Source organism: Athene noctua, chromosome Z (genome assembly GCF_965140245.1).
Source record: "Athene noctua chromosome Z, bAthNoc1.hap1.1, whole genome shotgun sequence".
Classification (NCBI taxonomy): Eukaryota; Metazoa; Chordata; class Aves; order Strigiformes; family Strigidae; genus Athene; species Athene noctua.
Window position 1 is genome coordinate 26,076,348 of NC_134077.1, and position 55,931 is coordinate 26,132,278.

At 38.7% G+C, this 55,931-nt stretch overlaps 1 protein-coding gene across 1 annotated transcript; it reads right to left on the minus strand.

Annotated features, from left to right (window-relative positions):
* Nucleotides 1-1,035: 1,035 nt before the first annotated feature.
* Nucleotides 1,036-55,575, minus strand: TENT2 (terminal nucleotidyltransferase 2). Its single transcript, XM_074932296.1, has 15 exons — nt 55,313-55,575; nt 52,516-52,706; nt 51,807-51,923; nt 43,162-43,402; nt 41,987-42,101; nt 41,774-41,865; nt 40,920-40,986; nt 34,649-34,718; nt 29,980-30,056; nt 27,180-27,308; nt 23,216-23,259; nt 16,247-16,383; nt 9,516-9,607; nt 5,083-5,162; nt 1,036-2,152 (listed from the first exon to the last, which is right to left on the minus strand). The coding sequence occupies exons 2-15, from the start codon at nt 52,668-52,670 to the stop codon at nt 2,078-2,080; spliced, it is 1,491 nt and encodes a 496-aa protein (XP_074788397.1). The 5' UTR covers nt 52,671-52,706; nt 55,313-55,575; the 3' UTR covers nt 1,036-2,077.
* Nucleotides 55,576-55,931: the final 356 nt, after the last annotated feature.

The following is a 55,931-nucleotide window of genomic DNA, read 5'->3' on the forward strand; positions in this document are numbered from 1 at the left end:
AAATATAATTATGTTCACTCACAGAAAGTGGTGCTGCTCGTTAGCCTTGACAGGAGAATAATGTAATGTGACACCTGGTGAAATCTCTTTTCTAGACCTCTCAAATTACTTTTTAATATGTGAGAGCCCTGACACTTTCCATGCTCTTGCCAGATTACCCACTAGCTTCTTTTGCTGTAAACTAAACCAGTTTATACTACCTTGCTTAGTAAAATGACAAAGTAAAAAACACAGTAAATTACTGGGGAGTTTTCTGTGAGGAAAGTTTTCTGGAGAGGAGGCAACAAACAGGCTTGTCCCGAGACAGATTTTCTAGACAAAAAGAAAGCCAGCACCTGTTTAAAAAATTAGCAGCCTGCCCTCTCCCCAAGATCTACCTAGGGCTTGCAGAGCCTCTTTGAATCCAGACATCGTCTTGTACAAAAATCTTCTGCTTCCATTTTATAAGCAGGTAGGTAAAAGTGAATGTTTCACTGTGACCAAGCCTACCATTTTATAAACAGGAAGGGCAATGAGGAGGAACGTATGAATTGAGGAAGAACATTTTAGCGGATTGCTGGAGTTGGATTAAAACAGAAAGAATGTTTGAATATCAGAAGGAAGCTGTTTTAATCCTAAAACTAGGTGAAGTATGCAGCAAGTAACCTCACAGCAGGCAGTTTACAGTTTCTAGAACTTCTAAACTGTAAAACTTGAAATAAATTAGAACTTTAAAGTGTGCACAAGAAGAGATAATGCTTGTTATTTTCCACAGTCATAAGGGTTTTCACAGTCTCGTTGGAGATGGCAATAAATGAAACTTTTACCTGTACACAGATGCAGCACAGAATAGCCCTACAGAAGTTTATGATTTGCAACAGGGGAAATATTTCCTTTACATGACATTTCCCTTTCTACTTAATTATAGGATATAGTTTAAATATGCAGTATAAAATAACATAAACTGGAAAAATAGGCTGTATCTTCTCTATATAAATGTTATTCTTCCAAACACCATACAAAATATTAAACTTAAAAAAAATGTTGAAGTTGACATCAGTGGTAAGTACAGTTTTAATAATTAATTAATCTTCAATAACAAATATATGAGAGGCACAAATTGTGTTACAGGAGGTCTAAAAGAGTGTTCACAACTTTATTTTGGAAAAGATAGAATTTTCAAGATTAACTATTTAAATTCAATTTACAGTAGCTGACAAATTGACAAATATTTACACAAAATCAAAACAGAAGCCCAGCTTATTGTAGCAGTGGTAGAGTAATGGGATGTTTGGTTTTGGTTTGGGTGTTTTTTGGTTTGTGGGGTTGTTTTGGGTTGTTTTTTTGGTTTTTTTTTCCCCCCAAAGCAGACATCACTACTACTTCACATATGTAAAAGGAAGCACTAAAAAGTCTGTTGCCTACTCTGTGTGAATATGAAGCATTTATGTATATTGATCCGTCCTCCTTTATTTCAACTTGTCATAGAAGTTACTTGAAAATTAGATTACAGTTCTTGATATCCAGCATACTACCAACCATAAGCTATCTTAATTTTCATAGACTGATGCTTGTTATTCCATGTAAAAGAGAAATAAAACCGGAAAGTGCCAAGTTGAGCAAAAGTGCTTACTGTAATTAAGTAGATGTAAAGCACGGGTTGTCTGTTCCTCAAAGTGGGTACTGTGTGCATTTCCTTAAAGACAGTCAGACCTGCACACTGCTTAGCTCTGAATGTCTTCATTTCATGGTTAAGTATGTCTGAATTAATGATCACACAGATTATGGAAACAAGTCAGTATATTCCCTTAAGATGAATTCATTCTTGTGGCTTGCTGTTTGAATTTCTTCTAGAAGTCAACAACATTTTCAGACATTTCAACATTTTCAACAGCATTACAGAAAACATACCCTTTGAATGAACAGCTGTATTAACAAATGTAGATAATAAAATATGCTACCTTTCTTATAAATATTTCATTAACAAAAGTTTACAAAGAAAAACATGTCATAGAAAACCATGGGGTAACTGCCTCTTGATTGTGATACTGTTCTTTATTTCAGCAGGATCCAATAAGAAGAAAGTGGAAGAGGTTGGTTATCTTTTCTGTATGGCTGCTCTTAAAGGTAATATATAATTCAGGTCTTTCCTGTTTCGTAATAAATGCCAAGCCTGGGGAAAAAAGTACAAGATTTTAAAAGCCTAAATAATCTTTGCCATTAATACTTAAATACCACTGTAAGCAGTAGAGTCTCACAGATCCACAAAAATAAGGTTGGTATTTTTCCCATTCTTGAAGACAGAGGTGTTGTTTTGTGATTTGTTTTGGGGTTTTTTTGTTTTTTTTGTTTTGTTTCCAGTGAAAGAAAAAAAGCCAAAAAGGTACAAGAAATGTAATGAACTACTGAGGAACATACAGACTTGTGAGAGTGCATTTATGGAGACAGACGTTAACATTATTTAAGCATTACATTGATATTCTGACTGCAAAATAATTGTTTCAAATTCACACATGTCAAAGTTCCTGATACAAGACATATCAGGAATCTGACAATTCCAGAACTTAACTGTGTTTTTAAAATATGTTACTTCAATTTTCTTCTGTATTCTAGTATGAAGTAGGACACATCTGTCACATCTGTTAGGCCATCAACCTGCAAATAACTGCAGTGACCCTTTTGTCTATGCAGAATGAATTAAACCACAATGTGTAATGAAGACCACAGGAAGAATAATCTCTCAAGGGCAGTTAGACAAACAGGTTCCTTAGGCTTCTTAAAAAAAGTGCAAGATATTAATAAGTACTTGCAGGTTTAAGCAACTGTCATTCCTTATGGTTCCTAGTAAAGTGGAAGTTTTTTGATGGCTGTAACACTCTAGTATATAGGCTTCCAGACAACTAGGATCAAACAACTGCTTTTACATTTTTCAGAAAACCACACAGGCTAGAAACAATTTTTTTAATTTAAAACACTGAAAAGAGAACTTCACTGATTTGACAGAACAGTGAGAGAGCCCGAACTACTCTGTAAACCACTGCTTCAGCAGATTCACAAAATCAAATATTTTATGTAAAAGTATGTGAACAGTTCAGTATTCTGCATACTAACATGGTTAAATAGAAGGGAACTGACATTTCTGAAGAGAATTACAAACCAAAAACCTTCTTTTTTTCTGACTAAGGCGACACCTTATAGCATTTGTTCTATTATAATTATCTGGCACTGATTTCCTTTTTGCTGGAGAAGCCCTCACTTAAGGACTTGATTAACTGGAGTAAAGAGCAGCCTCCAATGACAGTGTAATAGGGGATTCTGACTGGTTAAAGCTAGAAGCCAGTTTTGTGCACTAATTTCTAGTCATAACTACATTATGCATAGTCAAGAGAGCTCAGAAAACTAGAACTTGAGTTGAAATTCCAAATGCAATGCCTGCGATACAAGACAAGCATAAAAGAGTTGATAGCAAGGATTTTTAGAAAAATTATGTTTAACCAAGACCTAAATCTTGCTTGCTTCAAAGTGTCCTTGCCTCTTCCACTGACTGGAACAGTGAAAGCTCCAGTTTGAACTATTCTTTCTAAAATTATGAGTATGGTCTCCCCAAAGAAAAGTACCAATTTAATACAGCTGTCAAAAACCAGCAGAAAATCATTGGTGGTGATATTTATAAAAAAGGGATAGTAAGAAGCATAAAACATTGTTTATTACCAGTCAAATTCATGTAGGAAGAAATAAGTATCATAGACTGGTTTGGGTTGGAAGGGACCTGAAAGATCATCTAGTTCCAGCCCCCCTGCCATGGGCAGGGACACCTTCCTAGACAAGGTTGCCCAAAGCCCCGTCCAACCTGGCCTTGGACACTGCCAGGGAGGGGGCAGCCACAGCTTCTCTGGGCAATCTGTGCCAGGGTCTTACCACCCTCACACTGAAGAATTTCTTCCTTATGTCTAACCTAAAACTACCCTCTTTCAATTCAAAAGTGTCACCCCTCATCATATCACTACATTCCCTGATAACGAGTCCCTCCCATCTTTCCTGTAGGCTCCTTTAAGTACTGGAAGGCTGCTATAAGGTCTCTGCTGAGTTTTCTCCTCTCTAGGCTGAACAACCCCAACTCTCTCAGTCTGTCCTCATAGGGGAGGTGCTCCAGCTCCCTGATCATCTTTGTGGCCCTCCTGTAGACCCACTCAAGCAGGTCCATGTCTTATGCCGAGTGCCCCAGAGCTGGATGCAGTACTTCAGGTGGGGTCTCACAAGAGCAGAATAGAGGGGCAGAATTCTCTCCCTTGACGTGCTGGCCACACTTCTTTTGATGCAGCCAAAGATACAGTTGACTTTCTGGGCTGGGAGTGCACATTGTTGGCTCATAGTTTTATATCCACTAACACTCCTAAGTCCTTCTCCGCAGGGCTGCTCTCAATCCACTCATCACCCAGCCTGTATTTGTGCTTGGTGTTCCCTCAACCCACACGCAGGACCTTGCACTTTGGCCTTGTTGAACTTCATGAGGTTTGCACAGACCCATCTCCCAAGCCTGTCCAGGTCCCTCTGGATGCCATCCTTTCCCTCCAGCGTGTCGACCGCACCACTCAGCCTGGTGGTGTTGGCAAACTTGCTGAGGGTGCACTTGATCCCACTGTCCATGTTGCCAACCAAGACACTAAACAACGCCAGTCCCAACACAAACCCCTGAAGAACACCACTGGTCACGGCTCTCCACTTGGACATTCAGCTGTTGACTGCAACTCTTTGAGCGCAACCATCAAGCCCATTCCTCTTTTACTTGAAGTTATAATTCTAAAGCTATTAACCATCATTAGAATTTTACACACACAAGAAAATCTAAGACAAAGGGTTTCCTATTTCAAGTACCCATTTCAGTTTAAGCCAGATGCCCTAATGGCAGACATTAATAAATAGTCTTATTAAATAATTTTCCACAAAAATATATAAAAATGCTTTTCTATTACTTATATAGTACAAAGCACAGAAATATTCATAACACAAACATTGGAAATAGGCAGGTTCAATGACTAGCATTTGTACAACTATCTTGAAAACCAAAGTGACCAGAAAAATTAAATGAGATGCACTTTTTACCTGCAGAAATTCACCTCTAATAATATCAAACTTCTGTTGCTCATGTACAGCTCTAGCAGTGTTTGTCCCATCAAAGGGCTCTGCAAGATCAAACACAAACATAAAAAGTGTTAAAAAAAATCTAAAGCTAGGCTGTCTTCACTGAGCAAGTAATGAGACAAAACCCAGAGGGGTCAACATATCATTGCTTCTCAATCTTTATTTCTACGTAATAGTCATCAGAAAAAAAGCTCCAAACCCTGAATGCTATTATGCATTACATACCATTAGAAAGTCAAGTTATTATATCTATTGAAGCATATTATGATTGTGCTGAATTTATGCATCAGTAATTATTTGTTACTGCTTAATAGTCTGTGATGACATACTAGAATAGGATTTTGCATGTTAAAGTGTTTTGAGACTTACTACACATGTGCCTCTTTCAACTGTTCACTTTAAATTCACCTCATTCAACAACTCTCAGTGAAATACATATGTATCAACTGCTCTAAAAATATATTTTATAAGTCCACACCTATTGTCAGTATCTATTCGTAAGTTAACAATTTGGGGCTTCCACCTTCTAAAAGACTACAAGTTTATGTGGTGTTTGCCCCTTTTTTTTGCTAACATAATTAATACTCTGGAACTTTTTTTTTTTTAAAAATGGAAGGATTAAAAAAGTACTCCTTCCTCCTGACAGGGTTAACAACATTTGACTCTTGAGGGGAAAAAACCAGTTGCAATATGTACTAAAAATATATGACGCAGAGACTATGCATTACAATGTGCTACAAAACAGATTTTATTTATAGTCTTTTTTGCCTTACTAGAGAACTGCTTAAGTAACATGGTATATTTCACATTGGCAGAATGTATTAAAGTCCTTAAGGGCCACAGAACCGCAGAAGTATTTACTAGATCAGGTAGCTTTTTGGTGTAGTTGGGTATGAATTGCTTTTATTCACATGGGGACATATAGTAAAATAAAGCATTAAATACACATCAGAAGGACTTATGCCATTATGGAGACTGAGATTTCCAATCTGGAACATGCTCTGTGGAACAGAGTTTTTATTTCTACAAGCTAAATTAACAAAGCAATTGTTTCATGCAATAAGTGTTGTATTTGGCAAGTTTCCAAAAGGTTTTTCTTCAAACTACCTATAAAGTTGACAGTGGACATTTACAAGCAGATTTATTTCACTTTAGAATGCATCATACATTCAGATTGGAACAGAAAACTGACAATCGGATAAAAAGGGTACATAGTCTTCTAAAGTCAGTCACGTCATTTGACACAGTGACTTACTGCTACTAAGAATTCCATGTCCCTTACCATGTGAAGCAGTACAGCATTTCTTTTGTGTCTTAAATGTGATGTTAACTGTTTCTTTAATGCTAGACCTTTATGTACTTTACGTTGAATCAACAGATACATATTTTTTAAAGCAGCAGGAGCAAAGCTGTACAATCTTCTGAATCTGTCAGTGGGTAAAAAGGTACTCTAGCCACAAAAGCTGACTCACATCTTCCCTTTATTCTTCCTGTGTATTTACTGACTGTCAAAAGATAAACTCATTCCCTGGAGTGCAGCAAGAATAATTTTGCAATCAGCTACTATTTACACACCTACATTTTCTAACCATCAAGAATGTTCACACAGAGAAATATTAAAATGAAAGAAGTAATAGAACTTCAACACTGATCCTTGATGGAAAGGCTAAAGGGGATCATCCTTCCAAATGAAAATACAAGAAAACATAAAACTTCAGAACTGCTGCAAACCAAACCCTGAGGAATAATTTTTAGAACTATTTTTAACATGTGTGTCTGAAAGATTTAGAAGTACAAACATGAATCAGGTGCAGCTTAGACAGCTTCTGATCCAGTTTCCCTAAATGACTATCAATTTAATAGTCTCACAAAACTGCCATGTTTCTAGCTTTTTCAAACTATGTCTTTTTCAACAGGAGACAGTGTGATATTATCTGATATTGACAAGATTTAAACTGAAACCAGAATGGTCAGTAGAAATACAGAGTTTCTGACAGGGAATGTTCACAAGTGTTAGATAAAAGCAATTTCTCTGTACCCCCATAATGGTAAAAACTTGACAGATTTTAAACTGTCTGAAAAGAGCATCTCTACTATATTTGTTACTCTAACAGTGGAATTACAAGTGAGAGTAAGTCTTAAGACCAACAAAAACAGAACACAATTTTTTCTTTGAGTGAGCCTAAATACAGTGCTACATGCAGAATTGTGGCAACTTGCAGGCACAGACTTGTGTAATCTATCAACAAACATATTTTAAATACTAAAAAAGACTCAGTAAAACCAAGTACTGAAATTTTAGCCTGCTAACTGAAAAATCTGACAAAGAGTTAGAAACCAAAATATGCTGACATCTTTATATAACATTTAAAAGCTTCTTCTAAAATACACAGAAGTTTATCTACATACTTTGTTAAACTGGTTTGGCTTAACAGCTGTTATAATAAACATAAAGCCTACTTTGAGTTGAAATAGAAAATTTAATTTTTCCCTTCCAATTCAGAAGGAAAAACTTGGTATGTGAGGCTAAACCCCACTCTTAATAAAGTCTTGAAGCACGTAATAACAGGAAAAAAATCAGATGTGCCACCTACAGATAATTTTGCTTAATAGTTCAAATGCAAAATGCACTCTTAAGGAAAAGTTGCATGTAATCAAATCAAGCCCATTTAAAACAAATTCTGAAGTGTCTATTTTGTACATGGATATTCTGTTTTCCAACCTGAAAAAAACCCCAATTATTCAACCACTTTGTCATGTCATAAAAATATTGAGAGCTTGAAACACACAGTCCCCCCACAACACAGATCAGCATCATGTGACAGCAGCAGACACAGCTGCCCAGCATTCCCGCCTCCCACATTCAGACCAGAGCCTTGGCAATGCTGGCAATACACTATGCCGAATCATTTCAGCTGTGCAGATACTCTAATTCTCACATTTCTCAACTCTGAGGCTGCAGAGTCAAGCGTGCAGTCGTCTTTCAGTGTATTTTTTTCTGTATGACTCGTAGTTGATTTTTTCCCACCAGAAGTCTAATGAGAGGAATTCCCTCATGTGGCTTCACACTGCCATCTGTATAATTACAGCCAAGCTGGTGAGTTCTGGGCCACAGAGTAACAAACTTCACCAGTAGGTAATTATTCTCTGCACAGAGGAACACAAATGCAGGAGATGATGTGTATACAGACATGGGTGCACTTCCACCCCCAGCAGTCCTGAGGAACGCCTGTCTAGCCACAGAACTTCCGCTTTATCCCCTTCCTCCCCCAGCAAAATTTTCCTAGTCTTTAACAACCCTTTCCTTACCCTTTCACTTCTGTCCAAGTTCTATTTGCTTTTATCCTAAAACTTCAACCCTTGATATCCTGATCCTAATAGCCTACATTTATTTACAGCCAGGGCTCAGGCCACCTCTCCTATTTCAAACCTTCCCTCTTCTTCCCAGTGTTCCAAACCACCTACTTCTAGTTCTGGTCCCATTGCACCTTGGTTCCTAATCCACAGTCCCTTGTCCAACCAGTTCCCCTTTACCTGGTGCATTCTGATTCTTACTCCCCTGTCTTATCTCTATGTGTTAACCGTTTCCAGTTATGCAGTACCTCTCAGTCCTTTCCCTGCTTTTCTCTGCATTCTCCTAACATCTCAGTCCTTCTCTTGGTCTATTAACTTCTCTTTCCCCAGTGCAAGTTTCATCTCCTATACATGCTAACTGTTGATCTTCTCCATGGAGATGCCCCACAGCAGCTGGAAGGCATCAAGAGCACATGAAGCAAGTTCCCTGTATAGTGCTATTGCCCAGTTCAGCCTGCTCTAAGAAGGCAGAGACCTGCAAATCCAAAAGGTAGCCTGTGTTTACCCTCCAGTGCTGGAGGGCTTCAGAGTCTCTGCAGAAACTGTACTTTCACAAGCCAGACAAAAATAGCAGGCACAAGGGGATCAGCATAACATAACCTAGTCACTGCTAGGTCCTGCACTTCTATAACAAAGAATATTCTTAGAGAGTAATCTGAATATGTGCCTGTTGTGTTTTTTCAGAAGTTCAATCTTGGCAAAACTAGTGAGTATTTTTGCAAAGCAGGAAAACACACACTACTGTCATAAAGGCCATTCCTTGACAAAGCCATAATCCCTGTTCCAAAAGTAACAGGGCAATGAATGCTCTTGAAGAAAAGGTCAGGAGAACTATTTTTAAACACTACAGAACTTAAAGCTTCCTTCTCAAATGTTTTCAGTGGGACTGTTTCCAAAACTATTTATATTAGTTAAACTTAATTTACTACATAAATATATTACATGTGTGCATTATTAAAACACAAACAAGGTAAAGTCTAACTGACAGATTTATGTAGTGTCTTAACAGGTAAAAATGACAATGCAGCTTTACATTTTACCTTCTATACAAATGAATTTGTTTCTCCATTCAATACCATCAGGTCTTGGAACAGCTTTGGCCTCACGAACAGAAATCATTTGATGGCTCCAACTAGGGAAAAAGAAAACAATTCAGAGAACTTTTAACTCTTGACTCTAAATTAGTAGTATCAGTTTACATTAAAAAGTTGTCAAATTGCTATGTCATAAGCCTGAATAACACAGTACGAATAACTTAGTGCAATGGTCTGAAATTCATAATTCACCATATAAGAGTAAGGAATGATGGGTAGAAAACAAGAACAATTTCCCACAAACAGAAGTTTATTTACAAAAATATCCACAAAACATCACAGACATGCATGAGTAACATACACATGACAATAATTTTTTTCATAAAACAATGTCAACTTGAATACAGACACTTCTAGGTTCAAAAGAAATTATAGCTTCAAATCTATTTTTTAGAATGTTCTGTGGGGAGAAAAGGAACATAAGGAGTTTAGGTGCACATGAAGTTACATACCGCATTCCATAAAAAAAAATTCAACAGTATAAAGATATATAAAGATAGCTTGCTTACAGGCCAGCTTTCCTGATGCAAGAAACGTATTATTAGAGAGCACTAACACTGTGTATGCTGAATTTTAGATCCCATACAGGTGCAACAACAGAGCAACAATTTAAGTACACATCTGAAGATATTCTACTGCTTTTTGCACATTTTTACAACAAAGCCATAGGAAATGATCACACTGAAAGAGGAACAGCAGGCGGTTTACATGGCAATCTTTATGATGGGCCAAGCATCTTTATGATGCTTGGCACAACAATATGCCAAGTGTAATGGAAGCCAAAGCAATCACTTGCAGTTTTATTTTCTTATCTATCCAACCAGTTTTCAGCTGCTCTTAACTAAACTAAACAGGGAACTACCTTATCAGTGAAACACCTGGATCACCAGCAATGCGTCACCATATGCACTCACAAAATGGGGCTTAGAGATAGCTGGGTAGCATGCTGCTAGCTGTACTGGTGTTATGTACACCTGACGTTATCTCCTGACTGAAGCAATCTTTTGACATAGCACAGAGAGAGGAGCTTGGCTGGGTGCAACAACCACCTGCAGTAAATCTGTAAATATCAACTATAAATCAAAATACAGTCAAATTCATCAGTTAAATCTGGAAGAACTCTGTACTCTCTAGGCCACAGGTCAACTGTCATAACTCCATTAAGTTGGTAGAGATAAAATAGTTCAGACCAGCTAAAAATCCATGCCTGTAATTCCTCAAATTATCTTGGATACAACAATCATGATTAAAACCACTTATGAAAGTCAGCTGTCTGAATAACTGTACTTCCACAGAACATGTACATTATTCTTCTATTTAAGAATATGATTAGGGCTTGTTTCAAAAAGGTGCAGGACACAGCATATAAAGCATAGGTCAGGATACCTCAGATTACTTATTCACTCACTGCACCATTTCTCTTGATATATTCTTTAGAAAAGTAGTACAGGTGATGATGATTTCTAGCATTCAATGCAAACTAAAGCTTTCGTTCTAACCCATCACTCTCCCTCTCCTCAATTCCCATAATAGATTACTACTACAACAAATACAGATATTATGAAGCACCAAATACCTTCCTATCATGTCTTTATAACAAACCACCATCAACACAAGCTTAACAAGAAATTCAGATGAATTGCTCATAAAAAAATCCCCAAACACAAAAAAAGACAAAAGAGAAAAAGCATCTGACTAGAGCATCAAAGAAGTTTAAACTGCAGCTCCAGAATATTGGTCATAAGCAGAAGCTGACAGTTTAATTCTTCTGCTTTTCTAAAAGTTTATTTAAAAATCAGAGGTCTAAGCTGGGGGAGAAGGGGCAAGTCAGGCAATAAAGTATTTGATCTATGTTTGGTTAAACCAGGCTGCATTGTTTCACTTCAAACATATAATTCTTCTCTTGACTTCTTTTTCTCTAGGTTATACTTGGCTTGATTCCTCAACAAAAAATAAATGCATTTATAATACACTGATTTAGCAAAAAAGCAACAAAAAAGTGACATTTATAGCTATTTAAAAATCTTTTTATTTAAACTTGATAACAACTACTTTATCTAATAGTCTCATTAAACCTTCACTAACCCTGCCTTGGCACCAAAATCAGCCTGAAATAGAAATGAATTAGCAACAGCAAATTATTCATGTATCAATTTTAACCATTTTGGCTTGCACACAAGAACATCATTATGGCCAACACAAAGCAAATACTCTCTCCATACACACTTCCAATCCGTAAGTTAACAATAATCATTTAAACAGTTACTTCAGTTATCAGTCTGGTGTCACTGACCACATTAGGTATGTGCTCCTCATGGAGAAGGTAAGAATTTGAAAGAAAAAGACCAGGTGTGTGTATAAATACACTACAAATAGATTTAAAAGCATATGTTTTCCAGACTGTTCTTGTAAGCCAAAGCCACTTGCATAAACACATGAAGATGAGCACAAACTGTAAGCATATTTAATTCAAGATACTATTAAAAAATGATCCCTTTATTACCTGACCAGCTCTACCCTGAAGAGAGCTATGAGCAACTGTATTTTATTTTCTGTCACAATAATGTGACCAATCTTTTATCACGTCCACCAACTGCTCCATAACTTGAAACACTAAATTTAAGAGAAGTACAGTCATGAAGGACAATCTCTAGGTTCCCTAGCAGTAACTTCAGAGGAGCAATGCCTTTGTAAACAGCTAGCCAAGTGAAAACCTGCTGCCTTCACTCACAGCTGCAGAAATGAAATCAGACACTCTCGTCAGAGGGCCTGATAAACATGGACCAGTTTCCAAATACTTTCTTTTAAGAACACCTCCATACATTTTTTACTTGGTCATACTCACTGCATGATCAGCTGACCTTTGATAGTTTGAAATACTTAAAATGGAGTTTCAGCATACTTTTAGGCAGCTGTATCATGAGAAACATTATGCAGACTTCAACCCTTATGGCAAGCTAAATATATAACCATGTCAGCAAATCAAGCTTTGCCATATGTAGTGTGTATGTTCAATATATGCAGTAGTTTCCAAATCACATTTCTGGTAGCTTATGAAGAAGAAAAATTACTTCTTATGGACACACCAAAAACCCTAGAGCAGGACTATGGAATGGGCTCTGTATAAATACATGGTAATCAGCAGTTTTCTGAAACAGCTTTTTCTAAATAAACAAAGCAGATTGAAAGCATAAGGGGGAAAAAAAAATACAGCACAAGCAGATGAACATTAATGGCTGCACAGGGCCCTACTCTTTGGGCCCCTTATGCCCTTAAATAACATCAGGTGAAATAAAACACAGATTTTAACTGAAATGCCACCTGGCCTTTGCTAGACTGAGGGTGAAGTTTAAAACAATGTATATCCATCTTCCCTTCATCTTCCTGACCAATACATGTAAAACAGTGGATCAGTTAGGAATTACAGCAAGTGGAATCAATGACTCATTCTGTCCAACATTATCATCTTCATACATGATCTGATCATTCTTGACTGCATGCTGTTCTTTCAGTAAAACAGATCCTGTATATTAAACCTGCGAGTACTGTGTCCTACTCCACAGACAGGGATCTACAAAAGTAACTTCTATGAAAGCCGAAGTAGTGTTCTCTTTAGTAATCTTTTCATCAAACATGTTACAGTTCAATAGTGAAAGCTCACTGGTCATTTAAATGTTACCTAACTTAATAGTCACAGTATCTGAAATACAATCTTAAAATTTCTGGGCATAAAAACTCTAGTAAATATTTTACAGGGAAAGTAAACACTGAAAAAAAAATACCAATTACAGCAATGAAAATATTCAACACATTCAGTTCTTCCATGAAAGGCAGACATAACAGAGCCCTGCGTTGTATGTATTTAACTCTTACCCTCATTTCCACCTATAACATTGTTTCCATCAGCAACCTCAAAGTCAAGTTAACAGATAATGTCAGTAGCGTGACACTGTACTTGTTCTCACTGGCTGGCTATCACACACACAAAATGTTTAAACACCATGTTCTGCCTGTCTTTTCTCCCACATGGACATTAATTTGGGTTTCTCTTCTCCAGCCAGTTACCAGGTTTTATGAAACTATAGGAATTTTAGTATCTTTGAGACACACACCCTGCTCATTTCAAACAGGATTTACAGTTGTCAGGGATACACAGATGGTTAAGTAAACAAAACACAAGACTAAGTTTTATTTCCCTAGCAGAAAGAGTTAAAACCAATGTAGGCTGCTGCATTAGGCATGTCATTTCCTAATACAACTTCTCAGCTATGAAACATTTTCAACACAGGAATTCTGACTGCTATGTTTTACAGGTTTTGGGGTTTTTTTTTGTTGTTTTTTGTTTGTTTGTTTGTTGTTTTTTTCTTAACAGAATATTGCCAGTCAAATGTTTAAATACTTAACAGGTACTTAACATGGAAAAAACCAAGCTTGATATTCTTTTTTTGTTTGGTTGATTTAAAAAAAATAATTTAAATCTTTTCTTCCCTTGACCTCAGCAACTATCCTATCTTCACTGTTCCCTTTTCAAGCTGTTTTAACCAGAAGCTCCCCTATGCCTCTATGATTGTCTGTGTAACATTTTTTCCTCATTTGTTATCATCACGAAAAATAATATTCGGAGATTATCATCAATTCCAGTACTGATATCGCAGCATTTTTAGTCTTCATACTTCTTAGTATATCCTGCATGTCTAAGAGCAAACAAAAAAGTGTCTTCCTGGACCAGCTACTGACGCAGAAATCTGCTCTTGACTATGTTGACAAGCACCTAAACCAGGAAAGTCAAATTAGGTATTTTTCCTGCACTTGGACAAGATCATCTCTGCTAGTTTGCACAGGCAAACCAGAAACTTCTTTCGCAATGAAAAAGATATTTACTTTCATATAGGAGAAGATTAACAGTTCGTGATACAGACAAGTATAAAGGATGCATCTAGTGTTCCACATAAATTTGGAACTTGAGAATATTCTCTATCAGTGTTTTCTAATTTACTTGTTTAGCAAACAGCACCTTGTCAGCTGAAAAGACAGGTACTCAGGAGAAACTTTTAGGACAAAAGACCATTCCCCTAACTGCAGAGATCATTGTAGGAAAAACCCTTATGTGAAAATCTCTCATAATCAGGCTTAAGCATGCTCAAAGTGCAATTAGTTCATGAATTGCACAGACCATATGGACTTAGCTTACCTATTTTACATCTGGTGCACACCCCTGTGATGTTTTCTTTTACAGATTTCATGATTGTTCACTTCTTATATTGAAGTAAATACGAACACTTCAAAAATTATACGCTTCATAAATTTTTGTCGTGGTTCAAACCTGGCCAGCAGCCAAACATCATACAGCTGTTAACTCACCCTCCCCTGTCCAAGGGGTGGGGGAAACAATTGGAGGGGTAAAGGTAACGAGTTGAGATAAAAACAGTTTATTAATTCAAATAAAACTAAAATAATTACAATAATAATAGAATATACAAATGAGTGATGCACAGCGCAATTGCTTACCACTTGCCTACCAATGCCCAGCTCTTTCCTGACTAGCCATCCCAGAGAAGAGAAAAAATCCTGGAACTCAATCTTGGAAGAAGAGAGTGAGCTTCCCTGCCACCTCTCATCTATACACTGAGCAGGACATTGTATGATACGGAGTATTCCATTGCTCAATTTGGGTCTGGTGCTCTGGCTCTGCTCCCTCCCAGCTTCTTGTGCACCTGCACACTAGCTGGGCACTGGGAGTTGAAAAGTCCTTGATCTCTTAGCAACAACAAAAAACTTCAGTGTATTATCAACATTCTTCTCCTACCAAATCCCTGCTGAATCCAAAACATAGCACTATTCTAGCTACAGAGAAAAAGCTCTATCCCAGCTCAAACCACAACAATTGTGTTCTTTCCAGGAAATGAATATGATGCACATACACAGGACAGCAACATGTATGAACCAACTGCCTCAGAAACAAATTCTTTAGATCTTTAAGCTGAGTGAAATACAACCATTTGATATTTATATGGACACTCAAATTTTTTTTAAGAAATTCAGGTGATAATTTGGCAAAATGTTGGCAACCTACAGCTTTCTCAGATGCCCTCACAACTTGAATTCCTCCTCTCTTCTACAAGAAAGTACAGATGCCAAATTTAAACTCACATTCTAGCAAACCAACAAGGCTAGTGAACCAACTATATATGGGAGAATTCTTCCCTAGGTGTGGCCTATATTGATCTATATTATAGTCAAAGTAAGGTGCTACCTGGTCAGTTACCTCCACTGACTCAGGGAGACAGAAGACAAGCAGACCTATTAAGGTCCAAGTAATTCTTATCACAATCAAGACCTTAAACAACAACTAAGAATTACAGATCTTTCTCACACATAGATAGGCAGATTTAGAATAGTAATACAACAAACCCCATCTATTTTTAAATGACTTTTAAAGGACAAAGCTTTCTGATATCTGGCAGTTATTTTACACAATAGGATGCCTAGCTAAGCAAAAGATGTCAGATACTCTTCATGAGGATTCCTGCTGTCCTTTAGTCTTTTCACTCATTTTCTCTCTGTCAGTTACCACTCCTGCATTACTGCCAATCTTTCTCTTCAAGGATTATAACATGCTGCTATATTGAATAGAAGGAATCAAAGTTTTGCATATTCTAAAACAGTTTTTTACTTACTCAAATTCTGTGGCATAATATTTGAAGAAGCCTATTAGTAAATCTCCAAGGCTTGATCCATTTTTTGAGAGGTGAGGAGGAATGGTACATGCAGCTTGATGAACAAGATGCAACTGCACAGTAGGATCAAAATATTCCTGTCAAAATAAAATCAGAGAGTATATATATACACACACACAGAGCCTTAACCTAGGTGCATATATCTTTCCACAATAAAAAAGCTGCCTACCATTTGCTTATTAGAACTTCAAGGACAACTTACAAGCAAAGGACTATTTCTCTTGTGCTCCTCTGTTGGATACTAGTTACTCCTTCTGAACTCAGGTAGAATCATCTTGCACAGGAGTGTCTGAGACCATCCCTTGCCTTCTGTTTGCTATAGAATTTCAACATGGGAGAATCTCTGAACTGGACTTGCATTTACATGCTAGTGAAACCACATGAGCAGAAGCTGAGTAAGGTAGCCTGCACTGAGCTGGCTGCAGTTGACCTGAGACAGGGCAGGTCAAGCTAATGCATTCATCACCAGGTTCCCGTAACTGTGGTGCAGAAACAAACCAAAAAGAAGGCCTGACTTATTTTTCCCACAACACAGAGTTAAAACTGCATATGAAACCCACTGGCTCTAATATGAACCTGCATCCTCCCACATAATAAGTTCAAAGACTGCAGCAGCATTGCCTCTAACTAACCTCTCTGAAAGAATTAAAAAAAAATTTATACAAAAAACCTGAACACATAAAACACAGCATTTAAGTTGAAGTATGCTTTTCGGGGTGGGGTGTGTGGGATGTGGGGTATAGAAAAAGTCAGTCACTACTGCCAGCTTAAAAAGGAATCTACACAAGACTAAATTAACATGTTGTTAGATCTGCTATACTGTTTGTGTGTCCACTGCATCCTTTAGGTTCTTTTCAGAGACTGGGTTACATGGAGAAGAACGTATCTTCTCTACCTAGAAAAACAGTTTTTAAAACCTTGTAATACCAGGATACTATATTTTACAGCAGTGTTATGTATTTTAAGGAAAACGAACCCAAGATACACAAGAGCAAGCTTTACATTCACAGGAATAAATACATCTATGTAAATTTATGGACCTATTAAGACATAACTGTATCTTCCTTTCCACTCCTTTGTTATTTTAAACTCTAGTATCAGGCATGACTCAAACTTTATAGTACTAGAATATTACTGAAAGCACCATACACTGTAATACTGTTTCCACGTTCACAGCTGGCAGTGCTTTTTCTGAGAAAAATATGGTTAGCAATCAAACCAGTAGGACTGAAAAGTTTGGGACTCCCATTCTCTTTTGCCACTTCTAGCAAAACTTCTTGGAGCCCTGACCAACACCTTCTGGGGAAAAAAGACCACTCCTCCAACTATGAAAATTTCAAGTCTTGTTCTCACATGATGTAACTTGGCATATAAAATATTAGTAGAGCTCAGAATTTAACAGTTTACTATCCAACAGAACACACCAGAAACATAGAAACACATAGACATAAAAAGCAGATATGGAGCATATAGAGGAAAACGGTTGTTCCTATGTTATACAGTATAGATAGTTTTAAGCCTAAAGTTAATCAAACAGGTAGTAAAGTTTAAGTCACTCTTTGCCAATTCCAAAGTTGTGGAAGAGTCACAACAAATGAATTTAGTATTAGCAGTATAACAGCTCATAAGTAAATGGACACAGGAGGAAAAAAGGAATGAGAACAAGGGCTGCTGACCTCCAAACAACACAAAACAGAAACGCAATGAAATTACAGAAACAGATGTCTGTTAAAACTAATAAGTAAATGTTTGGAGGCAGTAGAAAGTTTTGGAAAGGAGAACAAGATAATTTTTTTTATGCCTTGAATGTTCAAATGCCTGAGAACTTCTCAACTGCAAAAAAAAAATATCTGCCATCACAGTGAGGTTGGCATCCTGTGCAGTTAAAAAGTTAACTTTATTTACTATTCTGAAAAATAATATCCCAATCTATTTTTGTTAGCACTATTACAAGCGTAAAGAGACATTGCTGCTTCTTATCAATCTTCACCTTAAGTAATTTATTTACATTTTATATATTGATCACAATTAATTAATTGTTAGTGTTTGTACATAATTTGAACAAGAAAAAAAATCAACCAAAGTTATCCTAATAGCAAAAGACAATATATCAAATATAGTTGTAAATAAAACTTATGGCACAAAAGGAAGATACATGTGTGCCTGTGTACGTATGCATACATCCAGAAAAAACAAAAGAGCAAAAGGGTATCATATACAACTTTATCCAAAGATATTTTTTCAGTGAGATTTGTTAGCAGTTAATGAAATATTAAGTTACAAAACCTTGCACAGTATTAAAATCATAAATCTGTATTTTGAAAAGCTTGATTATGATATAAGCATAATCCAGATGAAAGTATTTTTCAGGATATTTAGTTTGTCTGTTTCTTCAATTCAATGTGTTTGCAACTGATCAAAAGTAGCTTCAGCAACAGTGATAAAATTGAAACTCCTCATTTGAGGAGCAGGATACGTACCACATTCTAAAGATTCCCACCCATGGCAGAAAAGATAGAGTTCCTAACTTGCATTAGAAGGCGATTTTTTAAATCTTCATCTAGTAATTAAGATCAAAACCCTTCAATTCTGCAATCTAAAAGGATGATTTTTTTTTTTTCCCAAAAGCAAGTTGAATTTTATGAAACTTGCAGGTCCAAGTTTTATCATGTATATTAAGTACACCTGCCCCGCAAAGGCCAGGCAATTTAAAGTTTTCCTTACTCAGAAAGGCATTTTCCTTCAAAAAATAAATGCGTATTATTCAAGTGCTGTAGTACAAATGTGATCTATAGCAGCTAATAATTAAAAACCCCAACCACCTAGCTTGAGACACACATGTAAATAATTCGTGTCTCCACTTGCTTTAGTGGTCATACCACTACAAAAATGACTCTTAAAAAGACAATTAAGTATTACAAAATAGAAAGCATGACTGAAACTACTTTTCTGGAAGGTGATTTTTTTTTTTTTTTTAACACTAATAAAGCAACCTGTTAATCACTGCAAGCTGCTGATCATCACATGCAGAAGGTAGAAGAAAGCGTTAAATCTTTCTGAAACACAGAAAATTTGTTATGGAAGAAATTGCTATTACCAGATCAGAAAGTTTTACATGTAAAACCAAAGTGATTATTATTTAAAATTGGGTATGGGAAAGATTTAAAACTTCTGTAAAGATATACCAATATCCAACATACCAATAACCAACAATGTCATTTCCTTAAGGTCAGTTCTTAACAGAGCAATCATGCAGTGTCCAGTGAACAAGACGTCAGACGAGCCATAGGATACCTAGGCTCATTTTTCTGCTTTGCCACACAGTCCATGAAAATCCTTGACCCTCAATCTGACTCCATTCACCTGCTGTAAAACAAGGGTAACAGTACCCTTCTTCCTGCCAGAGTGACTCAATGAGTAAGTAGATAAACGGAACACAGTACAGTTTATAGATTCTGCACATAAGGGAGGTTGGTAATAAAACACAATTACAAAGCATCCTTCAAACTAGCTTAATTACAAGTAGGCTTTCCCTGTAAGCTTTCGCTTTTTAACTTGCTTTAGAAGGCAAAAAAATGCAGCTTCTTTTAAAACTAGTCCCTAATTCGCTTGCTCTGTCTTTGCCTTATAACATCTTAAGAAATGGAAAAGAAATTCAGGATCTGATTGAGCAACAAATATAAATGAGCCATCCATTATTTCAAAATACCCCAGAAAAGGGGACCCCAAAATATTTTTTTCCTTTTTTACTAGATCACTAATCTTTGCTTTGGTTGATTTCTCAAGGAAACACTAGCATTCAGCAACATGCTTCATGTTAAAGCTACATAATGCTTACCCATATTCTCATTACATATTACACACTGGAAAGGAACACAAACATACCTCAGAAAACTCTTTACATTTTAATATCTTGATGCATAACGAGTTTAACTCTGACTGTACAAGATTCTTCCTTCAAAAAAGTTTACAGTGGTAACATCATCATAGTATCTTGCCATTTTGGATAGGTATCTATATTCACACACATAAAATACCCTTTTGCAGTCTTACAACTGAACATTTAACTGATGTTTATACTTCTAAAAAGTGCAACTCAAAAAGTGAAGCAAACTGTGTCTGTCCAAAGACTGACTCCTGTGCATGAAGAAGCTACAGTAAGCACCATCCCACCTTCTGCACCACCCCTTTGCAAGCTATGACTGCTTGTGAAGCTGAGGTAGCAGAAACAAAAACGAGCTCATGCTAGAGTCCACGAAGTCCACAATCCGGAGAACTATGTGGAGGCCCGCATCCATCTGGATTTAAGCTAATATGCCAGGCTGGTCTGGAACATTAGAGATGCAGGCACATGTTCCCTTCTGAATCCCAGTTGCAGCAATCTTCACCTCTGGCAAACACACAGGCAAAACAAACAGAAGCCATAATGGCCTCAGCCACCACAGGTTCTCCAGAGCTCATCTGTAAAAGTCCTGACTTTGAGGCAAGTGCTACATAGACTTCAGAATCAATCAACACATTTTGTGGGCTACTCTCACCTATCCCATCTGGCTCAGAGCTGAGGGGTGGGCAGGAAGCCCCAGAATCCAACCTGACATCTTGTAAGGTCTAGTACTCCCTCTAAACTAGCATTTGCAAACCACATCAGCTTGGTGCCAGCTGGAGACTCCACCATGGCAACAGAATGCACAGGTCGGCAGATCTGGTGTATTTCCAGGACTTCTCACACTTCACATCCACAGTAAAGATATACTGAGTCACAGAATCTGTCTTTTATTTCTCACTCAACATATGCATGTCTCCTTTACGTGGCATGTACAATTTAAAACAAGCAGTTTCCATCAAAGCATAAAAATATTTTTGGGCTGCAGAAAGAGGTGCAGATTTAATTTTGAAAAATTGTAGGTAGGGTGATTTGTTTCAGAAGGGGAGAAGCAGTATTTATGTGTAGTATTAGGATGAAGACACAGCTCTGACCAGCTACAACCACAAGAAAAACACTGTTTCTTTCAATACTGGCACCTGCCCATGCTTTGTAATTATTGCTGCAAGCTGCAAGACCAGAATTGTTTTGGTGTATTGCTCATTTCGGTTTTAAATTTCTTTGCAATTTCAGTATTCAGAAATTGTAAGTTCCACAATTTTTAAAAAACTTAATTACATTCCAAATGGAGACAGTAGACCAAAAATATATTTGCAAATTTACAGTGTATTTTTTTTAATCTTAACCCATAGTTTTGATTTGGTTTTACAGTAAGCATGTATAAAGTATTATTTTTGTTTTATTAGCAATCCAAGAATATTTAGTCCATCCTCCAAAGGCAAGCTAACTAACAACACCATAGAAAAAAATTTACAGTGAAACAGGCTAAAAAAATGACATTCCTACAGCAGTGTTCTAGAAACACAGGAACCTGCAAGTGATTTACTACTTTCATACAACAAAAGATAACTTTGTATTTAGTACAAATTCATTAGGTTTTTCAGCTTACTATATTGTACACTTTTTCTTCAATCATTTAAGCCATTAGTATGTGTATAACGCTTTGAAGGCCTTTACACAGTTTGAACACTACAAATATAAATGTTTGCATCATTATTCAAAGGAGTCAAAAGTTACCAGTTCTTACAGCTGTTTTCTTTAAATTACATGCTACTCAAAACTTAAAATACTACAGCATGTGAACTTTAAACAAACATAACTAGCAAATTTAGGAATTCAAAAAACCCATCAGATAAAGCTAAGTGTACAATAAATGAAAAACAGCTTCAGATGCTTTTGAGCACTAACTTGAATAGACAGATACTTGAAGAAATTTGAAGGACTTTGAAGAAATTACAAGGTATGCTGTACAGTAAAAAATAAGAGGAAAAAATACAGACCATACTAATTTAGCACAGGTATCGCTAAGCATGTTTACAAAACAGAAATAAAACTGCAGTGTACTATAGCTCAAAGCTTTTCTTCTGCATCATGATTATCCTAATGAGTCAAAATGGCTGACACCACAGTATTTTCTCCCTGATATACAGTACCATCAAATATTCCCCTTCCAGCATTACGGGAAATAAATGCAAAAGAATGAGTGGCTTTCTGATACCACCTCAGTTATCAGTAACACTAAAAAAAAAAAACCCCATAGATAGGGACACCAAACTGTGGCAACTATGAATAATGAGAAATTTTTAAAGTGACACATGAGAAGAAGGTAAGAAGGAGGGAATTGAGGAATTTTTGTAAACAAGTTATACTGTAGAACTATTCAGCAACAGCTCTTTTGTCCCCAGATGAGTATTTAGGGGAGCAGCTCTTACTTCTAGCTAATCTTCCTTAGATTAAGTATCACTAATTACAGTCCTAATGCTTCTGAGAATCAAAGAGTTCTCTGAAAATCAGCAGTATGATCTGGACAATAGATAACAGCTAAGTCCCCAAAAGATGTTTTCTTGTTGGACTGAAATCCAATTTTATGAGGTCTCAGAAGTCTCCATAGTAAACAGGTATCATTCACCCTCTGCACCCAGAAATACCAGGCAACTCAACAGCTGTGGGAAGGTAGGAAATTCTGAAACAGTACAGTTGGATAGAAAAAAACACTACTTAACATATTAAGAGAGAAGAGTCAAAGTCACAGATGACAGGGATATTTTTAGGCCAGCATAAAGAGATTTAGGTCAGCAGTTCTCATTAGCGCTCTTTTCCAACTGTGTGAAATTTCATATATAACAGACCGTTTCCACTAAAATTATCAAAAGCAGCAAATAACATTTTTCATGCTTATGTTTAGTGTATCAACAAGTTTTACAGACTGTGTTTAACTTAATCCATTAGAGATTATTTAAGAATTCATGTATTTTAGATAAGCAGTTTCATACACATATATGATGTAATAAATAAGAAACACTTACTGGGTAATGTTTTTGGAGGGATGGAAGGACGGGTTCAGGTAGGGCTATAAAAAAAAAGTTTAAAGTTGCTGTGATTCATGTAATTCACAGGAAACTATCATATCAACTACACCAAAAGGTTGGACCGAAATTTCATCTTAGAAACATCCATCAAGAACTTCACTTGCATCTATTATGTAAAAAAAGTTATTCAGCAAATCTTTCTATTACTGCATTTTGTATATAGCAGTATAAGGAGTTAATTCAGCTAAGGGAAGCTGTTACTAAGTACTATTTGTAGAAGACATGAAAAATTCGACAGCAGCTGGGTACAACTTCACTTTACAAAGTCATGTTAATTATGGCTATAAGAAACGCATCTAGATTCCCTAAAGGAAAAATCAGAGCTTTACTCTTTTTTTTTTTTCCTACATCTAAAATAATGATTCTATCACAGCATGGGAAGTCTCAAGATACAGCAGAAATACAAATTCTTCAGCTGCAAAGTGTTACATACTGAATAAGTAACCAAAAGTAACTTAAAGTGGCCAACACATTTATAGGCATTGCCAGCAAAATCCCCATAAAATACATAAATACAGCCTAATGCTGTTAGCTAATCTACTAAAAAATAGATTATAAAGATTATAGACATTAACAATACTAACACACACAAAAAGCACTAAACAATTGTAACTTTTATGGAAGTCTCTGATGGGAAGAGCATCTATTGCACAATACAAATAATAGGGGAAAAACTTATGTCCCAGGTTAGGTAGTCCTACAGATAGAAAAAATCCTAAAGTATTCACATCTCACTCAAGCCTTAGAGCAGCTACAGAACTGTTAAATCACTCCTCATACTAAGGCTTTAATATCATGTCTTCAGATGTTTTTTTAAACAATTAGTCTGTATCATTCTCTAGGGAGAATGATCATTAAGTTGACCACAAAAGACTTTGACTTGGGACTTAATTCACACTTCAGACAAGGTCTCACAGGGGAAGGCTTGTTACAGAATCCTTTTTCCATAGAGACTAAGAATCAGAACAGCAGAATTCTCAGAACATGCTTGAACTATCTTCAAAGACTACGCTGTATTAACTAGCAGGACTGCTAAGAATATGATCACAGCTGCTCTAACAATACTTGTATTTTGTTTGTGGGTGTTTAGAAATATGCAAGAGCATCTTATTTCTGCAAGATCTTGGATAATTTCCAGTTCTCTGCCACACTAAAATAAAAGGCAACAAAACCTGAGCAAAACAAGCAATCAAGGTATTTTATATGGGTCTGTATGCTACACTAAGAGGATGGAGTTAAGTGGAAAAGTTATCACTTACCACTAGCATTTGCCACATGACTTTACCTTTTTTTTACTATACAAGATAGTTGGACCTGTTACCTGTAGGAAAGTTCATGTACAAGACACTGATGTACCTACAAAATAAACTCAAGCCACACTAACCTTAGGTCCAAAGGCATCTACATAAGTACATGGAAATGTATGAAGTAGTAAAGAAATTTAGCTAATGAAGACAGGGACACTATTTACTGCAAAAGAAAACTTTTAATTTTTTTCCCTCCCCAGTAACATGAACAAAACCTCTACTGGAAATTCTATGACTAAGACAAGCTACTTTCAGTAGCATCACATGCATGTAGCAGAAATGGAAAAAAGTTCAAATTTGCATTAATAAAACATCAGAATCTAAACAGCTGGTACTAGATATGTGCCCAGAGCCACACTTCAGCTTTTTTTAGCAGAAAAGGCTGACGCAGCACAGGTAAAAGGCTCCTTTTCCGTCTGCGGACTGCTGATCCTTCTTAGGCAGCAGACTGATCACAGTTTTTCATGAAAAGAATTATCTGAACTTTTTTTTACCCTTCCCTAGACAGCTGTGCCACAGATGACTACAGCAAATGCTCTCCTGCTTTGCAGGGTTGTTACATTCTGGCAAGCCTACATATTTATATTTACTTGTAACTCCTACTTCCTTCCCTCTTGTGAATTACTTTTATGCACAGCTTAATAGTTGGCTATGACTGCACACAGCACCCAATACAAGTCTCTACAGTGACTGTGATACAATGAGAATAGATTTGGAGAATTTTCAAGTGAAAAGGCCTGTTCCATTAAAAGTGTAACACCAGGTATCATGCTTATAAAGTCACTGTTAAGGAGGTCTCGAATTGCTAGACCATATAAAGATACTTTTTACCCTCTCCTGCTTGTACTTCACCTTTGCATAGCCATCTTCATACCCTGTAGTTCCCAACATTTTCAATCTTCTATCTAATAACCACTTCGGCATTTTTAAGTTAACTGTCATTTCATCTCCTCCAAATCCACATTTTTTGTTTGATTGATTATTTTTTTTCTGGTGTGTATTAAGGATCTACAATGAAGTACTCAGTCACCTCCAGTATGGTTTCAGAGCTGTGACAACAGACTTAGACACATACTCTTTTCTTTCCACAGCAACAAAGAAATCCACCACAGCAGATGTAGAGAAAAAAACCCAGCCACTGGATAAACTAGTTTATGTCCTACTCTCCTCATGACTGGCACATTAACAACAAGCACATAGTATGGGCATCAAGAAATTCATAAGTAACCCAGCCAACTGGATCCCAAATACAGAAAATGCCCTCCTAGGTCCTCTATTACACATGCTGTTCAGCTGAAAGCAAGCCACCAGCTTGAGTCAACTACCATAAAGAGCTTTCCACCCTACTCCAGAGTGGGTGTAGCACAATCTTGAAATTAATAAATAGTTGGCTATCTGCTCAACAGCAAGTATGTTCATTCCAGGTCAAACAAGCTGTCAGAGGAGCTAAACATGGTTTCTACCTGATTAAAAAAAAAAAATTAAAACCTACACAAACTGACAAAGAGGAAAAGTCTAAAATGTTGCAAAAAAAATTAAAACAAAGATGTAGCATAAACACAAGCAGCAAAATACAAAGTCTATATATGAACTGCCATGAATTAAGAAACTACTCCTACAAGCATATTACTCTATAAAATGTAGATTTCAGTGGCTCCTTGTGATCCCTTCTGAAGAAACTTATCTCCCAATAAACAACAAGAAACTCATACTGAACTAAATGATTTCTTAAACGATTCCTTGTCTTAAGCAAGAATTGCAAACTACAAAAATCACAAGTGTGGGCTTCCTCTAATGAAAGAAAGAAATAGGGGGATAAGCTCATTTCAAACTATCTATTCCTTGAAAACATTTCTGGACTGCATGAGTTTCTTGAATTCTCAACACAGATCCTTAGTTTCTCAGCTAAAGCTCTCAACATCCATACAGATATTCAATGTTTCAATATATTGAAGTCACAAGGAAAGATACTGCCACTAGCAGTCAAATATCCCAGCTTCTAACTGTCTTTGACATCTGTCACCTTACAGAGACAGTCATCAGTGGAAAAATCTAACCACACGGTAGTGCATTCTTGCATATACATATCCCTCATGTTCAGTCCTTCACTCATCAGAAGATACAAAAATGACACCACTGCATTTGTTGTCCCTTTGAATTTTCTTGGAAGTTCCCAAATTAAAAAAAAAAAACCAACAAAACAACCAAAAACCCACAACCAAACAAAAAAACCCACACTGATATTGTTATGTTTTGGGTTTTCCCTTTGTTAAAAGGCAGATGTTTCTTAACTAGAGCTTTGTTTTCTCTTGTTAAAAAGCAGATTTTTGTTAATTAGCACTTGAGTTTATTTTATAGTTATACAGGTATATATTTTTTTTTAAATCTTTTTGAAGCTGGTAACTCTGCCTCCAGAGACAAGGTCTACTTGTTACAAGAAAAATGCAGTGCTGTGGAAGTGGACGAAACCATTTTATTTTCAGATTTTTCTGTGTGTAAGATGAATCCTGCCAGTGCTAAATGTTATTAAAGAGGAAAACTACACAAATAGAAACTTAAAAGATACAGTTTCAACATATTAAAAGAATACTTACTCTGTAAATAGTGCAAAACCATCAAAACAAGACTATAGCTGCTTAAAGTACCACGACTGGCATCGTTTATATCATGAAAACTTGCCCACTTCTTAACAGCAAGCACTAATGGACGAACCCGACTCTCAACTGCAAGTAAAATAAATACATCTTTAAAAAAAGCACATTCAACTACACAGCAATCAATCAACATATTTTCCTACTTGATCAACACGATACTCTTGTATTCTAAGGTTACCTTTTGTAAACACTTTATAGAATTTAGTTATTCTGCAAGTACTATCCATCTTATAAAAATCAGAAAAAAAAATCTGCATTTGAAAACTGTCTTTTGAGTAGTAAGATCCACAGACACATTACAAGGGGTATGCCAGGTAACTTGCAGGTAAGACAAAACTGTATGCATCAGTCAATGCAGCAGTGTCATATTTGACTTTTAAGTTCTCTCCAGTTCATTGTACTAACTGAAATAACTTGCTGCCAGGAGAGACTACTTTTGTTTGTTTGTTTGTTTTTGTTTTAATTTTTTATTTAGGTTATACAAACTTTAAGGGCAGGGAAAAGAGTTCTCTTGTCTGAAGGACACAGAGCTCATTCTTGAGTTTTCCTCAGGATCCATGAAAGCAGTAAACCTTGCATACAAACCTTAATTTTAATTTTGCCTTGTCCTCAAAAACTTTTTATGTAAATGAGGTGTTAGATACAGTAACTCATTAAATCAAGACATATGCTTTTCATGAGGAAAGACAAATACAGCCATATTCCAGGTACGATCTTCTGAACTTCCGGGGAACACAGACAGCCTTCTAATTAAGGTAGTAATCTGTTGTTAGGGAGATGTCACTCAGCAACACCTTTTAAGGACCTTGCAGAATACTTAATTTATTATTTGCTGATATGTAGAAGCAGATCATCAGCTCAGTCAAGTATTTTATGATGGTCTTACAATGCCTTATATGTTCTGGAGTGTTTTTTCTAACCTGACAACTTTGTGCAAAGTTTTTGAGTTCTACACATCAGGACAGGAATATATCAATAGGTAATCACTTAATCCAGAACAAGAGACATCCTGCAACAGCACCAGCTGGGGTGCTCCCTGTTATTCTGAAAATCCTATCAAGCACATGATTTTCTCACATCCTGTAAGTGGTAGTGTTGTCAGAATGAACGTCCTAGATCTGGAAGACCTCTTAGAAACAACAAAACTCCTTACCACCAGTCACCTCATTCCTGACGTGATTCACCAGTAGTTAAAATAAAAAAAAAAAAAGACTAATAGTACACTAACAGTGAGATGCAGAAGAATTACTGTACAGATACATATGAACATGCATTAACTGAAATAGGATTTTTCCATGAGAAGAAAATGAAAATAAGCAAATTCCAAACAGGACTCTTGAATGTGTATGTCACAGTACAGAAGATCTCATTTTAGTTGAACTTATTCTGAGATAAGATTTTCTATCTGCTAGCGCCATTAATCGGTATATAACAAAGACAGTGAGCAACATGGCCAGTAAACTTTTCCTGATACCCTTTCATCAGTCAACAAGCTACCTCCTCAAGAAAATGCACAGTACTGTCATTTGCTCAAAACTAAAAGGTTCAGCTTCCACGAACTGAAAAATACTTAGATTCAATAGCTGATTTAATTGCAGATATGCCTCATTAGGCAAACAAGTAATAACACAACAGCACAGACTTCAGTTTCTAGCTCTGTTTAGTCTGCCTACATTTTCTGTGGACATTCTGCTTCACTCTGTCATACGATCTTTGATGTTTTCTACAGCACCTATGCACCAATGTAGAAAAGCTGATCTCAAAAAAAAAAGACAGAAAAGCATCCCCAGAAATATTTATGAGTTTGGGGGGGGGGGGGGGGTGTTAATCATGTTCACTAAGATAACTAGGCCCTTGTTTGTCTGAGCATCTAATTTGTGGTAATGGAACAAAGAGTCCCATACATCTTCTACATGAGAGGTAATTTTTTTCTCCCATGCAGTATGAAGCACTGCAGTCACAAATTTAAGTGAGCAGGCCAGTACTTCTAATGCCATCATACTGGTTGATATGGCTTATGAAAGTATGTAAGAAAACCGATTAAGGAAAGTTTCCATTTACTTTTGTTTGCCTTATGTCATCTGAGAGTTTTCTGGTCCAAAGAATACAAGACAGACTATGCTTAGTACAGTTTGCCTATTTAGGAAGGTCTAGCACATTGAGGAGATAACAGTTTCAATCACAAGTGTCCCTTAGCTACTAACTCAGTCCTTGACCTCAAGAAAATAACAGTATTTATCCTTCATCAGGAGACATAGAGTTAATTTTGTTTCCTTGGCACCAAGGAAGAACAGAACAAAAGGTGGAATACTAGGACCTCTTCCACTGTTCTTTTCACATCTAGACTCTTGTCTGCTCTACAGTAATTTGATAACAGGAATAAAGGAAATCTGTGGCAGAAGCTAGGTACTGTATCAACATTAGACATCTACCTGGACTTGTGCAAAGCACTTTACACTGTCCTGCACAACATCCTTGTCTCTAAATTGGAGAGACATGGATTTGACGGATGGACCACTCAGTGAATAAGGAATTAGCTGGATGGTCACACTCAAAGAGTTAAAAACATACTTGGCTAATATATCGATTTTCTCCATATATTTAGCTTTAAAATAAGCTCATGTTGTTGAGTCTATCTAATACATTATATATTATATATAAATTATAGTAGTTTATCAATATGAAAATATAATTAAAAAAGCAAAGTTTATAGAAATTAGAAAATACATTAAAAACTTACTGTATGCATAGGTTCTCAGAAGGAATGTATTTCTTATTCCTACAACATTGTTTACATTCAAGTCAAACTCCACACAGCTATTGGGGAGGAGAAAAAAAAAAAAAAGAATCACACATCACAGTATTTAATTTTAGAATATTTATTGCCTACTTACATGACAGAGGTGGAGAAATGTAACTTCAGGATAATGCTCTAGAAATTGTCTTTAAACAAGAGTTTTGATGTTGTGATTTCTTACTTGAATTTCTAAAAGACTTGAATTCTATTGTTATAAAAATGTAATTGTTATTTTACATAGAGAATACATGTAGATCAAAACCTGGACGTTATGACAATTTAATATATCATTTTTAAAAAATTTTTATCAAATCTTTCTCCCAATTAGACTTGCACTACATGATTTACTATGGACAACTTTTGATGCCAGCAAGGATTCTTTTAAGTATTAGTTTAGGAAATCATGCCAGTGAACTGAAAAGGAGAATTGGAAGAGGTCAAAGGTAATAATCTATTTTCTGCAACAATGGTCAGAGCTGATTAGCAAGCACTTTGAAATGAAAACTGTGTATTAGCAAACACTGCATGTTTTGTGGTAAGAGTTTCAATAACTGTTTCCTGCTGTTAACAGCAAATAAGAACAAGGCAAACAAGCACTCCCTGCTTGCTTTATATTGCACCCGGCCCCATACTTTTAATTTCACACTACAGAGCTTAACTACTCACAGTAGTTAATTACTGAATTTAACTGATATTAAATTCACAGGCAGTAAGCAATAGCGACACTGTAATTTGCAACAAGAAAAGCCTATTATTGATGAAGAAGTAGCCATCTACATTAACTGCACCTGAATTAATATCAAGCATGACTTCTTAGATGTAGTCAGGTAAGAATGCCATACTACCTGCACGGATGAACAAGGAGCTCCTGAATAAGCTCACATGCGAAACGGAAGCATACAGAGGGTGGAAGCAAAGACAGGGTAGTCTTGGAGTAATAGTACTGTCCAAGCAGGCAGGGATCAGGTTAGGAAGACCAAAGCCCGGATAGAATTAAATCTGGCCAGGGACCTCAAAGGTAAGAAGAAAAGCTTCCATAGGAACATCAGTGATAAAAGGAAGATTAGGGAAACTGTGGGTCCTCTCCACAAGGAAAGAGAAGACCTGGCTACCCTGAATATGGAGAAGGCTGGTGTACTCAGCAACATTTTTGCCTCAGTCTTCACTGGCAAGTGCTCCAGCCACACTGTGCAAGACGAAGAAGGCAAAAGTGGGAACTGGGAGGATGAAGAACCGCCAACTGTAGAAGATCAGGTTTGAGATCATCTAAGGAACCTGAAGGTGCACAAACCCATGGCACTCCAGGAGATGCATCCATGGGTCTGGAGGAACTGTCAGATGAAGTGGCTAAGTCAGTATCCATCATATTTGAAAAGTCATGGGAGTCTGGTAAAGTTCCTGCTGACTGGAAAACGGAAAACATAAGCCCCAATGTTAGAAAAGGAAAAAAGGAACACCCAAGGAACTATAGGTCAGTCTCACCTCTGTGCCTGGAAACACCATGGAGCAAATCCTCCTGGAAACTATGCTAGAGCACATGGGGAATAAGGAAGTGATTGGTGACAGCTAACATGGCTTCACTGAGGGCTAATTGTGCCTGACAAATTTGGTGGCCTCCTCCAACAGGGTTAAAGTGTTGGTGCATAAGGGAAGAGCAACTGACATCACCTACCTGAACTTGTGCACAGCTTTTGACACTGTCCTGCATGATAGCCTTTGTCTCTAAATTGGAGAGACATGGATTTGATGGATGGACCAAACAGCGGATAAGAAATTGGCTGCATGGTCACACTCAAATTGAGTTGCAGTCAATGGCTCAATGTCCAAGTGGAGAGCAGTGACGAGTAGTGTTCGTCAGGGCTTTGTGTTGGGACTGGCATTGTTTAATGTCTTGGCTGGCAACAGGGACAGTGGGATCAAGTGCACTCTCAGGAAGTTTGCCAATGACACCAAGCTGTGTTGTGCAATTGACACACTGGAGAGAAGGGATGGCATCCAGAGGGACCTGGACAGGCTTGAGAGGTGGGCCTGTGCAAACCTCATGAAGTTCAAAAAGGCCAAGTGCAAGGTCCCGCACATGGGTCAGGGCAATCCCAAGCACAAATACAGGCTGGGCGATGAGTAGACTGAAAGCAGCCCTGTGGAGAAGGACTTGGGGGTACTACTGGATGAAAAACTGACTATGAGCCAACAATGTGCACTCCCAGCCCAGAAAGTCAACTGTATCTTTGGCTGCATCAAGAGAAGTGTGGTCAGCAGGTCAAGGGAGGGAATTCTGCCCCTCTATTCTGCTCTTGTGAGACCTCACCTGGAGTCCTGTGTTCAGTACAGTCCCCAACATAAGAAGGACATGGACCTGTTGGAATGAGTCCTGAGGAGGGCCACAGAGATCATCAAGGGGCTCAAGCAGCTCTCCTGTGAGGACAGGCTGAGAGAATTGGGATTGTTCAGCCTGGAAAAAGAGAAGGCTTTGGGGGAGACCTTATAGCAGCCTTCCAGTACTTAAAGGGGCTACAGAAAAGATGGGGAGGGACTCTTTATCAGGGAGTGTAGTGATAGGACAAGAGGTAACAGTTTTAAACTAAAAGAGGGTAGATTTAGATTAGATACAGGAAGAAATTTTATACTGTGAGGGTGGTGAGACACTTGATCAGGTTGCCCAGAGAATCTGTAGATGCCTCTTCCCTGGAAGTGTTCACGTCCAGGTTGGATGGGGCTTCGAGCAAACTGATCTAGGGAAGGTGATTATTAAGTAATTGTTAAGGTCCCTTTCAACCCAAACCATTCTATAATTCTGTCCTTTAAGAGCATAGTACATAATGCTACAGGAATAAATTTGAACTACTGCTTAATTGTTGAAAAATAAACACAAACACAATTAAGAATAGTAGTTGTATGTGCAGATATAATAAATATGACAGGCTGCATGTGTAATTCCAATTAACCACAATTGACAAGATTACTATTTACCAGATGCTGATTAAGCAAGTTCTATTGCAGTTATTTTGTACTTTAATATGCACATTTAATAGATGTGGCAATTATGGCAAGTGAACAAGGTTTTGTACTGGTAGGACTCAAGTTCTGCTAAAAGCAGTAAAGGAGAGGAAGAGATCAAACTGCAGATCAAATGCAGTAGAAGAGGAAGCTTTTGCATCCTCTGTAAGTACAGTAGTCTTATTAATCAATGGGTTGCCTGGTAGCAGAGCCAGCACTGGAATTATTTCCTGAGAAAGACTACACAATATTAGATAGTGAGTCTTCACGTTCAATAGATCTTCGTTTGCTGTTATGGCTCTAAAAAAAACCATTTAAGGTGAAAAAGGAGAACACAAACTGAATGCTTTCTCATTCACCAAATCAAAGTGGAAAATGGAAATTTTCAAGTATGTATGAGCCACTGGCAACACATTAGAATGCAGATGCAGAGACACTGCCCACTGAATTCTACTATCTCCCCCCAGCAGATTGGCGTCAAGAAAATGGGCATTCACAGGAAGCTTGTCATGTTTAGCTTCCGGTTTTGGTTAAAACAAGCTTACTGTCCTGGGTACAGATTATCCAAACAATTTGTCAAGGCTTCTGTGAAAAAAGAATGAGCTCCCTTGTATTTATATATATGAACCTATGAAAAGAAAGAAGCCTGTAAGAGACTGAAAAGAGACAGATTCTTAAGTAAGACAAAAAAGGGGTGAAGGCGACAGGTTATGTAAGAGAAAGATGAAAGAAAAGAGAGAAAAATAAAAAAAACCCACAACAACCCAAAGTCATGTAATTTCCTATCTCCTCTATTCCAAAAAAACAACACAGGAAACCAGATGAACAGTACTGGGTTTTGTCTCTGAAAAACGTAATGGGCAGCTTCTAGTCTAAGACAACTATACTTTGATACAGTAGAAAATAAAGAATTCTTTAAATTCTGTCAGGTACATGAATATCATAACTGTTACTTTTTTTTTTTTTTTTTTTTAACGAGTGAGTGTAGTATGGACTATAAATGCCTACAAAAAGACTTCAATCTTCTGACATAAAGAAAACTGATGTATGGAAGTGATTAAGTTTATTTTCTGATTTCAAATTGGAAACAAATATTCTTGCTATGACCCTACGATTTACTGAATATTTGTACCAGGAAGACAGCAGAATATACTCTACTAAAATGAACACAAATTTTTTAATCAAGAATACGTCATCACAAGAAACTTGTTTTACTGTTGTGTAGTGTAAACTCTGTGAATTAGTCTTTAAGTAGCTCAACAGTTGTTTTCAAAGCACACAAAATTATCTTTTTCAACAGTTTTCTTCCCAGTGTTGTTTCTCTGTCATGAACTATTTGTCAACTGGAGTCCACTCTGTACAAATAGCCGATAGGAATCTGTGCTGTATTGCTACTAATTCATATCACAGAAACTAAACAACATCTCAACCACAAGAGGTGTTTCAGGCCACCAAGGAGGTATGTTGACTGTCACTGCATGCTAGTTGTACAAATTTGCAATACAACTATAGTACAAATAAACAAAGCATGACTTCAGTGGGACTACTTATATGGACTGTACATAGAATATATTCCTGTGTCAGAGTGAAAAACTATGTTGAACAGAATACTTACCTGACTTTATCCCTGAACTTCACGATTGGCACTTTTGCTCGAATCAGCTGAGGTCGCTCAATGTAGCTTGCTGAAAGGGAGAAAAATATGGCATTGAGTTTCATGTAAGATGCTGATCTTAAAGAAAAATCCGAAAGTGGAGTCACATTGATGGATTTATAGCAAATAGTAGCTTATTAAATTTAGCAAAAATATTCTCAGAAGGGTTGTGCTAAACTAAGTAACCTTTAGCAACTGCAGCAAAAATATAATCTAGTGAAGTGTATGAAAAAAATGCACTAGACATTAAAGAAAAACATTACTGGAAGATTTTTCTGTGGTAAGTACGTTAAAAAAATTTGAACATAAGGAATTTGGTTCTACAGTGCTTTCACTGAGTACTAAGTGTAATAGAAATCCTGAATAGGTATAATTAAAGTTCAAAAAAAGGTCACAAGAATGTATCTATCCAGGATGGCTAGACATTTAAGCCCATCACTACACTGTAGCAATGGGTACTCATCAGCTTCCTACTTTTAAAACATGTCTAGTTTGCTTACAGTTGAAATTATGTATTTTACTGATCAAAAAATATTAACATAACTCTGTCTTCACTATTATGCTTAAAACTGCTTTTAAAAACTGTTTATTTGACTGATAACATACATGCCAAGAAACAAATTTCCTATTGAATTGTAACTGAAAACAGGACACCACTTTCCATCAAAGATGGGATAAGCTTTATCCACGTTTTGCTAAAATGGTGATAGGACATGTAAAAAATATACACCTGAGATGATTACCCACACAGTATAGACACACAGGCTCAAGGCCAGACCATCCAAACCCAAATATACTATCATACAGTGCCATCAAATGCACCTTCGCACTTGGGTCCCCCAAACTGTTGTGTTAGTCATATTATCTTCAATTTCCCTATTCTTGACAGTATGTCAGGCTATATTTAGTAGTTGGCTGTAATCCTGAATGAGAAACGCACCCAAGAAAGTAATGGAAGAGACAATGAAAAGCAGAGTCTGTAAGTTATATGATACGAATTCAAGCAAAAGGCATAATTTTAGTAATTTCTGCTGCTGTAAAATCTAGGACCACTTTAATTTTTCCATATCTAACACCATACAGTTTCCCCTTGCTTCTATAAATTAATGTCATATTAGCATAACTAAGTATGAAAAAGCTAGAACTGATGCAGACTGAAAATAACCTTAAATAAAAGCTGATCTTCACTTTTTGAAGAAAAAAAAGAAGAGGTATTTCTATCAGTTTGGATAGCAACCATGATAAAAGTGTCATCTCTGTTGCACTGAGGTAACCACCTCACATTTGATAAAATCCTACTGTGCACTATTCAATTAAAATAAATTCTACTTTTGTTTTGAGACTTTCTGAAAGTGTTTTATGGACATGCATGTTCAGACAGATTTGACCTGTCTTTTATGTGGATTTGAATGCATTCTATGACCCTAAGCAACACATTGAGTAGCACTCAAAACCATAATCTCATTAATTTACTAATTTTAAAGGAAGAATCTCACAACTTACACAAGTGTCCCCTTCTTCTAGTTGCACCTGCAGACACTTCCAAGCATCCCTCCTCCAACATCCCAGAACATTCTTAAAGCAAAATTATAAAGTCTGTGGAGCTCTCTGACTCCTTTTCTTTCAGTATTAAATTTAAGACAAAGATGCCCAACTCATTAGCACACTGTAGACAACAGTGGGTATGTATCTCCATGCCGCAGCAATTCAACCTTCCTCACTATGACCTTTCTCCAGAGCCTTGCAGAAGTTAACTTAACATTCTAGTGGCAATCCAGTTCCAAATACATCCTCGTCTGCAAATGCTTCCCAACACTTGATGGATGATTATACCAAATTAATTGGCTAAGAAAAAAAAATCCCAAAACATAATCCCAGTCTTTCCCAGGGTGAAACAAAGCAAAGAGGATGTTAGAAGGCAGTAGCTTGCTGCTGGTACCCTCTTTGCCTCACACCAATGACACTGTTAGCAGAATCTCTACTGGATATTAGTTTGTCACACATACAAGGGAAGAAACAGTCACAAACACAGGATGTGGAATTCTGAAATACATAAAGGTTGATTAAGTGCCTTAGTAAACTGACTATCTGACCCTGAAGCTATGACCAGAGGCTAGACCAAAATACTTGTCAAGAGTTCCACATAGCTGCTCTGCAGTTTTGGGCAGGGCTGTGAAAAAGTCACAAATGCCACTTCAGCTGTAGTGAAAAAGAATATAAACACTTCAAAGAAAACTAAGCACTGTTTCATAAACAACTTATGCGGAATTTCAGATTAAACATCTTAAGTCTCTCTTCTTTTACAGAATAAAAGACAAAGCAATTGTACAAAATACTAACCCCAAACATAATATATGCCAAAAAGACCTGCACTCACTGATAGGATTATACTACAGAAAGAGAAATCAGGCGACAGAGGAGTCTGAATCCAGAGTCATGAAGAATCTAGGTGGGTACAACCCAGCACAGGACGAAGTAACTGTTGTTTGGAATTCACTCATCCACCTGCATAGTCCTTCAACATTGTTTGAATTCAAGTTCCATTGCTTGTCCTAGCTGTGCATGTTCCCCACTAGACAACTGTTAGGTGGATTCCACTCCAATAACCTAGTGTTAACACTGTGTGTAACTAGTAGAAAATGTTCTCTTTGTTATTTATTTAGATAGTAACCACTCAATGCAGTACTAAGTTGTTTTTTTAAATTAATTCTGCCTAGACAAATCTGAAGAGAGTAAACAGTCTGACATTTACTCTCAGTGGTTTGAATTATACTCTCTTCAATATGCTGTAACAGTTATCACCCCAAATTCATGTTTTGCATTTCACATTTCTAAAAAACAACAGCTTGTGTGTACAGTTCTGGGAATGTTAGCCAATATTGGAAAAAACAGGTATGTGCAGGTATCTGAATAAATAAAAAGTTGTGCATACTCTGCTAGTCTTTGATACAGTATATGACTGCTATCCTTATGCCTCTCTACTCTAGAAAAAACACAATACATACCTTTAACAAGTCCCATAAAAACCACAATCTAGATAAGATGGTCCAGTTTTACACTTCAAAAAAGTTTAAAAGGTAGATTTAAAAAAATCTTTACACTTTTAAGATTCAGCTGGACAGGGTGGTGGGTCATCTTGTCTAGACAGTGCTTTTGCCAAGAAAGGTTGGACCAGATGATCTCTGAGGTCCCTTCCAAACAGGTATTCTATGATTCTATGACTATCTGAGAACAGATCTTAATTTCTGGATGTAGAATGACTCAAACTCCTTGCTCACACTTAGTACCTTTTGCAAGCCTGAAACTGAAATAAGCTGGAGTTTAGATAAATTTTGAATCCACTTCCCAGATATCCTAGAATGAAACACTAATCTGACAACCACTACCATACCAGTTAACTGTATATAAAGGATAAAAGAGATGGCACTTGGAAGTTCTGCAGATGATTTACCTAAAAGAAAGACAAATTGTGACTCATCTAATCTGCACTTAGAATGCTTCCTAATTTATCAATCAGTCATGGAATTAAGATGAAATATGATGAGAATCACTCTTCTTACAGCTCTTATTTTGTAATGTACCAGAATATCACAAACAGGAAGATGTTAGGAGAGGCACAGCTAGGGAAAACTTCTCCCAAGTTTCTGAATTGAAATGATCAGGAAAGCAGTTAAAAAAAGTTCTAGAACATTACCTATGCCACAAATCTTCTCCTTATTTTTGTCCTTTAACTCTTTCACAAAACCAGCCCAAGAACTTAATTTTAAGTAACATTATCTTTCCTCCCCCTTCTTGTCTCTCTTATATCTTGGCATATACTTTGTTAGGTTTCATGTTTGGCCCAAACTATGTTTATTTCCATTCTCTTGCGTGAAGCAAGGATTAAGTTTAACGACAGCTCACACACTTGTTGAGAACATGCTGCCGTCTTCCTTCTACAGAAAAAAAGACAGAAGGAAATACTTAACTAGTATTGCTAAAGAAGGATTACCTTAAGATTACAGGATAGCATTGTATGTATTAACTGGACAGCGCAAAACTTAGAAATAATGATCAGAAGAAGTTTCATATCTTTCAGGTTGTTAACAAGCACATGCAATAAAATAAAGAATTCTGTTGAAATGAAATCGCAATTCTTAAAGAAGCTTGGTACAGACAAATCTTACACTTGATTGTACACAGCAGCAGTATACATGTACTGCTACTGCTAGCCCTTTAAAAGTTGCAAATCTAGAATTGTTTCAATTAACGTCTCAAAAGAATCACAATTTCTCTATGCTTTTTTTTAAATGTACATACTTGTAGATCCCATCCTTGATCATTAAGCAGCAGCTGACTTCTGAATACAGTAGACAGTAAGAAATAATTGCAGTTCCATTAAAAAAAAAACTTAGCCGTTCTGAAGCATAGTGAACAGCCATTTCTAAACATGTAAACCTGACTCCACAAAGCTGCAGGAGTGCCAACAGGACACCACTGAAGCACATACTGCTAAGATCATTTCCCCAGGGGTGAAGAAAAAGCATATGAATCTATGAGCTTCTGAAGTTTAACCTGGGGGAACTCCCTCCCTGCCCTGAGCCAAAACAAACCCACAAGATATTGTGAAATTATGGACCACAGCAATTATATTTGCCTAAATAAGCTTTAATCAAAATAACTGGCAACCCCCTCGTTTCAGAAGTATGAAATGTTAGCATAGTTGAGCTACAGTTTGTAAATGAATTAAATCCAAATGTGAAGACCCATATGGCAAAGCCTTTTTCATTTTGAATCAGGTGAACATTTTCAAACAACTTTTGTCTATCAGTTCTATCCACAGAACATCCATACATAGACACAAGCACAGATGGCTATAGTAATTCATGCCCACAGTGATGTTAAGATTATGAAGAGATGATCTAAGAGGTCTACATACCACAACTAAGAGTCTGACAGGAGTGGTAATACCTGCAGTGTTTTGTCCTGCCTCACATTTCAAAGTACATTTTGATTAAATGAAGCTGACCAAAGGCTCTTGCAAGATAACAGAGAACTAGGAAAGCATCGAAAATGAGCAATGGTACAAACAAAAACCTTCAAGAATCACCCCCACATGACTATCATGTCTTTCTGATACTCGTATTCCCTGGCAAGCAAACCTGGTTTTGTCTAAAGCTCTGTCACAGAACACAACCTCTGGAAAAAAAAAAAAGAGGAGGGTGATAGTTTATTTTGATGCTTTCTGATCCCTGAAAACACAACTGTCATCACTGTGCTTTTCAGGAAGCACTGGAATGACTTGTATCCTAGGCAAACTCAGACTAAGTTCTGGATTCCTTATGCCAACATCAATATACAATAGTAGTAAGCCATTAAATATCAGATGTCTATTCTGTAATGGATCTATCAAGTGTCTCATCAAGTGAGCTGTTGAAATCTGCACACTTGCCAATGAAGAAATTTTTAAGTCTGCCTTTCAATTTATGCTTTGTTTCTTTTACAGCTGCAGGAGTGTTCAGACAGCAATATAAGGAAGGGTATCAAAGAATTATCACAAATGTGAGAAGTAGCAGGACACAGTTATTGATATCAATAAATTACAGGGTCTTTCATAATTCAAAGGATGGTACAAAAGCCTCTTTGAAGTAGGAAACTTTCACATTTAAGTCAAGAACTGCCCATGTGAATTACTTCATCTGAAGAAAGTCTAAACAACTTATAAGAACTATAAATTAAGCCATTTCTCCTATATGTACTGCTATTGTCAACATTTAGTATTTTCTTCACTAGGCACCTAATTAATTCACTGGTAGTAAGCCCCCTGCCTCCCTCCCCATCAATTCCACACAGTCTACTAAGAGTGACATCTTATTTTACAAATTCTTAGGAGTACTGTCCCCAGGAAGGCACTGCAAACTGAAAAAGTAATGAGTTCAGTAACAGAGGTTTCCTAAATGGAAATCTAATTTCCCCCCCTCCCCCACAGTTGTGGTCCTCAACCCAAAAGTCATTTTAGATGCTACCCATTCTTGAAGTCCACTAGTTTGCAACATAACTGTTATGTTTTTCTACCAATTATCCATCAGCACCAAGATAAGTAACATTACTAAATATTTATAGCTTTTCTCCAAACAGTACCATGATTATAAGTTAGACAAGATGTAATTACACAAATTAGTTACAACTGTGCATCAATACTCCTTCCAGTATTGCCAATAATCTTACTACCTTACTGAAGTGGGAAACTTACAAAGTTTAGTACTGAAGAGTTTTTGGACTAAGCTGAGTATATGCCTTGCTTCAGTCTTCTGATTTACCTGAAATATGATATTAAAGACAAAAGTTGGTATCTTTCATTTAGATGATCCAAGTAAGCTTGCTTTACTTTTCAAATAAAATTAACTCTCAGAATATGAACATGTATGCCAACACATTCCACAGCCTACATATTTCAAGCAGCAAAAGCCAGACAGAACAATTCACATTCAATATGCAAAGTAACTATCAGACATTCACAAATCATAGAACTTGATGAAAACCTAACCCCACTTACACAAACGTGTCCTTTCCTTCCTTTTCAATGATGCTTCAATTCTCTCAAAATTATGCTCTGATTTTTGTTACGTTTTCTCTCAACCTAAATTCTACTTAAACACTTTCTCTCACCAAAAATACTTGATACTTTGCATATGAAACTCCTTCTTATGCCTGCTCACTAAAATTAATTGCAATGAAACAAAATGAAATTTAAAAATTGCAGTTATTAAAAGTTGTTCCTGCATCTAAAACAGGTTAAAATTCTCTAAACAATTTTCTTCTGGATTCTAGACAATTTGCTTCTGTTTTGTTGTGTTTTTTTCACTTATGGAGTGAAGGCAATGCTTATTTTTTTGAATGTTTTCTTGGGTTAAAGAGCTTATAGAGTTACAATCATATTTGCAACATTATTGTTCCCACAGTTCATAGCTATTACGAGTGAAAGAAAGTGTTATTAAATCAAAAGGATTTGACCATTCCTTTCTCATTTTGGAATCCAGCCTTATAAAAGCACATGCACTTTAAAAACAGATTTTGTTTTAACTACGTATGTTTTAAATTACTTACTGGTTCTTCTTTAACCAACAGGCACAAGTCACCATCACTGCTACGAGTGCCAAAGCCATTCAGTGAGGACCCAACCAAAAAGAGTCTGCTCTCTGTTAACAGAAGAATCACAGAATAAAAACTGATGTGACATATCATAGTTTAAAAGGAAGGAAGAACTGCAAACCTGAAGAACATTCAAACTGATATTAAGTAATCAAATTCAAAACATACGTGGAAAAATTTGCTGTATTTCTCCCTGGAGCTGAGTTCTGCAGAGCTCTTTTCTGTTCAAATCACAGGTCTGTTGCTGACATGCTTGAAACAACTCCAAAACCTGCTGACTTAACTTGACACACACATTCAAAAATTAAAGATACAGAGAAGTGAACATTCCTTCCTGCCAGAGATGCAATTACATGAAACACAGAAGACGGCATTAAAAAAATCCAGCTTAATTTTGCACAACCTATTCCATTGTCTAGTTTTACCACTCTTGAATTCATATTGAACTCCTCCCTGAAGATAGTTCTTCAAAGTTTTTAAATTTAAATTTGTGCAATGTTATAAAATGTCTGTCCACAGAAAATAATTTTTGCCTCAACAGTATCTGCAGCCTTTCAGGGAAAAAGCAGTGAAAAACCAGAGACATCTTCTGCTGACTTTAGCATTTAGAGAAAAATATTTAAACTGATTTAAGTTAGCTTTCTTTTTTTATCCCACACAAACTATTAAAGAAGTAGTCATATCTTTGGTGAAATGAGGTATTAACTGTTTCTCTCTCACAACACTGTTATATGCTATAATCAACAGGCATATTTACACGAAAAAAAAAATCTGCCGTCGTGATGGCGTAGATAAAGTAAGACTGATTAGCCACATGCTTTTTTTAATTAAAAAAGAACAAAAACCACAGTTCCAACGCTACTGCCCACCTAAAGACATCCTCTTCTATATTCCAGAACAGCTAGGACAGTAACTTTTGCCTCTCTTCAGAAGAAGATAAAGAACATCTTTATAGGCCAAATACTGTATTTAGTCAGAATGGGCTTCTCTCACATTACCAGGATGTTTTCCTTTTTCATCAGGATTCTCCCCCTCCCCAATCATGTGACAAACAGACCATCCCTCCAATTTCTACTTCCTGGAGCAGACACATAGGTTTCCTGACATTAGTATGGAAACCAAACACCACAAGAGAACAACACCCCTACTTCCCAAAAATGCTTGGGACACACACAAGGAGGCTATACAGGGACATACTGGCAGCTGCATTTATTGCTATTTCTTCTAAAGATAGCCTAGTGATACAGACTCCGTGACACTGTCAAAGAACCTTGCAGAAATGTCTGCAGTCTCCCACAACACCATTGGACCCTGCCTACTCAGAAGGCACAGAAAGATATTACCTTATCTTTGGCCACAGGGAGTACGGTTTCTATAGGGACTGGAAACACATTATCTTGCAATGGAGGGACACATCCTCGTCTGTACTGTGCACAGAACAGTGGAGATTGAATTGTTCCTGGGAAGGAGCATCTACCTTCTTCTGGTAAAGGCACTGCTTGGTCAACTACAGCTGTTTCAGAATGACGTGAATGAAACCGTGGCCGTTTGATATCATATACAACGCTTTCTTCTCTTGATCTCCTGGCAGGGGGAAGAGAAAGAGACAGTAAATCCTCCAGCTTGCAAGCTCCAACCTATGGCTAAAAGACAATAGCTACAAAGTGCAAATACTAATGCTTAATTATGTGACTATTTCACTAAAAGCAAGTATTCTAGAAAACAAAAGGTACATCCATGCCAGATACCAGGTTAAATAAACCTGGAATGGGAAAAGAGAACTCATAACTGCAAAAGTGCAGCCACCCCTGAAATTAACTGATACAACTGCTTTACAAAAGTGACTGTCTTAACCATCTGAAACCTAAATGGCAAGTTCAATTAAGCAGGGCAACTCTGAAAGCTGGTTGTACTAGCTTGGTGACAACATACGTATTTTTCAAAAGATACACAATGATTATGTAAGGATACTTTTCTTTTAAATCAATGTAAGTACAGTGAGAAGTTTTGCGAGTTCTGAACACCCAGTGATGAATAAAATAAATTCAGAAGTGGGGACTGGAGAAGAATAAACTTTCCACAATAGCCATTCAAAATGCAGCATTTGTCTGCATCTTAGATTGTACACACAGTAAACTAATCTGGGCAAAAAAGAACCACTATTCATTTGACAAATGGAACTAATGATTATATTAAGCTACACTGGTCACAAACATAATGTCTCATTTTCAAACAGTAGTCTGTATTTCCTCATTAAGTCATTTGTCACAGGAATTTAAATATATCTGAAGAGATAAACTGATCTTATAGACAGCCCCTTGGCATCTGAACTCAATTTATTAAGAAAAAGTTGTACTAAAAGCTGATCAGTGGTTGAATACTGTGGTCCACCCACAGTAAAGAATAAAAGAGGACTTTAATGTTTGTTTATACAGCAAGCACTGCATAACATTAACCAGTGGGGGGGTACTTACACATTTTTTTAAATTAAAAAGCATGAAATCAAATGTTCACATGTATTAATGAATTAACTATTAATAAAGCTACAGTCATTTCTTGTAGTCAGAAAAGTTGCCCCCAAAGTAGTCTGGGGACCTGGACAGATAGTATTATTAATAATAAAAACTTAACTGAACAGACCTTAAGTCATCATTTCTTAGGAAGCATTTTTTTCCAGAAGGGGTTGTTAGGCGTTGGAATGGGCTGCCCAGGGAGGTGGTGGAGTCCCCATCCCTGGAGGTGTTCAAGAGTAGGATCAATTTAGCGCTTAAGGATATGCTGTAGGTGGGAATTGTGTTAGATGAACGGTTGGACTAGATGATCTCCAGGGTCCTTTCAAACCTAGATGATTCTATGATTTCAGTTTTCAATTCAGAGAAGTTCTGATAACTCTACCTACACTCAATCTTAAAGGAACTCATAATGTAACTTTACACCAAAACAATGCTGCTTCAGCCTATTTTTACGGAGAACTTGCACGAACTCATAACCAGCAAAAACACCTTAAGAAGAGTTGACTCAAGAACCAATGATTAACTAGTTGACTGCAAATCTCCTAACATAGCATAGTTTTCCATAAACCAGACTGGTGAAAAGGCAAACATGCATGCTGCATCACACCAGGAACATCTTTAGTTCATATGATAGTTATATACTCAACTATATCTTAATACCGTTTGCAGTTATTTTCTAATCCGTTAAATTTGGAAGAGAAATAGCATACTGTGGTGGTTTAAGTCCTGCCGGGACCAGAGACAACACTGCCGTTGCCCCTCCCCCACCCTCAGCCGGTCAGGCTGGAAGAGAGGCACAAACCCCGGGTTAACATAAGAAGAAATTTAATATAACAGTGTGATAAGCAATCTGAACAACAACAGTAGCAAAGATAACAGTGATAAACAGTAATAACAGTAAACAAGACAGAAGATATACAGAGAAATACCGCAAATGGTTACAGACCGCTCGCTCGTGTCCTCCCCGTCACCAAAGCCACAAAGGACAAGGTTCCCGCACTCCCACGCCTGGACCTGACGTCAGCATGGTATGAATAACCCGGCTGGAGATCCCTTCCCCCACTCTCTCTGCTGGGAAAACTTAACCCTATTCTAGTTGAACCAGGACATAATCCACCCGATAACAAAATAACAATTAACAAAGGCACAGCATAATTCACGGCATGTTCTCACCCAGAATCAAGTCCCCCTGTGGTACACATCGGACCTCTCCATTGTCCTGCATCACCCACCAGATACACCCAGGTCCTTGAGCAAAAGCAATCCCATGGATGGGTTTGCCTTTACCTTTGCCTGGCGCAGGACTGAACCTGACCATTTTTTCCAATATATTCCTCATGCGCACCACAGGGACTTTATCCCCATCTACAGCACGGGGATGTTTTGACTGAGCCGGGCCAGCTCGACTGGCAGATCCCCTTGTGTTGACTAGCCAGGTGGCCTTTGCTAGATGCATGTCCCAGTCTTTGAAGGTCCCACCTCCCAGTGCTTTCAATGTGGTGTTTAATAGTCCATTGTAGCGCTCGATCTTCCCAGAGGCTGGTGCGTGGTAGGGGATATGGTAGACCCACTCGATGCCGTGTTCTTCTGCCCAGGCATTTAAGAGATTGTTTCAGAAGTGGGTCCCGCTGTCTGACTCTGATTCTCTCTGGGGTGCCGTGTCGCCACAGGACTTGGGTCTCAAGGCCCAGGATGGTGTTCTGGGCAGTGGTGTGAGGCACTGGGTAAGCTTCCAGCCATCCAGTGGTCACTTCCACCATTGTGAGCACGTGGCGCTTCCTGTGGCGGGTCTGTGGCAGTGTGATGTAGTCGATCTGCCAGCCTCTCCATATCTATATTTCTGCCATCGCTCTCCATTTCGCTGGGGCTTCACCCGCTTGGCATGTTTGATTGCAGCACACGTCTCACATCCGTGGATGATCTCTGCAATGGTGTCAATGGTGAGGTCCACCCCTCCATCTCGAGCCCACCTGTATGTTGCATCCCTACCTTGGTGGCCTGAGGTCTCATGGGCCCACCAGGCTATGAACAGTTCACGTTTGCGCTGCCAGTCCAAGTCCACCTGAGCCACTCTAATCTTAGCAGCTTGGTCTGCCTGCTGGGTGTGTCGATGTTCATCAGTGGCCCGACTCTTGGGTACATGGGCATCCACATGGCCACCTTCACAACGAGGTTTTCCACACGGGCTGCAATGTCCTGCCATACTTCAGCAGCCCAGACGGTTTTACCCTTACATTGCCAGTTGTTCTGCTTCCATTGCTGCAACCATTTCCACAGGGTATTTGCTTCTGCCCACGAGTCAGTATAGAGGTAGATCCTCGGCCACTTTTCCGGCTCAGCAATATCCAAAGCAAGCTGCATGGCTTTTGCCTTGGCAAACTGGCTCGATTCACCCTGTCCCTCAGCAGCTTCAGTGACCCGTCGTGTGGGACTCCACACAGCAGCCTTCCACCGTCCATGTTTTCCCACAATGCGACAAGACCCATCAGTGAACAGGGCATATCACTTTTCCCCATCTGGCAGCTCGTTATATGGTGGGGCCTCCTTAGCACGTGTCACCTCCTGTTCTGGTGACATCCCGGAATCTTTGCTCTCTGGCCAGCTCGTAATCACCTCTAGTATCCCTGGGCAGCTGGGGTTCCCTATTCGAGCCCATTGTGTTATCAACACAACCCATTAGCATGTAGCATCTGCTGCATGATGTGTGGAGGAGGCCTTTCCTTTGAACATCCACCCCAGCACCGGCAGTCGGGGTGCCAGGAGGAGCTGTGTTTCAGTGCCGACCACTTCTGAGGCAGACCAAACTCCTTCATACGCTGCCAGTATCTCCTTCTCAGTTGGTGTGTAATTAGCTTCAGAGCCTTTGTATCCCCGGCTCCAAAAGCCCAGAGGTCGGCCTCGGGTCTCCCCAGGTGCTCTCTGCCAGAGGCTCCAGGTAGGGCCGTTCTCCCCGGCTGCGGTGTAGAGCATGTTCTTAACCTCCTGCCCTTCCCGGACTGGCCCGAGGGTTCCTGCTTGGGCAATCTCCCGTTTAATTTGTTCAAAGGATTGTTGTTGCTCAGGGCCACATTCAAAATCGTTCTTCTTATGGGTTACGTGGTAGAGAGGGCTCACAATCAGGCTGTAGTTCGGGATGTGCATCCTCCAGAACCCCACAGCGCCCAGGAAAGACTGAGTCTCCGTTTTAGAGGTTGGTGGGGCCATGGCTGTTATCTTGTTTATCACCTCCACTGGGATGTGGCGACACCCATCTTGCCATTTATTCCTAGGAATTGAATTTCCCTTGCAGGCCACTTAACTTTCTTTTGCTTAATGGCAAAGCCGGCCTTCAGGAGGATTTCAGTTATCTTCTTCCCTTTCTCAAAGACTTCCTCGGCTGTGTCCCCTCATACAATAATGTCAATGTACTGTAGGTGTTCTGGAGCCCCACATTTCTCCAGTGCAGTATGGACCAGTCCATGGCAAATGGTGGAGCTGTGGTTCCACCCCTGGGGCAATCGATTCCAGGTGTACTGGATGCCTCTCCAAGTGAACGCAAACTGTGGCCTGCACTCTGGTGCTATCGGAATGGAGAAGAACGTGATAGCAATGTCAGTCATGGCGTACCACTTGGCTGCCTTCGACTCCAGTTCATACTGGAGCTCCAGCATGTCCAGCACTGCAGCACTCATTGCTGGCGTAACTTCATTCAGGCCACGGTAGTCCACAGTTAGCCTCCATTCGCCATTCGGCTTTCTCACTGGCCATGTAGGGCTGTTGAAGGGTGAGGGAGTTTTGCTGATCACCTTCTGGCTTTCTAGTTGACGGATCAGCTGATGGATGGGGACCAGGGAATCTCGGTTGGTGCGGTACTGCCGCCGGTGCACCGTCCTGGTAGCAATCGGCACTCGTTGCTCCTCAACCTTAAGCCGCCCCACCACTGAGGGATCCTCTGAGAGGCTGGGTAAGGTGGACAACTGTTCAACCTCCTCCAGGGCAGCTACACCAAAAGCCCACCGGTACCCTTTTGGGGTCTTTGAAGTACCCTCTCCTGAGATAGTCTATGCCCAGGATGCACGGGGCATCTGGGCCAGTCACAATGGGGTGCTTATGCCAGTCCTTCCCAGTCAGCCTCACTTCAGCTTCCAGTAGGGTCAGCTGTTGGGATCCCCCTGTTACTCCGGAGATGCAGATGGATTCAACCCCACTGCAGCTCGATGGCATCAGGGTGCACTGTGCACCAGTGTCCACCAAAGCCTTATACTCTTGTGGGTCCGACGTGCCAGGCCATCGGATCCACACTGTCCAGTAAATCCGATTATCCCTTTCCTCCACCTGGCTGGAGGCAGGGCCCCTCTAATCCTGCTCATCATCACTCACTTCTTGTAAGAATGATTCACTGGTCCCCTCAAGAGGGTCAGACATAATGTTGGCCATTTTGTTCTGTCTGGGGGATTTCTGACTGGACACTGGAGCTGCGCTTTTCTTGGAGGACTCCCCTTTTGTGATGGTCTTCCCTTTCAGCTGCTCTACTCGTGCAGCTAGGGCGGCAGTGGGCTGTCCGTCCCACCTCCTCATGTTTTCTCCATGGTCGCAGAGGAAAAACCACAGGGTGCCTCGTGGTGTGTGCCTTCTGCTGCCTTTCTCTTGGGTGGGGAAACGTTTACTTCTAAAGCCTGAGACATTAGCCCGTGCAGGTGGAATGAAGGACATGTCATCTTCCATTTTCTGGACCCTCTGAGACAGTTCCTCCACAGCTGAGACCCAGGAATGTTGAGATGGAGGGAGATTTCCCTCATATTGCCGGAGCTTGCCAACCACTCCATCCACTGTTAGAGTGTGGGTGTCTGTCCACCAGGACACTATTGCCAGTGCTTTCGAGTGTGCTTCTGGTGCACTCTTCAGGAGCTTTCTCCACATCAGGTGTGTGCAAGGGGCCTGATCTGGTTCCATGGGTGACCGCTCATCATTCAGATCACCACAGATCATCTCAAACACAGCCAGTTCCCTGAGGTTCTGGATGCCTTTCTCAATGCTGGTCCATTTGCTTAGCTGACATAGGATGTCATCCTTGTAGGGGTGCCTCTCCCTTACACTGAGCAGCAGTCGCCTCCAAAGGCTGAGGGTTTGAGTCTGTTTCCCTATTTCCCTATCAATGCCAGCATCCTTGGCCAAAGATCCCAGCTGCTTGGCCTCTCTCCCCTCCATCTCAAAAGCACTGGCTCCATTGTCCCAGCATCGGAGCAGCCAGGTGCAAATCTGCTCGCCTCCCAGGCGGCCGAAATCTCTCCGCATATCTCGCAGCTCAGTCGGGGATAGAGATTGGACGATCACCTCTGGCCCCTCCTCCTGTTCCCATGATGGGCCTGGCTCATCCCCATCCCCCACTTTGCAACTGAGTTTCTGGTATATTTTGTTTTCTGTATCGGGGCGACTGACACCAGCACTGGCTGGCTCTCTGGCTCAGTCGCTGTACTGGTGGAGGCGACTGAGACTGGCTCTGCCTGTTCCCCCGGTCCAGATACTGTACCAGTAACTTCACCCTCAGATTCTGTAGCCTCTTCTCCCCCCTGAGGGCAGTGGGTGTATTACAGAGGACATGGTATGCATGGGCAAGTCCCCAACACATTGCAGCGATTTGTGTCTCCTGGGTTTTGCCAGATTGGTAACACACCCTTTCTAAGCATTCTGCCAGTTTATCAGGGCTCTGCATTTGTTCGGGAGTCAAAGTCCAAAGCACTGGAGGTGCCCACCAACTCAGGCCTTTGCCCATCTTTTCCCACACCCCTTGCCACTCACTATTATCTGACCTCGGGGCAGGTTTCCGGGCACTGCTATTGTTAGAGAAGTGCCGCATGGCCAAAACCGAAATCAGGCAGACATTCAGAAAGCATTGTGCCACAATCACACTGGCCTGCAGGCTCCAAGGATAACTGAAACTCCCCAAAGCCGAGAGGATCTCTTCCCCTGGCTCACCCATAGAGGGAGACCCCTAACAAAAGCCCAGGCAGCAAACAGGTACCGTCCGTCCCCCCCCCCCCCCCCCAGCGATACAAACACATTATAAGCAGTCAGGAGCCAGTACATCAGCATAAGACCCTTTATACATTTTCCACCAATAACAAATGCCACCACTGTGATCATATACTGGATGTAAGGATTAATCCAGCCCCACCACGCAAGCAAATGGGCCAGCATTGCAAACATTTTCTTATCAAACAAGTAAAAACACAATCAGAAAAAAATACACCCAACAGATTGCTTTAACACACTCTGGTCAGGCTCTGTCCCTTTTTGATTCTTATTTCAACCCAATTCATGCCCCATGTTGGGCGCCAAAAAGGCTGTGGTGGTTTAGGCCCTGCTGAGACCAGAGACAACTCTGCCGTTGCCCCTCCCCCACCCTCAGCCGGTCAGGCTGGAAGTGAAGTACAAACCCCAGGTTAAAATAAGAAGAAATTTAATACAACAGTGTAATAAGCAATCTGAACAACAGTAGCAATGATAACTGCGATAAACAGTAATAACAGTAAACAAGACAGAAGATATACAGAGAAATACCACAAATGGTTACAGACAGCTCTCTCGTGTGCTCCCCGTCACCAAAGCCACAAAGGAAGAAAATTCCTGTGCTCCCGCGCCCAGACCTGACATCAGCATGGTATGAATAACCCGGCTGGAGATCCCTTCCCCCTCTTCTGCTGGGGAAACTTAACCCTATCTTAGCTGAACCAGGACACATACAGGAAATAATTTTGAATAAATAATCTTCCTCCCTATCAGCTGATTCACAGGTTATTACAAAACACATCATCTACTACTTCTGAGCTGATAAGAAGTGATTTCTTTCTAGAATGTTAAAAGAAAACAAACCCATACTTTCATCTGAAACTCCTTTCTGTTGCAACTAAAATAATAAATTAAATTGAATTTACATGACTTCGTTTTTTAAGAAGTATGTTTCCATAAAATTCCTCTTAAAAAAAAAAAAAATCAACCTACGTATGCTTGAGTTTAGCACTTTATGTGAAAAATAAAACATCATATAATTAAGAAAATCAGGAGAAACATCTAGCCTTTCACCAGAAAAACATCACAATTCCTATAAAACACTGAAGGTGCAGCCTTACTCTTAACTTGACAAATAAACAGGAAAAGAAACAATTTATTGGCACAAACCCTTTTATAGTCAAGCACACACAGACTATGATCTCTTACAGTATTAAAATAAAATATTTAGATCACAGTTCTGTAAGGCCACAGCTGATGGAAGAGAAAAACTACACATACTAAAAACTACACATACTAAGTCATTCTGAGCACTAAAATTCTCAAAAGCAGGTACCTGAACAGTTTAAAGAGCCACAACATGGCCTGTTTCATCAAAAACCATTTTATTCAGTACTGCAATTTCTAACAAAATTCAAGCTGCACAAGAAACTGATACTAAGACAACATTACAACCAGAATTAATCACACACACACAAAGAACTTACTTTCTTCTTCGGAATGACATGGAGTCCTCAGACCTATTTACTGGACTGCCATTTCCATAAGTCATTGGCTGCGGTGTAACAGCTGGAATAGTTGCAAGGTTCCCACTCAAGAGAGCCCTGGAAAGATTAGAGTCCATAAATTTTATTCAAATGATAACTAAGATGTTTTTTATGGCTTGGTATTTTTTGTTAAGTGAATATTGAACTCAAAGTACTGTAATTTTTTTTTTTTTCTTAGAAGCAATACATGTGTCTTTTCTATTCAAAATGAAGAGGTATTTCAGTATATATCTTTCATCAAAAAAACCCAGAAGATGGTCATTCTTCACAGCACATATGTAATAAGAAGTTAGCAAACAAATTAACAAGGTACTGTCAAATTCAAGAGCCTAAAGAACACTATAGTGTGTTCAAATCTAGCCCCAAGAATAAATGTTTCTTCCTGTTCTCAGCTTCTCCTCGCTTTCCCCAGTAAACAAATACAGTTGAAGATCTTTAAAACTGAACTGTGGATTATTAACTCTATCAGTGCAATGGCATCTCATGCATTACACACAATGTAGGAGAACATTAAAACTTAAAGGTTGTGAACAGTTAATGTTAACTGTTAAAACCTGAAAAATATCCTCCATAAACAGAAATATTTCTTTCAAAAGATTATTAACTCTTTTTCAACCCAATTCCCACTATCAAATCTTATTGTACTTACCCTGCATTCTGAAAATTAAACTCAGCATCAGCAATTTGCTGGCGAGAAAGAAGAGTAGGTGGTATATTTAGAGGAAGCTTACTGAAGAAACCACTCTGTTGTTGATGTTTTCGACGGAAGGGTGGACAACCCAAGTTGGAGGAATTTCGGAACATGCTATTTTCTATTTGAAGTGAACATGTATCCTTTTCCTACATTAAAAAAAAAAGGCAACAAGAAATAATACCTTTTAAACTCCTGGGTTTTTTTTAAAAAAATCAAATAATCTAGAATGTATTTCCAGAAATTGCTGAAAAGAATTGCGATTCTGGGCTCGTTTTATGTCCTTTCAGGACAAGAAACAAATAAAATTACTATTACTTTTAAATTTCACAATTACTACTTATTTTACTGATGTTTAAAAGTGAATTTTTATTTAATCCCCTCCACTTTAACTTTAGAAGAATACATGGCACATGACGTAAGAGTGGAATATGCTTCTTACTTCAAACATTCCACAATGAGGTTCACAATACATGGAAAGAATTTGACTACATGTTCTGGTTTCACCTGGGATAGTTTTTCTTCTTAGATAATTTTTCTTCTTTGTAACTAGAACAGTGCTGTGCTTTGGATTCAGTAGGAGATTTGGTATGAGAAGAACGTTGATAATAAACTGATGTTTTCAGTAGTTGTTAAGAGATCAAGGACTCTTCAATTCCCCATGTCCTGTATGGTACGCAGGTGTACAAGAAGCTGGGAGGGAGCAGAGCCAGAGTCCCCGACCCAAATCAGTCAGTGAAATATTCTATATCATGTAATGTCATGCTCAGTATATGAAGGAAGGTTGGAGGTTGGTCGGGAAGGAGGGGGTTGCCTCTCGCTTCCAGGACTGCAACTGTGGGATCTTGGTATTTGGTGATCACTAGCCGGGAATGGGCTGGGTATCAGTCAGCAGGTGGTGAGCAATCACACTGTGCATTACCCGTTCTTACCTTCTATTATTGCTATTGTTTTATTTCAATTATGCAACTGCTTTTATCTCAACCTACGAGTCTCCCTTCACCCCTCCAATCCTTCCCTTCTTCTCTCCCCCATCCTCTGGGCAGGTGAGGGTGAGCAAGCATCTGTGTGGTGTTTGGCTACCAGCTGAGCTTAAACCATGACACTGCATCATAAGAACATGAAGATGCAGCTGATCACGAGCTAAGTAAAATTAATTTTTCTTTCACGACATAATAAGAAGCAGTCAAATGATGACAGCAATTGGAAAGTAATCTACTCATGCTTTAAGAATATCATATACATAGTGTTATTTTATGTTTGTACTTACTGAATGGATTCTGTGATAGAAAAATGTAGGCTTACTATCTTTTAAATTTAAAATTGATTCTGGCACACCTGACTGGTGTTTGATCTTGCACACAGAAGGGCTGGATGAAAAAGAAAATCTATGCCCCTATAATAGGTTAAACTGTATTGCATCTATTTTGCAAATCATCAGTACCCTAAGCTCAACTTATATGATGGAAACAATAAAAACTCATTATTTTACATTGGAAAAACCATATCCGAAGATTTTTAAAGCCAGTTGTCAGTACTGTGCGTATTTCTTAGCTGCAGTGAAAACCTGACATTATTTTCAAGTTTCTTCAATGGTTTTTTACTTCAATCTTAAATAAAACCCCTGCAAACAAAGATGTGTCACTGACAAACACAGTTGTATATGATTAATCTTAATACTCTGCATATGAATATTTATCCAATTACAGATGAACAAGTTTTTTAAAGCAATTTTTAACTGGAACATTTAGAAGTCATAAGAGCAATGACAGTATTTCCCTAATTATTACCCAAAGACCTTTTTATCAACCCAATGCTACAGTAATACAATTGGGAAGAGTGCCAATAGGTCCACGGCCTAGCATTGAAATCCTGTCACCACACAGTAGCCTAAATTTCGAATAAAACTAAAGTATACCACTTTAACGTTCTCTCAATTACCAAACTAAAAAAATGTAAAATAAATACACATATAAAACTATATTAACAGTTACATTAATAGGCATTATCTCACACACTGAAATAAAATCAGTTATTCTTAGCTCTACTGTAAGATCTCACTGTTACCACAGTTTAGAAGTCTTCTTTCACTTACCATTATGGCCTGTTGTCATGTTTTAACCTCCTCAGACAGCATAGAACATAGCAAATAAACATCAAGGAGTTTATCTGCTCAGGTTTGACTTTGTTCCTTATTTCCTGTGATGACAACCCGCACTAGTGAAAACCTAGTACTACCTACATGGACACTGCCATACTAGGTCCAAGAAAAAGCTGTCAAGACTAATGCTCTCACAGTTGTTTATCTTTTTTTGGGGGTGGGGAAGGGAAACACGTGTTAATGACTTATTTTGGGGATGTCTACTTTCAATTCTACTGAAAAAACAAAACTGAATTTCATGACAAAAAAGCGACCTGACATCTACATTTAACCTGTATTATATTTATGCACAGTCTAAACGTCTCCAATTCTAGTACAGACAGGCGACATAACGACTATTAACACACCTCATTCATCTCTAAGCAGCCGAGGCAGTCTCAGCAACACACACAGGACACAAAAACAGTTTATGGATGTAACTCATGAGCAACAGAACCGCGCATCAGAATTCAAGACTAAGTTGCAGAAGTAACGCATTCGTTCTAGTCTTTGACTTGTAAATACCAGGAAGAGAAGCAATGGAGTCACCTCCCCAAAACCAAAACTAAACCGTATCGTAACACTGCTTCTCACAGTAGCTATAACAGCACTTACCGCGACTTTCAGTGAGATTACCTCGGCAGAAATTGCCAGGGTCTCCAAAGTTTCATAATCGTCACAGTTCAGGTGCACTTGTCCCAGGTGGGCACTTTTTTCAAGTAAGTGTGTATCTTTGGGGGAAGTACACAAGTAAACTCCGGTACACTTCCCGCGGAGACAAGACCGAGCGCTACCGCGGCGATCGAAGCCCCGCCAGCCTCAGCACCGGTCTGTGGCCTCCACGCCCCGGGCCCACCCCGACCCTTCCAGCCCCTCTCCCCACAGCAGCACGGGACCCCTGCACCGCACCAGAAGACTCACGCCGGGCCTGGGCGCAGACAAGAGAGCCAGGCCCCCGGGCAGCACGGACGGGCGCCCTCACCCACTGCCGCGGCGGCGCGGACCGGAAGCAGTCACAACGCCGGGAGGGGCGCTGCTCCCTCCCCGGATATGGGGCGCCGGCAGACGGGCGCCGCTCCGCCCAGGGCGCGCCGCGCTCCTTTCACGTTGCGCCCCAGGCCGCCCTCCTCTTCCTCCCCTCCCCTCCCCTCCCCTCCCCTCCCCTCCCCTCCTTCTCCTCCTCTCCTCAAGAGCGGCCCCCGGCGGCGGACAGGCCGGATGAGAGCCGAGGCGC

What these genes read in the sequence shown, in the direction of transcription:
- TENT2 (XM_074932296.1), bottom strand. Translation starts at nt 52,670, where the DNA reads ATGTTCCGAAATTCCTCCAACTTGGGTTGTCCACCCTTCCGTCGAAAA. An exon ending in ACTCTTCAGTACTAAACTTT is followed by an intron (nt 34,719 to 40,919) that starts GTAAGTTTCCCA and finishes TCTCCCTTTCAG; the next exon opens with CAAGCTACATTGAGCGACCT. An exon ending in AAGTTCAGGGATAAAGTCAG is followed by an intron (nt 30,057 to 34,648) that starts GTAAGTATTCTG and finishes CCTCCCCAATAG; the next exon opens with CTGTGTGGAGTTTGACTTGA.